The sequence below is a fragment of the Numenius arquata genome, chromosome 6 (genome assembly GCF_964106895.1).
Source record: "Numenius arquata chromosome 6, bNumArq3.hap1.1, whole genome shotgun sequence".
In the NCBI taxonomy this organism is placed as follows: domain Eukaryota; kingdom Metazoa; phylum Chordata; class Aves; order Charadriiformes; family Scolopacidae; genus Numenius; species Numenius arquata.
The window spans coordinates 4,400,599-4,469,687 of NC_133581.1; the positions used below are offsets into that span (position 1 = coordinate 4,400,599).

Below are 69,089 nucleotides of genomic sequence, written 5' to 3' on the forward strand. Positions count from 1 at the left end.
AAAAGAGGTATAAACAGGCAGAAGCGTTTTCTCCTTCCCACAAATCCTTCTCTTTTAAATGCCCAATAAGGGATGGAGAGGGAGGGAAAACCATCATCCTCTAATCCAAAACAGGAGCTGGCTGTCACACCAGCACAAACAGACCACGCTAACTCCTCCACTAACCCTGCTCTTGCGAGGAGACAGAGATGGACTGCAATAAGGTTTTGGCTCTCGGACACGATTGGAACTACGTGCGAGGCCAGCCAGGGCCTGCGCGCTCAGGGGAAGGGAGCTGGGGCTCGCTAAGTTGGCACTGACAAATTATGGCAGGGAGCAACGTCCTTAACCCGGCCGCAATAGCTTTAAGGAGAAGGAGTGAGAGTTTCCTCCTCTGCAGAGGCTTTGCAGAAGGCGACGTCTCTGGCGTGAAGGCAGGCTCCAATCTGTCAGACTTACTATTGTTGCACAGAAACGGCACAACCCAGCCCTGTTTGTCAAGGCTTATTCTTGTTGTTTATTGCTGCTGCAGTCTGATGGCAGGTTAAGGTCCCCACCGTGTTAAGTGATATATAGCCACCTACCCGGACGTGCCTTGGAGGACTCACAAGTTTTGTGTCAAGCAAGTGGAGCAAAACGGAGGTGGCAGTAATGAGGAAATAGTGGAAACAGTTTTACAGAGAAAGAAGGAAGGCTTTTTTAGGCTGCGTTTTGGTTTGTTTCATTGTCTAGAAGATCCCAGAAATTCCCAGTCATAATAAATCCCTGTCGGCTGGAGCAAAGCTGTGGGGTGCAGTTATCCCTCGTGTGGGTTCATGCAAAGTGCTCGTGATGGAGGCACATAGTACAGCAGAGCACGAGCACTGTGATCGTGCCATGTGTGTGATCTCCCACTGCTGTCCCGCGGAGGGACAGAGACCTCCGCTTGGAGACCTGAATGCAAAATCTTGCATCCATTTGTTTTCTAGACAAAGGAAAATGCGGGAGGTCTGCAAAGAGGAGTTCAGTGTTCTAGACAACCTGCAGCTGCTAAAGCGTTTGTTCCCACTGCCGTGCCCTTCGGATGTTCACGAGAGAGAAGGATACAACATGCAATGCTGCATTTCTTTTTAACTGAAGTACCCTTTTAACTGAAGCAGCACATTGGCTGTGGAGTTACAGCAACAGCAGCACAACACCTACAACTCCCAGCTGGATTTTTATGATGAGAGGCAGGAAAAACGGAGTGGCATTCACCTTGAGGGTGGAAAAAAAGGGCGAGTAAGAGTGTGCGTCCAACTGCAGAGACCTGGACTCACCTTGGGCTGACAGCAGTAAGGAGATTTTGCTAACAGGACTTGACGTTTTCCCATGGAAATGAGATTTACATCGCTTTTAGAAAATACGTGGAAGTGGCCCTCCACACAGACACCATAGATAGCTTAATGAGAAAATCTTACATATTTAGACATTTTCTTCACAAAATAAATCAATGCTAATTAGACATCAGTCTTTAAGCAAACCTAAGTAGATTCAATGCAAGATCCATCCTGACAGACCTTCCTACCTTTTAACACAGTAAAAAGGTATAGAGGCTTGTCTTAAATCTATACTTACAAAAATCATGATGCGGTATTCCAGTTTTTTAATAGTAGTAGATCAGTCTATTCGCTGGCTGAGTTGCAACAATAGTATTTTTGTAATTAGTGGTTCTTGCAAAGTCATGAAATCCATATATACAATGCATATCTATTTAAAAGCAGTATGTGCTTAGATGAGTTTTGCACTGATAGGCTAGTTGGCAAAGAAATCACTTTTAGTTGTCCATTAGGGCTGGATTCAATAGAAATGTTGGCTGACTTCACTGCAAGCCTTGGAAACCATCGGAGTATTCAAGGCTCGGGCAGTCAGATGCCTGCTTTAATTTCTATTGACAAAGGAGGGATGAGTAAATGTAAAACATTTCCTTCCAGCATTGAGCTAAGAGAGGCAGCATGGTGCAGGGAGGAGGTGGAATCCAGGACATCTGGGTTGTATTTATTGCTGGCTCTGCTGCCAACTCGCTTTGTGACTTTGAGCAAGTCGGGTTTTTTTGCTTTGCTACCTTGCCTTCTGTGGAGCAGGGAGAGCTCGCCTGCTTTCACCCGGTGCTCTGGGCAGGTGCGGGGACTTTCTTGGTGACCATGACTAAATGCTGCAGTTGCCAAGCTGGCATATTCATCTGCGCGAGGCAATGCTGTCTGGGTGATCGATACCCCAGGGGGTGCAAAGGGTAGCTATACCCTTTGAGAGCCCGAAGAGAAAGATGCTCATTAAGTAGCACTGCGCCTGCATAAATGCGTATCCATAAGTGCTAGTAACCAGTGACTTCTGCAACTATGGATCAGGAAGTCATTCAGAGCAGGAGCTGGGTTGGCAACCTCTTGCACCTATACTTACTATCTCTTATTTCGTTTACTACACCACTCCCAGGGCAGAGCCATTGCTTTTGGGGTAAGTCAAGTCACAGGGAACGAGGCAGCTATCTCGAAATAGTCTCTGTATGGTGCTTCCAGTGCCCAAAGCTGTTTTCAGGTTCTCGATGTGGAGGAAAAAAGCCTGGCATCATTTCTTTTTTTCTTTTCTGTAAGATGCGTTTTCTGCCAAATGTGAAGAACTGAAAAAGCATGTGAAAGCAAAGGAGAGTCATATATGGCCTTCTGCATGTCACCAGCAATCGCTCTGTAGTCCAGAAGCGATATTTAGGCTATAGCTGTAAAACTTCTGCCTATATCTTATTTGCCTTTATTTTTCACTTTATATAACACTGACGTCTCAATGCTACTTGCTGAATACATCAATCGAATTCACGGCTAATCTGCAAAATGGTTGCATTTTTTTCTAAAAGTATTTAGTCTTACAAGGCTGCAGGCATGATTACTGTGTGCTCTGCTGGATTTTACAAGACAGAATCCAAGCTGATCTCAGCCTATAATCAGAGTCTGAATTACAAGATGAATGCGACGTAGCATGCCGTATATCTGTTTCATTGAGGCCAATAGATGTCTTGCTTGAGTAAGCACAGAATGAAATCTCAGTACTTCAAGATTTGATCCTGTTGGCACTAAATGACCAGCAGGTATCATCCTAGTCCTACAGATTTTTGTGAGCTTCCACTTATGACACTGTCGTGATAAGTCAAGATGTCTTTCATGAACACTCACGAACACTCTCCCTTGGAGATACCTGGAACACTACAGGTTGGTCAGACCTCCCTCTCCGCAACACTGATCTCAAGACCCTCTGCTGAGTGTTGGGATACATGATGGAAGAACTTGCCACGAATTGTTATAATCATATGTCTTTATGCACAGTACAAATCTGTGAATAAAGGTGCAATATGCAGTCTAAAGCCAGAGTAATTAATATGAATAGAAAACATTGATAGAAACTGATCTTTATCTATACAACAATATTCCCCTTTTTTTCCACCCATGAAGGAAAGAAGTTATTAAGAACAACAGGGCAACGCTAGTATAAGTTTTGCCTGACATAGTGTAGTTTTGTTGTAAGCTATCCTCATTTAGGAATGACTTAGGCTCTGCAGGGTACGTAATTTATTTTTCTTCCCACAGTAATGTATTGGGCAACCTGAATCAGTCCGCTGAACTGGGTTGCGAGACACCTGGGTCCAACCTCTGATTTGGTGGGTGGCTCAGTCACATCGCCTCTGTCTCCCACCCTCTCTCTGTCCACCCTCCTCTCCCTTTGGCTCTCTCCATTAGCTCAAGAGAAGGCTCTTTGGGGCTGGCATTGTTCTCCCTTGTGTATTTGTACAGCATAATGAGGTGTCAGTCTTGGGGCAGGCTCTTGGAAACTACCAAAGTATAAATTGTAACAGAAATTAATTAAGTGAATACCAGTGTCCTAGGTGTCAAGGCAGAGTGTAAAAATCAGCTTGAGTAAAGTGGTCTGAACGTTTTAAAGCCTGATCCAAAACTTCTCCAGACTTCAGAGGCTTAAATCTGTCCCTTAACACGCAGCCAGGGCTTCCTGTAATGTACTCTAGTCCTGCACAGGCAACTTTGTGATGTGAAATAAAAGCTGTATTTGAATTGTCGTGAGTTAAAGCCAGTTATTCCCACAGTTCCCTTTTCCTAATGTTTTCCACTCATGATGTTCTTCACTTTTAATGTTCGTAGTAACTCACGCCAAAAAAGGTGTTTCCTATCACGTTCTCCTCACATTGTGTGTTGTGGTTGGTGTTCTTGTTTTTTTGTTTTTTTTCCTCCATATTTTCGATCCCCAGAGAGCTAAGGTTAGTCATAAACATGCTTTTGGCTATCAGATTCATGTGTGGTTTGCTATAGCAACAAACAAAAGCATTAGTCAGAAACTGGCATGAAGCTATAAACACATTTTTTTTGTGATATTACCCAGAGTTAACTTAATTTATGTGGTACACTGTTGCCACAGAACTGCATCGTAGTTATTATCCTTGTTGAATAGGAACTTCATAGAAAACCCAGAGAAATAAGCAAGTCTGTTAACTGATGTTGTCATCTCAAGATCACAAGCCAAATTCTGCTATTGCACTGGTATAAATCCAGCTGAACTCCTTCAGAATATGCATTCAGAGCAGAGCACAAAATCTGATCCTGTATCTAATGAATAAGAGGAAAGTTATTGTCAAGCAAATAAACACTCACTTTGCCTTCGCTGTTTTCACCTCCATAATTTTACTGCAGTGGAATGGATTAGTGGTGGGCATTATCAGATTGCAGTAGGTGGTTTAAGTTCACTGCCAACACACTTGGAAGGCATTACCTGCAGCATGGCAGGGAGAGCAAGGCTTGGTTAAAGATAGTCTCTGCCCAGATGTGCCCGTGCAGCACTGGGAAGGTGCAGTTCAGGCAGAGCCAGTGTCTGTCCAACTGGTCTGGGGACGGGGAGGAGTGGTTTGTGCAGCAAGTACTGACTTTCCCGGGGAGTTGGCTGGGTTTGTACGGCATCCACTGAAATCCCACTGTTAGGCAGCTACTAGTCCCCTAGCCAGCTAGTTTAAAGGTTGTCCCGAAGGCTCTACAGAAGTGGTGACTTTTGCCTCAGCAGAGTAGGCACATTCCTGTGAATGCTTTATTCCAAACATTTGTCTTCACTGCACCTTTTCAGGAACATGAGCACTTCTCTTTTTTGACAGCTGCATTTAATACAAAACACATGCGTGAAAAAAGTGTTTTCCAGTATCCCTGAGCTGGCACCGCTCAACAAGGGGAGCTTAAGCTCCCTAGAAATTGTTCAGATTCATTTTTAGACCCCTCTCTTCAGACATATAGCTGTGAAGTGTTTGTGGCCTTCCTTGCTGCAGAGGGACGCAGAGTTACATATGAATAATATCCACGTACGTCCAAGTGATAAGAGGAACAAAACCTCCAGAGCCTTCTTGCACTTACATTATGCTAATTCCAGTCCAGAAGTTTTTAATTGGGCCAGTGGTTCCAGCTGCAGAGGATAATCCTGCAGCAACGGGTAGTTTGCACATGCACACAGAGGCCCTCTGAGAATGGGCCTTTGAAGTCCAGGAATCAAGAACAAGATCTAGCACCGAGTGTTGGCCAAGCTATGTTCCAAAAACAAGAAACTCGCTTCCCTAACCAAACTCATAAGCAGAAGAACGTGTCCCAGGAAATCCTACATTTTAGCCCTGGCTCTGTTCACTGTGCCTTGGTTAGTGTTGTTGGTTCTGGGTCTTACGTAGTTGAGGCTCTGGTCCTGGTGTCTTCAAAACCTTTTGAGATAATCTTACCATGGTAGGTTTACCTGGTGTAGAAGTATAAAAGGACCGGTTTTCCAGTCAGCAGCTCCTGAAGTAGAACTCACTTAGGGCTACGCCTGGGTTGTCTTCACCCTATTCCCACCTGTGCCCAGTTGCATCAAGCCCTGCATTGAAAGATGTCAAACACTTGGTTTCTCTGAACACAAGAGAGCTCTGGCTGGTTGTCTTCCTCAAACATCAGCCCAGCACTTTTCCGTTTCCTTTACTCCCTTTTGGTTAAATGATTTTGGTTTCCCCATAAGAGTGTTTGAAGCGCGATTAAGTGGTGTTCAAAGTATTTGTAATGAAGAAAAGGGAAATTCTGCTCTCAGAATATTTGCAGAATGCTGTCAAAACTGACCCCAACAGCACTGTATAAAGCAAATATTTCAGTCATTGCTAAAATGTTATTGACATCCATGTTCATGGAGGGCTTTGGGACTGCAGTATTTAAAAATGTCCCAATAAGATGGTGGTGGGGCTTTTTGTTTGTTGGTGGTAAAGTGAAGATTATTTCACCTTGTTAACGGTAGAGAGGATAATTTCCCAGTAGCAATCATTCTCCTTTTCTGGCTTTATTGACTGTAAGCTGTGTGTGGTGAGGGGGCAAGAAACACAAACACACTCTCTTCCTAGAGAGCAATAGTCTCTCTGCTGCACATGATGAACACAGACAGAAAGCAGAGAGTCCTCGCTGGGGCTGTTGGATGAGACAGGGTGCAAAAGAGCATAAGTAAGAAAACACCATAGGGTTTAAAACAGTCTTTGGAAGGACATGCCAAAAAGCCTACAGATGGACTGAGGGGCATCTCCAGGTGCCTCCCATTCTATCCTCTTACACTCAAACTCTCCACAGCTCCACAAATCAAGGTGGTCATTGCCATTCTGCAAAGTGGGGACAAGCCACTGGATTGTCATCCTGCTGCACAGATGTAAGTGACTCTGAAGAAGCCACCTGAGAGAAGAACCAGATCCACCTGCTTGCAGTAGATCTCAAAGACTGTAACTGAAGCCCTGGGCTCTTCCTTTTCCTAATACTGGCTTTGTGCTGGAACAATGCTGTTGATTTCAGCGGAGCCCTTGATCTAGCTGAAGGGCAAAATGTAATTTATTCTCTTACACATTAGTCTGAATCTAGCACAGCTGTTCATCGAGAAAAATGTTACCATGTGCCTTCAAAAATAATGCATCCTGTTTTAACTGAGTTAAAAAATATTTAACCTGTGAGTAGACCATTATGGTAAAGAAACAGTTACTCATTTCCACAAGATATCATTATTTTCTTATTACAGAGAGGCTCTGAATGTTTGCAACTGTTACGAATCAGCCTCGGGGTTGATAATCAAATCCAAGAAATAGTCCTCTTAGTGCTTTCAAACAACTCCACCCATCTCAATTCATTCACCAATTACTACATGGACAATCTGCAGCGTAGTTACTTTCTTGTTATTTGAGTCTTTAGTCAAAAAGAGATCCAGAACTGCAGTAATGAGTCTTTAAAAAAATGGTTTCTCCCTTTTGTTTATACTACCCTCTCTGAAACAGAAAACTGACTATTTCCTTAACTAAACTGTGTTTACCTCTAATCTATTAGGCAAGCATGCTGGTTTGTTATTTTTGGGTGCCTCAGACTGCCTAGATGGTGCGGAGGGGAAAAATGAGCACTGAATCATTTGAAAACCCACATGTAAAGATTCAAATAAATAAATTTTTTTGCAAAAATACAATGCAAAGAAAGTTTGTCACGTTCAGTTGCTCCTTCTGAAATTTAACATGCACTTAAAATTCCAGTGTTTTTCAGTCTCACATATCTGATTATTTCTAATTTGAAGCAGTAAAGACTAAGTTCACAAATTTGATTTGTAAAAGACGACAGTTATCACACAGCAAGTTTAGAAGATGCTGGGGCAAGGTAGACATCTGCTAGACGAACACAAAAAAAAAAAAAAAAGAGAGGTGAAAACCAATGAAGTTGAAGAAAGGAGACAAAATTTTTTGAAAAGAATTTGGTAGGTCACTCCTTGAATCCTTTTGAACTCTGACCTTTTTTTTGACTGAAAACTAAATTTATAGTCCATTTATTCAGGTTTTAATTGCATTGATGTGAACAGAACTATACGAATTTATTAATTTGGCTCAATGGATTAATTTATCAGTAAGTGAGCATTTACACTTTTGCAGAGCCACAGTCAGCATCCAGAAATTCTCTCTAATTTTTAAAGGGACTCTCCTACTCCGCATAAAAACAAGAGAAAGGGAGCTGTGCCAAATACTATTTTGCTACCATCCCTGTTTATTGACAGAAAAGATTTTTATCTTAACAAAGTGAGGGAACTGCTAACTTTATCTTTGATGTAAAACATTTTCCCATAACAATTTTCTGTCACCTTTATCCTATATCTCTTGTATTACATATACGTTAAGGAATTTAAAAGCTTAAAGGATATTTTCTTCCATAGTGATTTACATCCAAACAAGTTGCCCAGGGAACTTTCTCTCAAACTGGAAACCTGTTTCCAAGGACAGATATTTATATAAAAGCCCCCATAAAAGGTTGTGGAAAAGCTACAAGGGTTTTTCTGCATTCCTGTTTTGAGAGGGGCTATGCCCAGCATACCAGAGAGACATGCAAAGTAACATCACTCCATTAATACTGCTACATCTGGGCACTTAATTCTGCACTGAATTCTGTCAGTGGAATAAAGAGAAATGAAAAGTCGTCCTAGACCATAAGGATCTTCAATGTAAAAAATAATTTTTATATTTCTATATATGTGTTTATAGTTATATAAAAATATGAAAAGTTTTACTATGCATTGATTCTGATAAGGATGGTTTTTAAGCAGTTGTTTTGAAGAGCAGCTTGGGCTGAAAAATCTCTAATTCAGAGTGGTAAGAGCCATTTATATAAAGCCTCCTTTGGGCTTTTTGCATAATGTTAGTAGATCCTCTATTCTTATTCTTATCTTAAGACCTATTCTTAGGGGCCAAATATGCTCTCCACCAAAAGCAGCAACAATTAGCATCCTCCCCTAACGTGTCAGAGAGAGGACAAGGAGTAGTCAACTTACCCTGCTACCTCTCCGGGTCAGTACTGGGTTACCTTAAGAAACAGCTTGATGTTTTGGCCACTAGTTCTCGAGCGGTCCTTGCTCTGTGGCCAGCAAAAATGAGCCTCCAGGGCTGCCAATCAAGCCTACATGGACAGAACAATTATTTTTAATAAATGTATTCATTTCATTCATTTCTACCTCGGAGTAGGGCTGTGCTTTGGCAGTGGAACAGGCAATCTGCTCTGGGAAAAGCCTGGATTCTTCGTGGGGTGAATCAGCGAGGAGAAGGAATGTGGGAAAGTTAATTTGCGTGAGCTTTATGGGCCTTATCTGCAATAGGCACTCACCTGCCTCCGCTTCCAGGCAAGTCATGATACGAGCAGAGTTCTCAGCTATCTAACAGGGAGGATGGTGGGAATCAACTGTCCCTTGCTCTGAGAGGAAGGCAGCTTTATGTTCACTTTCAAAAACTAGTTTCTTATATAGATGAAGGGTGTTTTTTTTCGAGTGAAAAAAGCTACAACATGCTTAATCAATATATTGGCTGTCCAAATAACTGCACAGTAGTTCCCGATAGGGTTCCTGAAGCTGGTAAGCAAGTGAAAGCACTTCACTTGCAACATGCCCCTGAAGCCCTTCTTAAAACCCAGACCATGCAGATGGATGGTGACACCCTGGGAGATTTTAGCTGGGTATCCGTGCAACTATTTACAGCACTGGTAGAGACTCAATCACAAGTAAAAACAGTATATTCCAAGAGATAAAACTGCTGGAAGTCCCAGGAGATAAAGCTGTTGAGGATCACAGTGGATTAGACTAGTCTTTTTTGCTTTATTTGGCTATGAATCTGTAACTTGCTTTTGCCCTGTCCAAAAGGGTGGTGAGAAATTTTGGTTCAGCCCAGGAGCTAGGACATACGTAACCACAATTACTAAAAAGTCATTCCCTTCTCTAACTGACTTTATGAGAACAGAGGCCCTGCTGTCCTGGAAAAAGATCATAATTGATAATTATCAGAGAGGGTCCTAATGTTACACCGTCATCACAATAATTATACACCAGAACACCGTGGGAATTCATGCAGGAAGTAAAATTCACATTCTGTCACGTAAAACCTGAAAGAGAGGAAAATTCCTGCCTGAGACAAGCAAATACACACAGACACAGCGCAGGACGTTACACCTACCTTCCAGGCAACCGTCAGACTAAATCTACAGAGACCAAGCAGAATTTGTGCTTCTGAGAGAGAACCATCAGGTCAGTGCCATGAGTGTTTCTCCAGCTGCCTTTTTCACTCTGCCTCTTGCAGCTGTATTTTAGCTAACGAGAGGGGGGGATGGACCAATTCAGGTATCAACTACTGGCACCTGCCTTTGCTGTCTTTCTTGGGCATCGTTCTAATCATGTTCTCACAACAAACTTTGGTTGAGAGCATATTTTCAAACACTGAGTTACTCCTATGAAACATTATTCTTTTTTAGCAACAGGTGAAGTATAGGAGTAATAAAATATTTTAGTAAATATTGTACCAGAAGAGTTACGTGCATCTGGCCAAATTACATTTCCTATATAGCCAAATAACCAAAAAATGGTCATAGCTGGATGAAACTCATTAACCAAGGATCTGGGAGATTTCAGTTTGACAACTGAAAAAAAAAAAAAAAAAAAAAAGGCTTGGAAAGAAACAAGTCCCCTGTGCTTTTCGTGTTTAAATATGACTAAAGCTGAGAAAGTCTGTGCAGAGCCCCACCAGAGTGATTTATTCTTCTGCTTTGGAATGTCCTATGGATTCTATTAAGTTTATCTTTACCATCAGCGAAAAGGTGGACCACTGTAAAAATAAAGAGCTCCTTTCTGATTGATCTCATTAAAATTTTGCTCCTATTGTGAAGCATGAGCAGGCATGCTTTTAATAGTTTTAAATCTTTGAGGAGAGCTTATCAATAAACACACACTCAGGGGAAAGCCATTCACTCTCCTTTTCATCTGGGGGCTGTTAGTTTCTCTTTTTATGGTAGTGTTTATGTCTGTTCTTAGTTGCCAGTGCTCTTCCACATCTTCCCTGATATTCGTCAACCTGCAGAAAACGCTCTATAAAATCCTAGAGAGCTCAGCGTGGTCTGTGAGAAACCCGAGGCATTTCTCTACTTGGATGTACCTTACAGAGCAGAGGACTGTTCCTTTTGATAAAAGTAGGAGCTAACTTCATAAACAGTCGGCGAGGAGACTGATGATTATAACTTACGTATAATTTCTGTTTTCGGAAGGTTTTTGAGATGAAATGATTTGAAGGCTTTTAATGAAGTACTCTAACTGCTGACAAGGGCAGCTTAACATACCAAGGCATTGAATCAAAACATCTTGTTCATGCCTTGAATGGAAGGAAACTATTCACACTTTGGTTATTTGGGAGTTGCTGCTCCTTTAGCTTTGCTGTGCTACAAGCCCCTGCTCTCGGCTCCGAAGTCTGAGCTACATTCATCAGAGCACAAGCATGCAGCTCGGTGACAGAGCGCAGCCAGGGGGCATTACCAACCCCAGCGCGAAACAAAGGCGGGAGTATAGCTTAAACACAGCCCTAGCTGGTTCTGATAGCATCCTGCAGATAATAAGGCCTGTTAAACCCCGTTAGCACCAAACTCTTGAGTCTTCATTTCACAGACTAGTCCTTTGTCTTCATCCCATGGAAAGTTAGGGAGATCAGAATTTCAGGGCTTGGCAGGGAGGGTCCTACTCCCAGCACAGGGCAGAGGGGAAACGCTAAAGGGGAGGTGCTATTCCTCACTTTATCACTTTTTCTGAGGCAGAACAGCTGCTTTTTCTGCCGTGGTAATCATTCCATTCAGAGCTGGCAAGCTGGTTCGTCTAGGTGGAGCTTCTGGGTGCCCCCGCTGTCTCGCTGGCGGCGGTTCAAGTGAAGCAACACATTACATTCCTGCGATGGAGGGCTGGGAGCGGCAGCCTTCTCCGTGACATTGCGCCCGCATCTCCCCAGTGCCACGTATCCTGCCGGGATAGAGTGACAAGCGCGGCATTCCCACCGCGGTCCTACCGTGCCCCACAGCCCTGCCCAGCAGTTGTAACTCAGTCCATGGGATCTTGCAGGACAATAGAGTTAGTCCAGGTCTGTGGAATGCGCTAGGGACTCTTTGTAGAAGATGAATTTTCACTGATGGTTTTTCCCCAGCATAGCTGGACCTCCTTACTGGGAATGCCATGGGCCTTCTGGAGCTCATAGCCAAGCCTACATAGACTGTGCAAGACCCTGTGCCATGGGCTGTGCCGTAAACGTTGTGGCAGCTTTCTCAAGAAACACGGTGCATGCATAAAAGAGTTTATTTGCAGACACTTTCAGAGTCTAATCTTTGCCAACTGATGCTTGCAGGATCCTTTCCCTCACAGCCAGCTTGCTTGGAAGGACATGACTCCTCCACCGAACTGCCCAGGAGGATGATTTGGGTGGTAGGGACAAATTACTCTGAACTGCTACAGCGAAACCCCTCATGGGGAGCTTCCCTGCTACACCCGTGTGCTCCTGGTTGTTTTCATTCATGGTCTTTACACTTAATCTGGGCATTTACACTTAAAAGAGATCCACAGGGGAACCCAAGGTACGGTGTACCCAAGGTACAGATGTGAACATAAAGTGAACATAAACCCAAGGTACAGATGCTCTTTGCTGTGTAGCCTCCAGACAGCAGTTTTGGACAACGAACCTGCCATGGTTTGTTTCTTTTCCACAATACACCATGAAGCATTACAAAATCCCTAGGCTTTTAGTCCTCTTTAATGTAGCGTGAGGTCACCACTTCCATTTGTAACTCGAGCTGAAGGAAAAAAACTCTGGGGGAAACAAAGAGAAATAGTGAAACATTTCAGGCCACTGGTGATACTGGGTAACGATTTTTTGTGCTTGTACATACCATTTGCGCAACATTTTTAGCGCAGGGATTGGCAAATCCTGGCTCCGTCAAGCCAATTGATGCAGAACACAAAGATCTACTTGTAGATTCAAAGATCTTTAGCACAGCTGATTTTGGAAAGTGGTGAAAAATAGTTAAGTGCCAAAAATTCATATTCATATTTAGAAAATGGTAACGGAGATGGACAAGATGGTACTTTTGCTGTCATTATAAATTTGTCTGTGAGCACTTTTTTTAAAAAAAGAACTAATTTGGTCCATTCTCTAGTCACGGCAGCTTTAAGGAAACCAAACCAAGAATGCAATGTCTTATATGCTTGATGACGCTGTCTACCTGAAGTGACATTTTAATTAGCTTACTGATCTCCATTTATTCATCGGCCTTCGGAGATATCCTGGGAAACCCAGAGAACCCACTGCAAGCTGCATTAATTTAATAACTCATCAAAATAATAGAGACAGTAGATTGGGATGGGTATAGAAAAGAAGCGGACATGGAAACTGAAATACTGAGGTTGCCAAAGAAAAACTGAAATGTTTGAATTGCTGCCTTTTTGCCCATAATCTTGAAGTGAAAAATTTCTCTTAGTAAACTAAAGTCAGGTGAACTTGCCTATCTGAAAAATTGCTCTTGAGAGGCCAAGATGAATGCCAAGCATGTGCATAGCGTTCCTGTTATCAAGTGCTTTCCTGAACTGGGAACTACGATTTTAGTTATTCTAACTATTTAAAATATTCCCTATTCCAAATATAAGAAGTGAATCAGAAGGGGCTGCAGGGCTTCACAGCAGCACTGCTCCGGCGACTGTGAGAGCTCTGAGGAAAGAAAAGGAATCCCAGTAATTGCAATACCTGCAAGAGAGAGAGAACAAGCTGTGGGAGAAAAAAATCAGGCATACTATCCATTTTGAGAAAGGGATTTAATTTAAAAATTAGGGATTAATTAAAAAAAAAAAATTAGGGATTTAATTTTAAAATTAGGGATTTCGTTTTTAAAACAGGAGGAATTCTGAAGCAGTGCGTTAGCACCGACTAGCCACGCATGAGAAGTAACAGTCCCACGAGAGGGTGCCTGAGGGCACAGGGACAGGCAGATCCACAAGTACAGGGACCAGTGGCTGTGGGAAGAGGGGTCTGATACAGGAGCCAGCTGAAGCTGCCTGTGACAGCAGCGATGCGCAACCTTATTTACCATGAGCCCACGAGGGAGGGAGCACTGCGAAAACTGCTGACCTACACGTATGAATGCTTTACTGGGTCAAACACAGTGCCAACAATGACAATGACATTAAATTATTATTTTTGGTTTTTGTCTTGCAATTATTCACTCCTCCTTTTCCTTATTAATAATACGAATCAGGTTACATGCCCAGAATGTGCTCTATGTTGTCAGAAAAGACCTGACCAAAAGGTGTCCCAGCCTTGCCCACATGTTAAGGCACGAGTCTTCTAACTGGCAGTGGACTCAAAGCTATTAATTTCCACAATACTGCACAAACAGGACTGGTTTCTTACTGTAGCTAAGAAATGCTAACCAGCAAATGCCAAAATCCTAGTAAAGAAAAGGCATAGGTTGTGACCTTCATATATCAACAAATAATAATAAATGAGTGAGCAAAGCATACAAGTTTTCCCCTGTGGGCCGATGTTTACCACAGCTCAGGTTTCTGCCTGTTAAGAGAAGCTGGTTGTTGAAGTGAAGTTAGATAAGTAATGCCAGTCAGTTCACAGCAAGAGGGAACCTCTTCTCCTGGTGAGGATATTACTCGAGAATGAGGAATATTTAACCTGCATCTTTGTAAAAGATATGTGCATTGCAACCATTGCTACTCTGGTCAGTTTTAACTGATCTCCATTAAAATCCCAGGGAAAACAACACAACAGCAGCACAAAATTTAAATAAAATAAAACAAAATAAAGCCACTTTTAGCAGGAAAGATAATGCCTAAGAAGTTGATGCAAGAAAGAGTTATATGCTTAAGGATAAGAGCAGATTACTTAAATTCACTATATTCATATGCAAACTTCAGTATAAAATCTTTAAAGGCAGAAAGCCTAAATCTAAGAATTGCAGAGAAAGGGATATAATTTGTAAGCCAGGAAGCTAGTATGATCAGCAAAGGATGTTATATTTCCTTTTTTAAACAACATTTCCAGTATTCTTATTTGCTGTTCTATTTGATTTTAAAGTATACAGATTATAGTAATTTTATATGCCAGTGTCCCAATTAAAGCTAGGTTTCTCTTCAGTTTATACAATACGTTAAAGCACAATTTACTTGAATTCAATGACACTATCATACTTTAAATTGATTATAATATCTCAAATGTGGGTTTGGAGACTGTTACCCACCAAATGCAAATACCAAAATAATAACGCGGTTCTATGTTTTTGTGGTTTTACCCAAAACAGTCCAGCTGGTTTGCTAGATTAAAGATATTTTTTTTAAACTTCATTTAAAAAGCAAACACAATTTTCAGTATATGATATGAAAACGTCCCAGCCTGTATAACTCCTACTGCCTACTTTCAAAAAATTCCCTTGTTCTGAAGGCAGTTCAGTGGCTATTAGAAGTAGTCACTGATGTAAATTCCATCTTGTTTATGAAAACATTTTGAACAAAGCATTGATTGTCCAGAGTTTATAAAAAAGTTAAAACCTATAAAATGTTGGCATCGCTACTATTTGGGGCACGAGAATGACATGCATATAAATCACGGTTTATTGGCACCATCTTTTATACACAGAAAGAAGGCTTTGCTGAAAATGGAATTCATCGATGCACTGTAATCCCTCTCTTTTATAGATTTGTTTTTAAAGTATTCTGAATCGGGAAAAAATGTGAAGCAAATCCTAGTCTAGAGTAGGAATTAGAGGCACAAGAAGTCTTTTATGACATGGGTTAGCTGTGGTAGAGGGGCAGAGCAGGCAGATTTTTGGGAAATCAGGCTGGATGGAAAGCCTCAGTGTGAAGCTTTGGGAAGGAAGGTCGTTTGTGTAGCTGATGTCCTTCCATGCAATCCCACCCACGTCTCTGTTAGCCCTGGGGACAGTGATCTCTTGCTCCTTTTTGTGGGAAGGAGCCCTACTATCACCATGTCGGAAAGGTAGCAGTTTAGTAAAGGCTTTCACAGGAGCACTCTGTCCCTTCCCACCCATCATGAGATAGGTGAAAGAGGCCTTTTATGGTGACAGATTTTCCCCTTAACAGCAAGGGGATTTTTCTGGCAACATTTTGGGCAAACTTTGTTCCGCAGCCCCTCTAGCAAGGACAAGGAGAGCAATCGCCTGCCAATACTTGGCCAAGCATGTGAAGCCACCCTTGTGCCTCATACACCACTGCTTTGCTTGATCAACGGCTGGTGAAAAATAAGAAACTTCTCTCCTGGTCCAGGCCCAGATGAGATGTCAGTCAGGACAGATCTACCTCTCTGCTTCCATGCTGAACAAGAATTGGCAGTGTCATTTTTTTGCTTTAAAATGGCATCCCGATGGGAAACAAGCGTTCAGGTCTCACTGCGGGAAGTGATCTAATTCCCTTGGATTTTATGATTAGCTCAGTCTTAGCAACAGGAAGGCTTTGAAGGCATTGGTCACCTAATCATTCTAAGAATCCTTTGTTTAAAACATCTGGTTTTAAAAGTTTCACCTCTGTTAGAACCTGTAGGATGGCTGCAGTACCCTAGGCTCAAGGGATGTGCCCCAGTGGATGGTGAAAAATCAAGGGCACAAACTATACAGGACCATTCAGGTCCCGAGAACGGAGCAGCCCGTACTTGGATTGCTCCAGTTCTAGACAACTAAAATGTTGCCGAAGTTACACCAGGCTAAAACAAGAGAAACAGCAACGAACCAGCCCAAGAATTCTCCCAGATAATTCTTTCCTTTTTCTTTTCCAGTAGCAAAATTATTGGCAGCCACCAGGGATTGGTGCTGTAATTAGCCTTGAAGTGCTGCACTGAAGAACAAACGCTCTAGCAATCCAAGCAATATTCTGTTAAGTCATTCTAGTGGACTGTAGAGCTTGTGGGTGGGATTCTCCCAAGTGAAAAATACGGCAATGCCCCAACACTAAGTCCTTACTATTTCTTGGAATTTTAGTAACAGCCGTAAAATTCACTGTTGGCACCTGAATCTTTAGAAGCACCAAGCAAATTAAACAATCAAGCCTCAGTCCTGCAGCTCTTCTCCTCATATGATGCTTATTAAAATACATGTGGTGAAGAGCTTCATGAATGGATTCCAGAATTTTCAGGCAGAAATGCCTAAAATCAGGTTCATAAATACACATCTAATTTTTTTTAACAAGATCATTTTCCAATTTTTTTGAGCTTATGAAAATTGCAAATGCTAGAGCTTTTGAAAAAAAAAAAATCAAGCCAATTCATGCAGGTCTTTAATCTGAATTGGGGTTTGCACTAAGACTGTTTTCTAGAATTGTCCATCGTAGGCATCAGGACTAGTCCCGTGAAGGCTAAAGGAGTCATGGTCTGGCAGCCCTGATGTGTTCTGAGTTGATCCTAGTTCTCTGGAGCTAGAATACCACAGGAGAGCTGATTAAGATGATGTACATATGGCTAATGAGGATGCCTTCTATTCTGTCAAGTTTGGAAATTTGGCCCACAGACTGACATGGAATATTCCCACTGGAAGCCCACTATTTCCATTCATCTTAACAAAGTGGTCCATCACTGGTCACAAGGCATAACTCTTTCAAGACCCTGCCTGTACTAAATAATTATTTCATCTTCGAAAAAAGTAATGGGAAAAATAAATGTAGGAGATGAGAAGGCTATGAAGAAAAGCTAGCAAAATCACAGCCATTTTAACAAGAGCTTGGCAAGTTGTGTGAGTTAGAGTGATTGCATACAGGCATAAGTCGTGCCAGCTTGTCTGCACACACAGCATGCAGCATCCCCATCCAGAAATGTTGTCTTCCAGCCCAAGGATTCTTCATTTAAAGTAGACAATGAATGAGCGGCACAGTTCTGCTTGCGGTTGTCTTCTCTAGCGTTCGAGCATGTTTTTAAGCCAGAGCATGTGTTTAGGAGAGCCAAAACTATGTATACTAATGGCAGTTGCAGAATTGGGTGTGAGAGCGCCAGTCAGCCTGATGGCTTGGAAAAAATGGACTGTGGAGACAGGAAAGAGACGTAGTTATCAGGACAAGAGCTCGTGCATGTATTAGAATAGCCTTTGCATAAGGGAATGTGTAATTCAGCCACACTGTCCTCTACTGGCTAAGCCTGGATCTCTGAAAATGATGATGTATTCATGCTGGTTTCATTCTTCAGTGCCCAATTTAAGGCATTTCAGCAGATTCATACTTTCAAATAGCCCATTTCCTTCACCCCATCTCCCTCCACCCTGAATATTTTAAAAATCAAGAAATCAGAGTCTTTATGACTATCAAAAATTCATTATGTTTACTCTCCAGCTTTTGTCTTAAGACCTCTGTCAAAGGCATGGAAGAGCTTTGAGATGGGGAATTTCAATCAATTTAATTTAATGCCAATTAATGAACTTTTAATTACTGATTCTGATATTTTAAAAAAATAAAACCCCTTAGGGAAAAACACTTCAGCTCCGCTCCGTACACTTCTCCTCCCCTCCCCTCTTTCTGGTCTCCGGCCCCCTTGCTGTGAGCTACACTCAGTCCTTTTGGGGAGGCGAGGGCTGGTGCAGGTCAGAAGGTGGTGTCTGCTTTGCTTTTTCCACTCCTTGCTTTGTACTCAGTTGCCCCAGAGAGGGTTCCCTCACCAGGTACCAGCCCATCAGAGTCAAGCCTCCTCCTCTCTGTCCTTGCTGAGGTGGCTTTTGTTCCTCTGGCCCCCTCTCAAGATCCTATTTTGCTCCAGCATTTCTCCTGTTCTGCCCTCTCTCCTCCTGCTCTGGTGTGGTCTTCTTTGTCTTTCTCCTTCTCCTCCTCTAGTAGTGTGTCTCTTCTTCTCAGTGCTTACCACCCTTTCTTAAACACCTTTTCATGAAGGTGCCAGAAACTCTTCCGATCAGTTCAGCATTGCAGGCGGAGCTGGCTGCAAGCGGCTGCATCCAGCACAGGATGGTCCATGACCCACAGAGAGCACACCACTGCCAAAACCCTGCCAGTATTGCCCAATACACACCTCAAGCCCTCCATGGTAATTAAAAAAAAACCAACCCATAAGCTGACCAACTTCCAGTTCTACATTTTCTCCAGTCTGGGGATGTTTTTTTCCTTCACAAAAGTCTTTACATTTCTGCGTATGAATATTTCTGGTATCTTTGGAGAGATCGGCCTGATGAGATCTGAGATAAGGGATCTGAATGAAAGCAGGCCTTTCTATAGCTGACCCTGCACGTCCCCCGGGCCCCAGCTTGCAGTCCAGCTGCTGTGTGCTCTGCGTGGCTCCCACGGATACCAACAACGTGTGCGCTGCTTTCAGGTTCTGGACGACAGCTGAGACCGGCTGAGCCTCCAGGAGATGCTGATGCTGATGCAGATGCAGAGGAGGAGGATTCTGTGAGTGTTTTTTTCGACTTGGGGTTTTTGGGGGGATGTGCATTGGGCAGTTATCTTATTAAAACAGGATCTTAAGTATTTTCTTTATAGCTAGGTATTGCCAGAGAATTTTTTTTCCCCATACAAAATGTTGTATTTCCACTTGGGATTCTCCTGCCACCTCAAAAGCCAGAGTGATGCTTCAATATAAAGTGATCTGCTCTTTGCCATGAATCACCAGCATAAGTTTAATACCCAGACTTCACAAACTATTACATGGCTGTTGACTGCAGTAATTTTTCTTTAAATCTTTACCTGGTTTTGGTTCCCTATCACTTGGCTCCAGAAGGAAGCATACCAAATGTCTGCCAGCAGAAATACCTGCTGGGACTCTTCCATGGCTTGCTTGGTTATAGAGGGCAATAAAGTTTGAAGCTGCATGATTAGGTGTGCAAATATAGCAGGTGAGGGGAGAGGATTTTTAATGCCTTTTTCAATTGATCAACTAATTGATCTGTCAGTATTTTCCGTCTGTTTAGCCCATAGATGCATATAATTCATAAAAAGAACCAAAATCAGTATACTATTGTTTTTGTCTCTCATGAGTCTGTCCCTTGTATTCTTGAGTAACATCCTTAAATGAGAAATTTATTTGTTCTTGACCTAAGGAAAGACTTATTGGTTATTCTACATCCACCATTACTAATGAAAAATTTGTACAAAGAAGGAGACTATGCCTAAAGAGAAAAACTCTCCTAAAAAAACGGCTCACTGTTTAATGGTGGATGTTCCTTTCCCCCACTCATTTCTTTTCCACAGGTTAATGAAGTGGCAGTAGAAGACATCCGTCCAAGGCCACAAGGATCCTCTCCAGTTTATGAATATATAGAAGAAGAATATTTAAAGGCAAGACACTGAGTTTTCATGCAGGCATGGCTTTACTAAGTTGATTCAAGAGGCTTTATCTCCTACAACGAGCCAAGACTCATGTCATGTAATAAGATGTTGTTGCAGCCATATTGTCTTCCTGTCCCCACCAAAATAAGGGCCTTGTTTATTCCAATATATGGTACTGGACTTGTTGTTGGCCACGTTCTTGTTTCTTGGCAAAAAATGCATTTGACTTCATTCCTTAAAGGATCTGGGCCAGAGAGTGCCAAGAAATCACAATGCTTTTCCTATTAGAACATTTAACTGGCTTGAATCTAACTAATAGGTATTTCAAAATCACCTGTACCTCTTGGTTATTCCAAGTTAAAGAGTTAATTAGTACAATCATGTTAAGTAGGCAACAGTTTGACATTCATGCTGAAGTCAAATAAATGAAAAAAAAAAAAGTGTGTTCACAAAGATGAAAACATGAGAAATGTGCTACATGAGTAACATGCAGAAAAGCTCCCCATGTCTTAATACAATTCTGACATTCATTTCATGCACATTTTCATACAAAAAAAAATTGGCCTATCTAATTTGCTACTTGGAATAATATAGTTAAATCATCCACATTGTACATTACACTTGTAGATCCCAATTTTGCTCTCTTGCCGTTAAAGTCAGCCTCAGTTCTTAGTCTAAACCAGGGATTTTAACTGATGTAGGACTTTTGTTGTACTTTACAACAGCATGATTTCTGAACACTAAATAATTGCAAATTATTTTTCAGCTTGAAGAAGAAAATAAAAAATATTCTACAGACAAATCAAAACAGAGTCATCCACAGGTTGGTCTAAAGGCACTCCATAGTTTTAGGCATATGGCTTGCAAAATAATATAGTTGATTGCAACACACAGATGTGGATGGGTGGACAGAGGGAAGGACAAATGTACAAAGAATAACTTCAGACTTGTTTTGACCAGGAACTTCACAAATTGCCTAGTTGTGGCACAGGCATGAACACTTACATGTCCTATTTGGGGTCCTTCTATAATTCTTTTTAGTATTCTCTAGCCTTCTCTGGTTTGAGTACACTACAGCACTTAGTCTGACTTTTCTGGCCCATTTATTCTAATTCAGGTGCTTAACATCTTCACAGAAAACACAATATTTCAGCCCTAAAAGATTCCATATGTTTCACATTTTAAAATTATAACCTATTTTCCCTATGACCCTGATCCAGTGTAGCCCTAGCATATGTGCTTAATTCTAATTTAGAACAGACTCAAACCCATACTGAATAAGTTCATTCTGTATCTTAGATAATCTTTCTTGAGCTACTGAAAATTTATCTGAGGAAACCTGATTTTTTATTGAAGAATAATGTAGAAAACTTTGATACAAATGAATAAGAATTATAAATTCACACCTTTTTCTATATCTAGGAGACAATGGAAGTGACCCTGAAAACAGAAGTGGAAGCTGGTGCTAGTGGGTTTAGTGTGATGGGCGGAGGAAATGATGGAATATTTATTAAAAAAGTACTTAAGGAATCTCCTGCTTCAAAAATATTTAGTCTGAGAGAAGGTACAGTCTGATTTTCTGTTGTGTTTTGTTGTTTTGGTTTTTTTTAAATATATCGTAAAATATTCAGGTATGTAGCTCATCTGTTATCTCTTTAGGTAATAGAAATAATAGATCCCAAACCAAGTAATATCATGTGTGAGCTTGACCTTTCCATAATAATAAATTAAAGATCAGTTTCTTAAACAAAAAGTAAATGTGATTTTTTTTTTTTTGTATACCAAAAAATAATTATCTAATTCTCACTGGAACACTGAAAAAGATACATAGAAAGTAGTGTATACACAACTGACATGAAAAAATACCCAACTCATAATGTTAATGAAGAACCTGCGTTTGATTCTTTCACAAAATAGTATGCCACAGGACTACAATAAATACTGATTTCAACAAGAACAAAGGGCCAGAGTCTAAATACTAAAAAATATAAGAAAAAGCTTTGTTACTGTCAGGGTGGTGAGACACTGGAACAGGTTTTCCAGAGAGGTTGTAGAGTCACCATTCTTGGAAATATTCAAAACCTGACTGCACGTAGACCTGAACAACTGGCTGTAGCTGACCCTTCCCTAAGAAGGGCAGTTGGACTAGATGATGTCCTTGAAGTCCTTTCCAGCCTTAACTATTCTGTGATTCTATTATGTGAACATTGTTTAATATTTTAAATAAACAGGATGTGATAATTATTTTTTATTTAATGAGCATTAATTCAACAGAATTTGAAAAACCGCAAGAGAACGCTAATTAAAATGCTGTCTGATTCCACTTGCAGGCGATCAGCTCCTAAGTGCTACAGTATTTTTCGATAATATCAAATATGAAGATGCCCTCAAGATTCTCCAATATTCTGAGCCATACAGAGTCCAATTCAGCCTGAAAAGAAAAATTACTGGGAAAGAAGAGCTAGCACACATTCACTCTACAGCCCAGTACAAAAAGGATAGATTAAGCCAGGTATTTATTTGATTAATTTACAAAGTTTGGATAACACTGTAGTAATGTGCTGTATGGAAATAGACCAGAAAACACACAAGTCTTCTTTGTGTTTAAACTTACAAGCATGAATATTCATGAGAAGAAAAAAAAATCCTAAATAATATTTGCAGTTTTATAAATATCCTGGGCAAGCCCATAGATTTTTGGATACAGCCAAAATCTTGTGTTAGGGTAGAATAACGTTCTTCTCTAGTGAGCCAGCACTTTTTTTTGTTGTTAAGTGTCCTCTGATAGAACAGGCCCAGATAAGCTCTGTGATACTTATATTCAATATTTTCCAAAATGTAAAATATCAGTAGATATTTTTCTCAAAAGCTTATCAATGAAATTTTCTCTTAAAAATATGTGCTTAATCACTGATATCTCCATAGACATGATCTGCTCATAGGTCTCCAACACATTCAAAATTATTTTCCTCATCATATACATATATATAAATATTACATATATATTTGTATAGACATAGAAAGATACATATAGAAACCTCTATTTAGTGCAATGTTTTGCAGAATACATAAACCTTCAGATATCCACGTATTACAGACATATAATCCATTTGGTTTATGTAATTTCTGCCTGAATAATATACACTGTTTTCAGGATTTTTTTATATTACAAGTAGATACTGGGAATAAAAAGCACATTTTTCTACATATTTTATAGTATGTATTTTATTTTGTGTTGCATCTATATTTGCTTTACTTTTAATCTTCTGACTACTATTTGTTTTTTCAGGAAAAAGACCTCAGTGAGAGCATTCCTGAAGAAACACTGCATGTTTCCGGAAAAGCTACTTCAGAAGAAGACAGGGAAACATTAATTGTAAGCCAAAGGGTAGGAAGAAGCAAGAGACCTAAAAAAGATAGATTATCATGGCCAAAATTCCAGTCAATTAAAAATAAAAAGATACTGGGGCACAGAAGATCTCATAGTACATCTGATGCATACGAGCCTGCTATACAGGATATTTCCCCTACGAGCACAGACACAGAGTCTCAATTTCAACAAGAAGTCCCTATCAAAGAAAAAAAAGGAAGCCAAAAGAAACTGAAGTTCCCTAGCATTGGATTCAAAATGCACAGATCCAAACCAGAAACACAAGACAAGCCAAAAAAAGAAATAAAAACGACACTGCTATCTGAAAGACAAAAAATACATAAAGAAGATATCAGCCTGGAAAATCCTGAAATACTGACTGTTGAATATACCACATCTCCTGCTTATGAAATTAAAACAGGGGAGGTAGATGAAACTTTAACAAAAGACTTCAAAGATATGAAAAATGGAATTCCATCTCATGCAAAAAAATGCCCTGAAGTTGAAATAAGCATAAAAAAAGAAAAAGACAAGGAATCAACAACAAAATTTACTGTACCTGAAGTATCAGCTATAACAACAGAGATATCAAAGCCCAGTTTAGAAACACCTGATCTGAAGGAAAGCCCAACTACACAAACACCACAAACCTCCTCAAAATCACGAAAAAAGAAACAGAAGGGAACATCAGATAAAAGAGAAAGAGAAAGCGGAATTAACATAGACTTGACAGGTCACACAGCACAAGGATCTGTACAGGTAAAAGGCCTAGAAGTAGGCGTTGTTAAGGCAGAATTACACACAACACCTGACACAACTGAAACAGGAGAAAAACAAGCAGAAGACGACACACAAATTCAGAAAACAAAATTTGGGATTTCAATGACCAAAAGAAAAGAGCCAGAGACTGAAAACTCCAAACTGGGAAGTGATGATCCACATTCAGTACCAGAAAAAAGAGCTGATATAAGTTCAGAGGACAGTAGGAATTTGGACGTAAAACCTCACATGCCTGATGCAGAATCTGAAGTATCTACTTGGAAAATGCAAATACCGTCATTCAAAATAACCAAAAGTCCTAAAGCTGACATGAAAATACCAAGAGAAGAAAGGACAGTAGACTCAATAGATAACGTGAAAAAGGAACTGACAGAAGAAGATAGCATGCACACAAGTGATAACGCCGGGAAGATGGAAATTGGCATGAAGATAGGAGAAAAGGAAGTAGAGGGAAAAGAAAGCAAATTCCGACTGCCAAAGCTTAAATTACCTACATTTACCTGGGCAACTACACGGGATGAGACAGGGCAAACCAAAAATCAGGTAAGTGACAGAGAAGAAGTGCCAAAGGAAGGAACAGTGCCATGCCTAGAAGCAGGTACAAAACCAGCAATATCAACAGAAGACAAGAAAATTCCAAGTTCTGAACATGAAATGACAACAAACAAAGAAATAACAAATGACAATGACATAGAACAACTACTACAAGGCCAGCATCCAGTTACTAATAATCTACCTGTAAAAGCTTCAGCAAATGAGAATCATTTGAAAGACCTAGAACAAAAAATGGAGATTAAAAAACCATATACTGAAATAAAAAAGGGTGAAGTGAGTATATCATCAAAGAAAACAAAAGAAATCATTGAAACCGTCATGGCCGCGGGGGAGGGCCCCGCGCTGGGCCTCAAAGCCGACGTCCCCGGGGCCAAAACCGAAGGGGCTGGCTGGAAGGTGGAGAAGCCCTCCCTCAAAATGCCCAAAGCTGACATCAAAGCTCCCAAGGTGGACATCAGCCTCCCCTCCGTCGACGTCACCCTTCCAAAGGCCAGCGTCGACCTGCAGGCCCCCGAGGCGGCCCTCACCCTCGAAGGGGAAGCAAAAGCCCCAGAGAAGGAGGCCGCCAAGACCAAGGACGGCAAGTTCAAGATGCCCAAGTTCGGCATGCCTTCCTTTGGCTGGTCCAGCAGCAGAGAGGCCAAGGCCACCGTGGCCACTGACGTGGACGTCGGCCTCAAGGAGCCCCAGGTGACGGTGCCCTCGGGAACTGCCGAAGTCGACGTCACCCTGCCCACAGCCGAGATCCAAGCGCCCAGCGTGGAGGTGACCGTCGAGACGCCTGGCGCAGGAGAAGGCGAGAAAGGTCGGTTCAAGATGCCCGACGTCAAGATGCCCAGCGTCAAGCTGCCCAAAGTCAAAGGTCCCCAGGTGCAGGTCAGCCTGCCAAAGGCGGAGGGCTCGCTGCCCAAAGCCCAGGCCGAAGTCCCGGAGGGCGAACTCAGCCTGCAGGGCCCCGACGCCGAAGGTGGCCTGGAGGCGGCTGCCGGCAAAGTTGAGGGGGCTGGCATGAAGATACACATGCCCAAAGTCAAGGTGCCCAGCGTGGTCTTCTCCAAGCCCACCGTCAAGGCTCCCAAACTGGACGCAGACGTCAGCCTGCACAAAGGCGACGCCAGCCTCCCAGAGGCAGACCTCAAGGCCGGCGCCGTCACCATCGCGGCCCCCGACATCAAGCTGCCCTCCGTGGAAGGCTCCCTCGAGCTCCAGGCGCCCGAGGTAGACCTCAAAGTGCCCTCTGGCGAAGGCTCGCTGGACGGAGCCGAGCTGGAAGCCACCGGCCTCAAAGGCAAGTTTAAGATGCCCAAATTCGACAAGCCCAAGTTTGGAGTGTCGCCTCCCAAGGCGGAAGGGCTGGAAGGCGAGGTCAGCCTGCCCTCGGCAGAGGTCGACCTCCCCTCCGCCAGCGTCACGGCCGCAGGGGAGGGCCCCGCGCTGGGCCTCAAAGCCGACGTCCCCGGGGCCAAAACCGAAGGGGCCGGCTGGAAGGTGGAGAAGCCCTCCCTCAAAATGCCCAAAGCTGACATCAAAGCTCCCAAGGTGGACATCAGCCTCCCCTCCGTCGACGTCACCCTTCCAAAGGCCAGCGTCGACCTGCAGGCCCCCGAGGCGGCCCTCACCCTCGAAGGGGAAGCAAAAGCCCCAGAGAAGGAGGCCGCCAAGACTAAGGACGGCAAGTTCAAGATGCCCAAGTTCGGCATGCCTTCCTTTGGCTGGTCCAGCAGCAGAGAGGCCAAGGCCACCGTGGCCACTGACGTGGACGTCGGCCTCAAGGAGCCCCAGGTGACGGTGCCCTCGGGAACTGCCGAAGTCGACGTCACCCTGCCCACGGCCGAGATCCAAGCGCCCAGCGTGGAGGTGACCGTCGAGACGCCTGGCGCAGGAGAAGGCGAGAAAGGTCGGTTCAAGATGCCCGACGTCAAGATGCCCAGCGTCAAGCTGCCCAAAGTCAAAGGTCCCCAGGTGCAGGTCAGCCTGCCAAAGGCGGAGGGCTCGCTGCCCAAAGCCCAGGCCGAAGTCCCGGAGGGCGAACTCAGCCTGCAGGGCCCCGACGCCGAAGGTGGCCTGGAGGCGGCTGCCGGCAAAGTTGAGGGGGCTGGCATGAAGATACACATGCCCAAAGTCAAGGTGCCCAGCGTGGTCTTCTCCAAGCCCACCGTCAAGGCTCCCAAACTGGACGCAGACGTCAGCCTGCACAAAGGCGACGCCAGCCTCCCAGAGGCAGACCTCAAGGCCGGCGCCGTCACCATCGCGGCCCCCGACATCAAGCTGCCCTCCGTGGAAGGCTCCCTCGAGCTCCAGGCGCCCGAGGTAGACCTCAAAGTGCCCTCTGGCGAAGGCTCGCTGGACGGAGCCGAGCTGGAAGCCACCGGCCTCAAAGGCAAGTTTAAGATGCCCAAATTCGACAAGCCCAAGTTTGGAGTGTCGCCTCCCAAGGCGGAAGGGCTGGAAGGCGAGGTCAGCCTGCCCTCGGCAGAGGTCGACCTCCCCTCCGCCAGCATCACGGCCGCAGGGGAGGGCCCCGCGCTGGGCCTCAAAGCCGACGTCCCCGGGGCCAAAACCGAAGGGGCCGGCTGGAAGGTGGAGAAGCCCTCCCTCAAAATGCCCAAAGCTGACATCAAAGCTCCCAAGGTGGACATCAGCCTCCCCTCCGTCGACGTCACCCTTCCAAAGGCCAGCGTTGACCTGCAGGCCCCCGAGGCGGCCCTCACCCTCGAAGGGGAAGCAAAAGCCCCAGAGAAGGAGGCCGCCAAGACCAAGGACGGCAAGTTCAAGATGCCCAAGTTCGGCATGCCTTCCTTTGGCTGGTCCAGCAGCAGAGAGGCCAAGGCCACCGTGGCCACTGACGTGGACGTCGGCCTCAAGGAGCCCCAGGTGACGGTGCCCTCGGGAACTGCCGAAGTCGACGTCACCCTGCCCGCGGCCGAGATCCAAGCGCCCAGCGTGGAGGTGACCGTCGAGACGCCTGGCGCAGGAGAAGGCGAGAAAGGTCGGTTCAAGATGCCCGACGTCAAGATGCCCAGCGTCAAGCTGCCCAAAGTCAAAGGTCCCCAGGTGCAGGTCAGCCTGCCAAAGGCGGAGGGCTCGCTGCCCAAAGCCCAGGCCGAAGTCCCGGAGGGCGAACTCAGCCTGCAGGGCCCCGACGCCGAAGGTGGCCTGGAGGCGGCTGCCGGCAAAGTTGAGGGGGCTGGCATGAAGATACACATGCCCAAAGTCAAGGTGCCCAGCGTGGTCTTCTCCAAGCCCACCGTCAAGGCTCCCAAACTGGACGCAGACGTCAGCCTGCACAAAGGCGACGCCAGCCTCCCAGAGGCAGACCTCAAGGCCGGCGCCGTCACCATCGCGGCCCCCGACATCAAGCTGCCCTCCGTGGAAGGCTCCCTCGAGCTCCAGGCGCCCGAGGTAGACCTCAAAGTGCCCTCTGGCGAAGGCTCGCTGGACGGAGCCGAGCTGGAAGCCACCGGCCTCAAAGGCAAGTTTAAGATGCCCAAATTCGACAAGCCCAAGTTTGGAGTGTCGCCTCCCAAGGCGGAAGGGCTGGAAGGCGAGGTCAGCCTGCCCTCGGCAGAGGTCGACCTCCCCTCCGCCAGCATCACGGCCGCAGGGGAGGGCCCCGCGCTGGGCCTCAAAGCCGACGTCCCCGGGGCCAAAACCGAAGGGGCCGGCTGGAAGGTGGAGAAGCCCTCCCTCAAAATGCCCAAAGCTGACATCAAAGCTCCCAAGGTGGACATCAGCCTCCCCTCCGTCGACGTCACCCTTCCAAAGGCCAGCGTTGACCTGCAGGCCCCCGAGGCGGCCCTCACCCTCGAAGGGGAAGCAAAAGCCCCAGAGAAGGAGGCCGCCAAGACCAAGGACGGCAAGTTCAAGATGCCCAAGTTCGGCATGCCTTCCTTTGGCTGGTCCAGCAGCAGAGAGGCCAAGGCCACCGTGGCCACTGACGTGGACGTCGGCCTCAAGGAGCCCCAGGTGACGGTGCCCTCGGGAACTGCCGAAGTCGACGTCACCCTGCCCGCGGCCGAGATCCAAGCGCCCAGCGTGGAGGTGACCGTCGAGACGCCTGGCGCAGGAGAAGGCGAGAAAGGTCGGTTCAAGATGCCCGACGTCAAGATGCCCAGCGTCAAGCTGCCCAAAGTCAAAGGTCCCCAGGTGCAGGTCAGCCTGCCAAAGGCGGAGGGCTCGCTGCCCAAAGCCCAGGCCGAAGTCCCGGAGGGCGAACTCAGCCTGCAGGGCCCCGACGCCGAAGGTGGCCTGGAGGCGGCTGCCGGCAAAGTTGAGGGGGCTGGCATGAAGATACACATGCCCAAAGTCAAGGTGCCCAGCGTGGTCTTCTCCAAGCCCACCGTCAAGGCTCCCAAACTGGACGCAGACGTCAGCCTGCACAAAGGCGACGCCAGCCTCCCAGAGGCAGACCTCAAGGCCGGCGCCGTCACCATCGCGGCCCCCGACATCAAGCTGCCCTCCGTGGAAGGCTCCCTCGAGCTCCAGGCGCCCGAGGTAGACCTCAAAGTGCCCTCTGGCGAAGGCTCGCTGGACGGAGCCGAGCTGGAAGCCACCGGCCTCAAAGGCAAGTTTAAGATGCCCAAATTCGACAAGCCCAAGTTTGGAGTGTCGCCTCCCAAGGCGGAAGGGCTGGAAGGCGAGGTCAGCCTGCCCTCGGCAGAGGTCGACCTCCCCTCCGCCAGCGTCACGGCCGCAGGGGAGGGCCCCGCGCTGGGCCTCAAAGCCGACGTCCCCGGGGCCAAAACCGAAGGGGCTGGCTGGAAGGTGGAGAAGCCCTCCCTCAAAATGCCCAAAGCTGACATCAAAGCTCCCAAGGTGGACATCAGCCTCCCCTCCGTCGACGTCACCCTTCCAAAGGCCAGCGTCGACCTGCAGGCCCCCGAGGCGGCCCTCACCCTCGAAGGGGAAGCAAAAGCCCCAGAGAAGGAGGCCGCCAAGACCAAGGACGGCAAGTTCAAGATGCCCAAGTTCGGCATGCCTTCCTTTGGCTGGTCCAGCAGCAGAGAGGCCAAGGCCACCGTGGCCACTGACGTGGACGTCGGCCTCAAGGAGCCCCAGGTGACGGTGCCCTCGGGAACTGCCGAAGTCGACATCACCCTGCCCGCGGCCGAGATCCAAGCGCCCAGCGTGGAGGTGACCGTCGAGACGCCTGGCGCAGGAGAAGGCGAGAAAGGTCGGTTCAAGATGCCCGACGTCAAGATGCCCAGCGTCAAGCTGCCCAAAGTCAAAGGTCCCCAGGTGCAGGTCAGCCTGCCAAAGGCGGAGGGCTCGCTGCCCAAAGCCCAGGCCGAAGTCCCGGAGGGCGAACTCAGCCTGCAGGGCCCCGACGCCGAAGGTGGCCTGGAGGCGGCTGCCGGCAAAGTTGAGGGGGCTGGCATGAAGATACACATGCCCAAAGTCAAGGTGCCCAGCGTGGTCTTCTCCAAGCCCACCGTCAAGGCTCCCAAACTGGACGCAGACGTCAGCCTGCACAAAGGCGACGCCAGCCTCCCAGAGGCAGACCTCAAGGCCGGCGCCGTCACCATCGCGGCCCCCGACATCAAGCTGCCCTCCGTGGAAGGCTCCCTCGAGCTCCAGGCGCCCGAGGTAGACCTCAAAGTGCCCTCTGGCGAAGGCTCGCTGGACGGAGCCGAGCTGGAAGCCACCGGCCTCAAAGGCAAGTTTAAGATGCCCAAATTTGACAAGCCCAAGTTTGGAGTGTCGCCTCCCAAGGCGGAAGGGCTGGAAGGCGAGGTCAGCCTGCCCTCGGCAGAGGTCGACCTCCCCTCCGCCAGCGTCACGGCCGCAGGGGAGGGCCCCGCGCTGGGCCTCAAAGCCGACGTCCCCGGGGCCAAAACCGAAGGGGCCGGCTGGAAGGTGGAGAAGCCCTCCCTCAAAATGCCCAAAGCTGACATCAAAGCTCCCAAGGTGGACATCAGCCTCCCCTCCGTCGACGTCACCCTTCCAAAGGCCAGCGTCGACCTGCAGGCCCCCGAGGCGGCCCTCACCCTCGAAGGGGAAGCAAAAGCCCCAGAGAAGGAGGCCGCCAAGACCAAGGACGGCAAGTTCAAGATGCCCAAGTTCGGCATGCCTTCCTTTGGCTGGTCCAGCAGCAGAGAGGCCAAGGCCACCGTGGCCACTGACGTGGACGTCGGCCTCAAGGAGCCCCAGGTGACGGTGCCCTCGGGAACTGCCGAAGTCGACATCACCCTGCCCGCGGCCGAGATCCAAGCGCCCAGCGTGGAGGTGACCGTCGAGACGCCTGGCGCAGGAGAAGGCGAGAAAGGTCGGTTCAAGATGCCCGACGTCAAGATGCCCAGCGTCAAGCTGCCCAAAGTCAAAGGTCCCCAGGTGCAGGTCAGCCTGCCAAAGGCGGAGGGCTCGCTGCCCAAAGCCCAGGCCGAAGTCCCGGAGGGCGAACTCAGCCTGCAGGGCCCCGACGCCGAAGGTGGCCTGGAGGCGGCTGCCGGCAAAGTTGAGGGGGCTGGCATGAAGATACACATGCCCAAAGTCAAGGTGCCCAGCGTGGTCTTCTCCAAGCCCACCGTCAAGGCTCCCAAACTGGACGCAGACGTCAGCCTGCACAAAGGCGACGCCAGCCTCCCAGAGGCAGACCTCAAGGCCGGCGCCGTCACCATCGCGGCCCCCGACATCAAGCTGCCCTCCGTGGAAGGCTCCCTCGAGCTCCAGGCGCCCGAGGTAGACCTCAAAGTGCCCTCTGGCGAAGGCTCGCTGGACGGAGCCGAGCTGGAAGCCACCGGCCTCAAAGGCAAGTTTAAGATGCCCAAATTCGACAAGCCCAAGTTTGGAGTGTCGCCTCCCAAGGCGGAAGGGCTGGAAGGCGAGGTCAGCCTGCCCTCGGCAGAGGTCGACCTCCCCTCCGCCAGCGTCACGGCCGCAGGGGAGGGCCCCGCGCTGGGCCTCAAAGCCGACGTCCCCGGGGCCAAAACCGAAGGGGCCGGCTGGAAGGTGGAGAAGCCCTCCCTCAAAATGCCCAAAGCTGACATCAAAGCTCCCAAGGTGGACATCAGCCTCCCCTCCGTCGACGTCACCCTTCCAAAGGCCAGCGTCGACCTGCAGGCCCCCGAGGCGGCCCTCACCCTCGAAGGGGAAGCAAAAGCCCCAGAGAAGGAGGCCGCCAAGACCAAGGACGGCAAGTTCAAGATGCCCAAGTTCGGCATGCCTTCCTTTGGCTGGTCCAGCAGCAGAGAGGCCAAGGCCACCGTGGCCACTGACGTGGACGTCGGCCTCAAGGAGCCCCAGGTGACGGTGCCCTCGGGAACTGCCGAAGTCGACGTCACCCTGCCCGCGGCCGAGATCCAAGCGCCCAGCGTGGAGGTGACCGTCGAGACGCCTGGCGCAGGAGAAGGCGAGAAAGGTCGGTTCAAGATGCCCGACGTCAAGATGCCCAGCGTCAAGCTGCCCAAAGTCAAAGGTCCCCAGGTGCAGGTCAGCCTGCCAAAGGCGGAGGGCTCGCTGCCCAAAGCCCAGGCCGAAGTCCCGGAGGGCGAACTCAGCCTGCAGGGCCCCGACGCCGAAGGTGGCCTGGAGGCGGCTGCCGGCAAAGTTGAGGGGGCTGGCATGAAGATACACATGCCCAAAGTCAAGGTGCCCAGCGTGGTCTTCTCCAAGCCCACCGTCAAGGCTCCCAAACTGGACGCAGACGTCAGCCTGCACAAAGGCGACGCCAGCCTCCCAGAGGCAGACCTCAAGGCCGGCGCCGTCACCATCGCGGCCCCCGACATCAAGCTGCCCTCCGTGGAAGGCTCCCTCGAGCTCCAGGCGCCCGAGGTAGACCTCAAAGTGCCCTCTGGCGAAGGCTCGCTGGACGGAGCCGAGCTGGAAGCCACCGGCCTCAAAGGCAAGTTTAAGATGCCCAAATTCGACAAGCCCAAGTTTGGAGTGTCGCCTCCCAAGGCGGAAGGGCTGGAAGGCGAGGTCAGCCTGCCCTCGGCAGAGGTCGACCTCCCCTCCGCCAGCGTCACGGCCGCAGGGGAGGGCCCCGCGCTGGGCCTCAAAGCCGACGTCCCCGGGGCCAAAACCGAAGGGGCTGGCTGGAAGGTGGAGAAGCCCTCCCTCAAAATGCCCAAAGCTGACATCAAAGCTCCCAAGGTGGACATCAGCCTCCCCTCCGTCGACGTCACCCTTCCAAAGGCCAGCGTCGACCTGCAGGCCCCCGAGGCGGCCCTCACCCTCGAAGGGGAAGCAAAAGCCCCAGAGAAGGAGGCCGCCAAGACCAAGGACGGCAAGTTCAAGATGCCCAAGTTCGGCATGCCTTCCTTTGGCTGGTCCAGCAGCAGAGAGGCCAAGGCCACCGTGGCCACTGATGTGGACGTCGGCCTCAAGGAGCCCCAGGTGACGGTGCCCTCGGGAACTGCCGAAGTCGACGTCACCCTGCCCGCGGCCGAGATCCAAGCGCCCAGCGTGGAGGTGACCGTCGAGACGCCTGGCGCAGGAGAAGGCGAGAAAGGTCGGTTCAAGATGCCCGACGTCAAGATGCCCAGCGTCAAGCTGCCCAAAGTCAAAGGTCCCCAGGTGCAGGTCAGCCTGCCAAAGGCGGAGGGCTCGCTGCCCAAAGCCCAGGCCGAAGTCCCGGAGGGCGAACTCAGCCTGCAGGGCCCCGACGCCGAAGGTGGCCTGGAGGCGGCTGCCGGCAAAGTTGAGGGGGCTGGCATGAAGATACACATGCCCAAAGTCAAGGTGCCCAGCGTGGTCTTCTCCAAGCCCACCGTCAAGGCTCCCAAACTGGACGCAGACGTCAGCCTGCACAAAGGCGACGCCAGCCTCCCAGAGGCAGACCTCAAGGCCGGCGCCGTCACCATCGCGGCCCCCGACATCAAGCTGCCCTCCGTGGAAGGCTCCCTCGAGCTCCAGGCGCCCGAGGTAGACCTCAAAGTGCCCTCTGGCGAAGGCTTGCTGGACGGAGCCGAGCTGGAAGCCACCGGCCTCAAAGGCAAGTTTAAGATGCCCAAATTCGACAAGCCCAAGTTTGGAGTGTCGCCTCCCAAGGCGGAAGGGCTGGAAGGCGAGGTCAGCCTGCCCTCGGCAGAGGTCGACCTCCCCTCCGCCAGCGTCACGGCCGCAGGGGAGGGCCCCGCGCTGGGCCTCAAAGCCGACGTCCCCGGGGCCAAAACCGAAGGGGCCGGCTGGAAGGTGGAGAAGCCCTCCCTCAAAATGCCCAAAGCTGACATCAAAGCTCCCAAGGTGGACATCAGCCTCCCCTCCGTCGACGTCACCCTTCCAAAGGCCAGCGTCGACCTGCAGGCCCCCGAGGCGGCCCTCACCCTCGAAGGGGAAGCAAAAGCCCCAGAGAAGGAGGCCGCCAAGACCAAGGACGGCAAGTTCAAGATGCCCAAGTTCGGCATGCCTTCCTTTGGCTGGTCCAGCAGCAGAGAGGCCAAGGCCACCGTGGCCACTGACGTGGACGTCGGCCTCAAGGAGCCCCAGGTGACGGTGCCCTCGGGAACTGCCGAAGTCGACATCACCCTGCCCGCGGCCGAGATCCAAGCGCCCAGCGTGGAGGTGACCGTCGAGACGCCTGGCGCAGGAGAAGGCGAGAAAGGTCGGTTCAAGATGCCCGACGTCAAGATGCCCAGCGTCAAGCTGCCCAAAGTCAAAGGTCCCCAGGTGCAGGTCAGCCTGCCAAAGGCGGAGGGCTCGCTGCCCAAAGCCCAGGCCGAAGTCCCGGAGGGCGAACTCAGCCTGCAGGGCCCCGACGCCGAAGGTGGCCTGGAGGCGGCTGCCGGCAAAGTTGAGGGGGCTGGCATGAAGATACACATGCCCAAAGTCAAGGTGCCCAGCGTGGTCTTCTCCAAGCCCACCGTCAAGGCTCCCAAACTGGACGCAGACGTCAGCCTGCACAAAGGCGACGCCAGCCTCCCAGAGGCAGACCTCAAGGCCGGCGCCGTCACCATCGCGGCCCCCGACATCAAGCTGCCCTCCGTGGAAGGCTCCCTCGAGCTCCAGGCGCCCGAGGTAGACCTCAAAGTGCCCTCTGGCGAAGGCTCGCTGGACGGAGCCGAGCTGGAAGCCACCGGCCTCAAAGGCAAGTTTAAGATGCCCAAATTCGACAAGCCCAAGTTTGGAGTGTCGCCTCCCAAGGCGGAAGGGCTGGAAGGCGAGGTCAGCCTGCCCTCGGCAGAGGTCGACCTCCCCTCCGCCAGCGTCACGGCCGCAGGGGAGGGCCCCGCGCTGGGCCTCAAAGCCGACGTCCCCGGGGCCAAAACCGAAGGGGCTGGCTGGAAGGTGGAGAAGCCCTCCCTCAAAATGCCCAAAGCTGACATCAAAGCTCCCAAGGTGGACATCAGCCTCCCCTCCGTCGACGTCACCCTTCCAAAGGCCAGCGTCGACCTGCAGGCCCCCGAGGCGGCCCTCACCCTCGAAGGGGAAGCAAAAGCCCCAGAGAAGGAGGCCGCCAAGACCAAGGACGGCAAGTTCAAGATGCCCAAGTTCGGCATGCCTTCCTTTGGCTGGTCCAGCAGCAGAGAGGCCAAGGCCACCGTGGCCACTGACGTGGACGTCGGCCTCAAGGAGCCCCAGGTGACGGTGCCCTCGGGAACTGCCGAAGTCGACGTCACCCTGCCCGCGGCCGAGATCCAAGCGCCCAGCGTGGAGGTGACCGTCGAGACGCCTGGCGCAGGAGAAGGCGAGAAAGGTCGGTTCAAGATGCCCGACGTCAAGATGCCCAGCGTCAAGCTGCCCAAAGTCAAAGGTCCCCAGGTGCAGGTCAGCCTGCCAAAGGCGGAGGGCTCGCTGCCCAAAGCCCAGGCCGAAGTCCCGGAGGGCGAACTCAGCCTGCAGGGCCCCGACGCTGAAGGTGGCCTGGAGGCGGCTGCCGGCAAAGTTGAGGGGGCTGGCATGAAGATACACATGCCCAAAGTCAAGGTGCCCAGCGTGGTCTTCTCCAAGCCCACCGTCAAGGCTCCCAAACTGGACGCAGACGTCAGCCTGCACAAAGGCGACGCCAGCCTCCCAGAGGCAGACCTCAAGGCCGGCGCCGTCACCATCGCGGTCCCCGACATCAAGCTGCCCTCCGTGGAAGGCTCCCTCGAGCTCCAGGCGCCCGAGGTAGACCTCAAAGTGCCCTCTGGCGAAGGCTCGCTGGACGGAGCCGAGCTGGAAGCCACCGGCCTCAAAGGCAAGTTTAAGATGCCCAAATTCGACAAGCCCAAGTTTGGAGTGTCGCCTCCCAAGGCGGAAGGGCTGGAAGGCGAGGTCAGCCTGCCCTCGGCAGAGGTCGACCTCCCCTCCGCCAGCGTCACGGCCGCAGGGGAGGGCCCCACGCTGGGCCTCAAAGCCGACGTCCCCGGGGCCAAAACCGAAGGGGCCGGCTGGAAGGTGGAGAAGCCCTCCCTCAAAATGCCCAAAGCTGACATCAAAGCTCCCAAGGTGGACATCAGCCTCCCCTCCGTCGACGTCACCCTTCCAAAGGCCAGCGTCGACCTGCAGGCCCCCGAGGCGGCCCTCACCCTCGAAGGGGAAGCAAAAGCCCCAGAGAAGGAGGCCGCCAAGACCAAGGACGGCAAGTTCAAGATGCCCAAGTTCGGCATGCCTTCCTTTGGCTGGTCCAGCAGCAGAGAGGCCAAGGCCACCGTGGCCACTGACGTGGACGTCGGCCTCAAGGAGCCCCAGGTGACGGTGCCCTCGGGAACTGCCGAAGTCGACGTCACCCTGCCCGCGGCCGAGATCCAAGCGCCCAGCGTGGAGGTGACCGTCGAGACGCCTGGCGCGGGAGAAGGCGAGAAAGGTCGGTTCAAGATGCCCGACGTCAAGATGCCCAGCGTCAAGCTGCCCAAAGTCAAAGGTCCCCAGGTGCAGGTCAGCCTGCCAAAGGCGGAGGGCTCGCTGCCCAAAGCCCAGGCCGAAGTCCCGGAGGGCGAACTCAGCCTGCAGGGCCCCGACGCCGAAGGTGGCCTGGAGGCGGCTGCCGGCAAAGTTGAGGGGGCTGGCATGAAGATACACATGCCCAAAGTCAAGGTGCCCAGCGTGGTCTTCTCCAAGCCCACCGTCAAGGCTCCCAAACTGGACGCAGACGTCAGCCTGCACAAAGGCGACGCCAGCCTCCCAGAGGCAGACCTCAAGGCCGGCGCCGTCACCATCGCGGCCCCCGACATCAAGCTGCCCTCCGTGGAAGGCTCCCTCGAGCTCCAGGCGCCCGAGGTAGGCCTCAAAGTGCCCTCTGGCGAAGGCTCGCTGGACGGAGCCGAGCTGGAAGCCACCGGCCTCAAAGGCAAGTTTAAGATGCCCAAATTCAACAAGCCCAAGTTTGGAGTGTCGCCTCCCAAGGCGGAAGGGCTGGAAGGCGAGGTCAGCCTGCCCTCGGCAGAGGTCGACCTCCCCTCCGCCAGCGTCACAGCCGCAGGGGAGGGCCCCGCGCTGGGCCTCAAAGCCGACGTCCCCGGGGCCAAAACCGAAGGGGCCGGCTGGAAGGTGGAGAAGCCCTCCCTCAAAATGCCCAAAGCTGACATCAAAGCTCCCAAGGTGGACATCAGCCTCCCCTCCGTCGACGTCACCCTTCCAAAGGCCAGCGTCGACCTGCAGGCCCCCGAGGCGGCCCTCACCCTCGAAGGGGAAGCAAAAGCCCCAGAGAAGGAGGCCGCCAAGACCAAGGACGGCAAGTTCAAGATGCCCAAGTTCGGCATGCCTTCCTTTGGCTGGTCCAGCAGCAGAGAGGCCAAGGCCACCGTGGCCACTGACGTGGACGTCGGCCTCAAGGAGCCCCAGGTGACGGTGCCCTCGGGAACTGCCGAAGTCGACGTCACACTGCCCGCGGCCGAGATCCAAGCGCCCAGCGTGGAGGTGACCGTCGAGACGCCTGGCGCGGGAGAAGGCGAGAAAGGTCGGTTCAAGATGCCCGACGTCAAGATGCCCAGCGTCAAGCTGCCCAAAGTCAAAGGTCCCCAGGTGCAGGTCAGCCTGCCAAAGGCGGAGGGCTCGCTGCCCAAAGCCCAGGCCGAAGTCCCGGAGGGCGAACTCAGCCTGCAGGGCCCCGACGCCGAAGGTGGCCTGGAGGCGGCTGCCGGCAAAGTTGAGGGGGCTGGCATGAAGATACACATGCCCAAAGTCAAGGTGCCCAGCGTGGTCTTCTCCAAGCCCACCGTCAAGGCTCCCAAACTGGACGCAGACGTCAGCCTGCACAAAGGCGACGCCAGCCTCCCAGAGGCAGACCTCAAGGCCGGCGCCGTCACCATCGCGGCCCCCGACATCAAGCTGCCCTCCGTGGAAGGCTCCCTCGAGCTCCAGGCGCCCGAGGTAGACCTCAAAGTGCCCTCTGGCGAAGGCTCGCTGGACGGAGCCGAGCTGGAAGCCACCGGCCTCAAAGGCAAGTTTAAGATGCCCAAATTCGACAAGCCCAAGTTTGGAGTGTCGCCTCCCAAGGCGGAAGGGCTGGAAGGCGAGGTCAGCCTGCCCTCGGCAGAGGTCGACCTCCCCTCCGCCAGCGTCACGGCCGCAGGGGAGGGCCCCGCGCTGGGCCTCAAAGCCGACGTCCCCGGGGCCAAAACCGAAGGGGCCGGCTGGAAGGTGGAGAAGCCCTCCCTCAAAATGCCCAAAGCTGACATCAAAGCTCCCAAGGTGGACATCAGCCTCCCCTCCGTCGACGTCACCCTTCCAAAGGCCAGCGTCGACCTGCAGGCCCCTGAGGCGGCCCTCACCCTCGAAGGGGAAGCAAAAGCCCCAGAGAAGGAGGCCGCCAAGACCAAGGACGGCAAGTTCAAGATGCCCAAGTTCGGCATGCCTTCCTTTGGCTGGTCCAGCAGCAGAGAGGCCAAGGCCACCGTGGCCACTGACGTGGACGTCGGCCTCAAGGAGCCCCAGGTGACGGTGCCCTCGGGAACTGCCGAAGTCGACGTCACCCTGCCCGCGGCCGAGATCCAAGCGCCCAGCGTGGAGGTGACCGTCGAGACGCCTGGCGCGGGAGAAGGCGAGAAAGGTCGGTTCAAGATGCCCGACGTCAAGATGCCCAGCGTCAAGCTGCCCAAAGCCAAAGGTCCCCAGGTGCAGGTCAGCCTGCCAAAGGCGGAGGGCTCGCTGCCCAAAGCCCAGGCCGAAGTCCCGGAGGGCGAACTCAGCCTGCAGGGCCCCGACGCCGAAGGTGGCCTGGAGGCGGCTGCCGGCAAAGTTGAGGGGGCTGGCATGAAGATACACATGCCCAAAGTCAAGGTGCCCAGCGTGGTCTTCTCCAAGCCCACCGTCAAGGCTCCCAAACTGGACGCAGACGTCAGCCTGCACAAAGGCGACGCCAGCCTCCCAGAGGCAGACCTCAAGGCCGGCGCCGTCACCATCGCGGCCCCCGACATCAAGCTGCCCTCCGTGGAAGGCTCCCTCGAGCTCCAGGCGCCCGAGGTAGACCTCAAAGTGCCCTCTGGCGAAGGCTCGCTGGACGGAGCCGAGCTGGAAGCCACCGGCCTCAAAGGCAAGTTTAAGATGCCCAAATTCGACAAGCCCAAGTTTGGAGTGTCGCCTCCCAAGGCGGAAGGGCTGGAAGGCGAGGTCAGCCTGCCCTCGGCAGAGGTCGACCTCCCCTCCGCCAGCGTCACGGCCGCAGGGGAGGGCCCCGCGCTGGGCCTCAAAGCCGACGTCCCCGGGGCCAAAACCGAAGGGGCCGGCTGGAAGGTGGAGAAGCCCTCCCTCAAAATGCCCAAAGCTGACATCAAAGCTCCCAAGGTGGACATCAGCCTCCCCTCCGTCGACGTCACCCTTCCAAAGGCCAGCGTTGACCTGCAGGCCCCCGAGGCGGCCCTCACCCTCGAAGGGGAAGCAAAAGCCCCAGAGAAGGAGGCCGCCAAGACCAAGGACGGCAAGTTCAAGATGCCCAAGTTCGGCATGCCTTCCTTTGGCTGGTCCAGCAGCAGAGAGGCCAAGGCCACCGTGGCCACTGACGTGGACGTCGGCCTCAAGGAGCCCCAGGTGACGGTGCCCTCGGGAACTGCCGAAGTCGACGTCACCCTGCCCACGGCCGAGATCCAAGCGCCCAGCGTGGAGGTGACCGTCGAGACGCCTGGCGCGGGAGAAGGCGAGAAAGGTCGGTTCAAGATGCCCGACGTCAAGATGCCCAGCGTCAAGCTGCCCAAAGTCAAAGGTCCCCAGGTGCAGGTCAGCCTGCCAAAGGCGGAGGGCTCGCTGCCCAAAGCCCAGGCCGAAGTCCCGGAGGGCGAACTCAGCCTGCAGGGCCCCGACGCCGAAGGTGGCCTGGAGGCGGCTGCCGGCAAAGTTGAGGGGGCTGGCATGAAGATACACATGCCCAAAGTCAAGGTGCCCAGCGTGGTCTTCTCCAAGCCCACCGTCAAGGCTCCCAAACTGGACGCAGACGTCAGCCTGCACAAAGGCGACGCCAGCCTCCCAGAGGCAGACCTCAAGGCCGGCGCCGTCACCATCGCGGCCCCCGACATCAAGCTGCCCTCCGTGGAAGGCTCCCTCGAGCTCCAGGCGCCCGAGGTAGACCTCAAAGTGCCCTCTGGCGAAGGCTCGCTGGACGGAGCCGAGCTGGAAGCCACCGGCCTCAAAGGCAAGTTTAAGATGCCCAAATTCGACAAGCCCAAGTTTGGAGTGTCGCCTCCCAAGGCGGAAGGGCTGGAAGGCGAGGTCAGCCTGCCCTCGGCAGAGGTCGACCTCCCCTCCGCCAGCGTCACGGCCGCAGGGGAGGGCCCCGCGCTGGGCCTCAAAGCCGACGTCCCCGGGGCCAAAACCGAAGGGGCCGGCTGGAAGGTGGAGAAGCCCTCCCTCAAAATGCCCAAAGCTGACATCAAAGCTCCCAAGGTGGACATCAGCCTCCCCTCCGTCGACGTCACCCTTCCAAAGGCCAGCGTTGACCTGCAGGCCCCCGAGGCGGCCCTCACCCTCGAAGGGGAAGCAAAAGCCCCAGAGAAGGAGGCCGCCAAGACCAAGGACGGCAAGTTCAAGATGCCCAAGTTCGGCATGCCTTCCTTTGGCTGGTCCAGCAGCAGAGAGGCCAAGGCCACCGTGGCCACTGACGTGGACGTCGGCCTCAAGGAGCCCCAGGTGACGGTGCCCTCGGGAACTGCCGAAGTCGACGTCACCCTGCCCGCGGCCGAGATCCAAGCGCCCAGCGTGGAGGTGACCGTCGAGACGCCTGGCGCGGGAGAAGGCGAGAAAGGTCGGTTCAAGATGCCCGACGTCAAGATGCCCAGCGTCAAGCTGCCCAAAGTCAAAGGTCCCCAGGTGCAGGTCAGCCTGCCAAAGGCGGAGGGCTCGCTGCCCAAAGCCCAGGCCGAAGTCCCGGAGGGCGAACTCAGCCTGCAGGGCCCCGACGCCGAAGGTGGCCTGGAGGCGGCTGCCGGCAAAGTTGAGGGGGCTGGCATGAAGATACACATGCCCAAAGTCAAGGTGCCCAGCGTGGTCTTCTCCAAGCCCACCGTCAAGGCTCCCAAACTGGACGCAGACGTCAGCCTGCACAAAGGCGACGCCAGCCTCCCAGAGGCAGACCTCAAGGCCGGCGCCGTCACCATCGCGGCCCCCGACATCAAGCTGCCCTCCGTGGAAGGCTCCCTCGAGCTCCAGGCGCCCGAGGTAGACCTCAAAGTGCCCTCTGGCGAAGGCTCGCTGGACGGAGCCGAGCTGGAAGCCACCGGCCTCAAAGGCAAGTTTAAGATGCCCAAATTCGACAAGCCCAAGTTTGGAGTGTCGCCTCCCAAGGCGGAAGGGCTGGAAGGCGAGGTCAGCCTGCCCTCGGCAGAGGTCGACCTCCCCTCCGCCAGCGTCACGGCCGCAGGGGAGGGCCCCGCGCTGGGCCTCAAAGCCGACGTCCCCGGGGCCAAAACCGAAGGGGCCGGCTGGAAGGTGGAGAAGCCCTCCCTCAAAATGCCCAAAGCTGACATCAAAGCTCCCAAGGTGGACATCAGCCTCCCCTCCGTCGACGTCACCCTTCCAAAGGCCAGCGTCGACCTGCAGGCCCCCGAGGCGGCCCTCACCCTCGAAGGGGAAGCAAAAGCCCCAGAGAAGGAGGCCGCCAAGACCAAGGACGGCAAGTTCAAGATGCCCAAGTTCGGCATGCCTTCCTTTGGCTGGTCCAGCAGCAGAGAGGCCAAGGCCACCGTGGCCACTGACGTGGACGTCGGCCTCAAGGAGCCCCAGGTGACGGTGCCCTCGGGAACTGCCGAAGTCGACGTCACCCTGCCCGCGGCCGAGATCCAAGCGCCCAGCGTGGAGGTGACCGTCGAGACGCCTGGCGCGGGAGAAGGCGAGAAAGGTCGGTTCAAGATGCCCGACGTCAAGATGCCCAGCGTCAAGCTGCCCAAAGTCAAAGGTCCCCAGGTGCAGGTCAGCCTGCCAAAGGCGGAGGGCTCGCTGCCCAAAGCCCAGGCCGAAGTCCCGGAGGGCGAACTCAGCCTGCAGGGCCCCGACGCCGAAGGTGGCCTGGAGGCGGCTGCCGGCAAAGTTGAGGGGGCTGGCATGAAGATACACATGCCCAAAGTCAAGGTGCCCAGCGTGGTCTTCTCCAAGCCCACCGTCAAGGCTCCCAAACTGGACGCAGACGTCAGCCTGCACAAAGGCGACGCCAGCCTCCCAGAGGCAGACCTCAAGGCCGGCGCCGTCACCATCGCGGCCCCCGACATCAAGCTGCCCTCCGTGGAAGGCTCCCTCGAGCTCCAGGCGCCCGAGGTAGACCTCAAAGTGCCCTCTGGTGAAGGCTCGCTGGACGGAGCCGAGCTGGAAGCCACCGGCCTCAAAGGCAAGTTTAAGATGCCCAAATTCGACAAGCCCAAGTTTGGAGTGTCGCCTCCCAAGGCGGAAGGGCTGGAAGGCGAGGTCAGCCTGCCCTCGGCAGAGGTCGACCTCCCCTCCGCCAGCGTCACGGCCGCAGGGGAGGGCCCCGCGCTGGGCCTCAAAGCCGACGTCCCCGGGGCCAAAACCGAAGGGGCCGGCTGGAAGGTGGAGAAGCCCTCCCTCAAAATGCCCAAAGCTGACATCAAAGCTCCCAAGGTGGACATCAGCCTCCCCTCCGTCGACGTCACCCTTCCAAAGGCCAGCGTCGACCTGCAGGCCCCCGAGGCGGCCCTCACCCTCGAAGGGGAAGCAAAAGCCCCAGAGAAGGAGGCCGCCAAGACCAAGGACGGCAAGTTCAAGATGCCCAAGTTCGGCATGCCTTCCTTTGGCTGGTCCAGCAGCAGAGAGGCCAAGGCCACCGTGGCCACTGACGTGGACGTCGGCCTCAAGGAGCCCCAGGTGACGGTGCCCTCGGGAACTGCCGAAGTCGACGTCACCCTGCCCACGGCCGAGATCCAAGCGCCCAGCGTGGAGGTGACCGTCGAGACGCCTGGCGCAGGAGAAGGCGAGAAAGGTCGGTTCAAGATGCCCGACGTCAAGATGCCCAGCGTCAAGCTGCCCAAAGTCAAAGGTCCCCAGGTGCAGGTCAGCCTGCCAAAGGCGGAGGGCTCGCTGCCCAAAGCCCAGGCCGAAGTCCCGGAGGGCGAACTCAGCCTGCAGGGCCCCGACGCCGAAGGTGGCCTGGAGGCGGCTGCCGGCAAAGTTGAGGGGGCTGGCATGAAGATACACATGCCCAAAGTCAAGGTGCCCAGCGTGGTCTTCTCCAAGCCCACCGTCAAGGCTCCCAAACTGGACGCAGACGTCAGCCTGCACAAAGGCGACGCCAGCCTCCCAGAGGCAGACCTCAAGGCCGGCGCCGTCACCATCGCGGCCCCCGACATCAAGCTGCCCTCCGTGGAAGGCTCCCTCGAGCTCCAGGCGCCCGAGGTAGACCTCAAAGTGCCCTCTGGCGAAGGCTCGCTGGACGGAGCCGAGCTGGAAGCCACCGGCCTCAAAGGCAAGTTTAAGATGCCCAAATTCGACAAGCCCAAGTTTGGAGTGTCGCCTCCCAAGGCGGAAGGGCTGGAAGGCGAGGTCAGCCTGCCCTCGGCAGAGGTCGACCTCCCCTCCGCCAGCGTCACGGCCGCAGGGGAGGGCCCCGCGCTGGGCCTCAAAGCCGACGTCCCCGGGGCCAAAACCGAAGGGGCCGGCTGGAAGGTGGAGAAGCCCTCCCTCAAAATGCCCAAAGCTGACATCAAAGCTCCCAAGGTGGACATCAGCCTCCCCTCCGTCGACGTCACCCTTCCAAAGGCCAGCGTTGACCTGCAGGCCCCCGAGGCGGCCCTCACCCTCGAAGGGGAAGCAAAAGCCCCAGAGAAGGAGGCCGCCAAGACCAAGGACGGCAAGTTCAAGATGCCCAAGTTCGGCATGCCTTCCTTTGGCTGGTCCAGCAGCAGAGAGGCCAAGGCCACCGTGGCCACTGACGTGGACGTCGGCCTCAAGGAGCCCCAGGTGACGGTGCCCTCGGGAACTGCCGAAGTCGACGTCACCCTGCCCACGGCCGAGATCCAAGCGCCTGTCTTTGAAGTGATCACAGAGTCTTCCTCCAGGAAAGAGGATGAGATGTGTAAAGCCAAAAGTTCTCTATTTAGAATGCCTAAGGTTTCTCTTTCTAAAAGTTCAAAACCTCATACACACCGTAAATCTGGAGTTGAAGTTTCTGTGTCAGAAAATCTTTCATATTCAGTAACAGAGGAAACTCCTGCTGTTCTTTCAGGCAGTGTTGGATCTAAGCAGCATTCTGATAAGGGAGATAGTGGCTCTAAAAGTACTAAATTCAAAATTCCTAGCTTGGGTTTCTCTAAAGTTGATATTGGTTCTTCTAAAATTGAACAGGATTCCCCATTACCAAAAGGGGATATTACTCTTACTAAATATCAGATGAATCTTGCAGAATCTGAATCAACAATATCTCTTGCTGATGATAATATTTCAGTAACAGATTTTGTAATTGTAAATGAAGATGGTTCTTTGGAGCAAGAAGGTCTGAAGCCAGGAGGGAAAACACCAGCTGCTGAAATATCTGTTGGTGACACAGAGTTTACAGTTAAATTTCCTAAATTCCGAAAACCAAAATTTGGAATTTCTTTGTCTAAGGGAAAACCCGCAGAAAGTTACATTGGTCCTAAAGTGGAATCTGAAATCTCCAAGGGGAGGATAACATCTGATGTAGCTGATGCTGATATTGAAAAATCCACTCAGATCCCTGATGCTGAATTAGGTGTAAAGATGCACAAGCCTTCATCTGAAGTTGTTCTCGATGCACCAAAGTTGGATGTCAGTCTCCCATCAATGGAAGTTACCATGCCGAAATTAGAAGCAGAAATCCATGGCCCAGATTTAGAGTCCAAGGCAGAACAGGAAGTAGTTTCAGGACAGAAGGACACCGAGGAAAAAGAAAACAAATTTAAGACATCAAAATTCAAACTGCCTTCATTTAGTTGGTCGCCAAAGAAAGAAGCTATTGCTTCTTCTGAAACTGAGAAACATCTGGAAGAACCCACTTTTTCTACTTTATCTGGAGACACAGAATCTGAATTAACACTTCCTACCTCTGACAATGAATACCTTCATGTGGAATTTGATACATCAACAGAAAAAGATGGTGAAAAGGGCAGAAATAAGAAGTCCCAATTTATCATGCCAAAGATCTCATTCCCTAAAATGAAGGGTCAAAAAGTCCAGATCTCTGAGCCCATACTGGAAACTGACGTTTGTGGTCCCAAACAAGAAAAAGAAGGTGGTTCGGTACAGAAGCCTGAGAAAGGGAGTAGCGGAGAAGGGGCAGGAATGAGCATAAAAGTGCCAAAAGTTACAGTCCCAACTTTGGAATTTTCCAAACCAGAAGTCAAAGCTCCCAAAACAGAGATAGATATTAGCATGCCTACAGGTGAGGTCATAGTTCCTACATGTGAAGATGATGACTTGACATTCAAATCAGCCGCTGTTAATGCCAGCCTCTCCATCTCAGATATCAAGATGGTAACTGAAGGCTCTGTTGAGGCAAAGAGTCCTGACACAAGTGTTGAAAGAACATCAACTGAAATTGCTACGGGTGATGTAGAAACAAAAATTGTAGGTCCTGAAGGGAAAACAAAAATGTCTAAATTCCAAAAGTTTGGAATTACACATTCTAAAGGGAAAGGGTCAGAAAAGGAGGTCAGCCAATCCAAATCAGAAGTCAAGGTTCCCCGACTAAAAGCAATGGTAGGAATAGCTGACATTGCTGTTGAAGCACCAAATTTGGAGGTGGAACATGGCACAGGAACAGAAACTTGCAGTCCTAAAGTCAAAATGACCAAAGCTGACCATGAGGCATCAGAGGCTGGTGCTCACCTCCCATTGGCTGACATTTCTATTCCAAAACCAGACAGTGATATTCAGGATTCAGATGGAACACTAAAAATCAAAGGGGAAATAATGCAAGATGGAGATGGAGAAGAGAAAGAAGGACATTTCAAAATGCCAAAATTCAAACTGCCATCCTTCAGTTGGTCCCCAAAGAAGGAAGCAAGTGTTAAATCAGATTCTGGAGCAAACTTGGAAGATCATAAACTTGCTGTAACATCAGGCAGAATAGACACAGAAGTGAGAGGAACTGCAACTGATGATCAAGGTACTGGGCCAGCCCTTGATCTGGAAATATCTGCAGAAAAAGTTGAACAAAAAAGTCCAATTAAAAAGCCTCAATTTGTCATGCCTAAAATTTCACTCTCCAAGATCAAGGTTCCCAAAGCTCAGACACACTCACCAAAAGCTGAAGCTACTATTCCTAAAACAGAAAAGCAAGATGATGATTCAATACAGATACCTGATATAGAAAGAAGTCATTCTGAAAGGGCAGAAGAAGTGGCACAAATAAGCGTAAGACTGGCTGCTGTTAAGAACCCCACACTGGAGTTTTCCAAAATAGAAACTGGAGCCTCCCAAACTAACGTGGGAGTCAGCTCAGCAAAGATTGATGCTGCTCTGCCTCCCTTAGAGGGGAGTTCCCAACAGGTTGTCCTAAAATCAAGTTCTACTGATGAAGATACCATTCAAAAAACAGGTATTAAGTTCCCCAAAGTAGAAGCTTCAACTGATCTGAGGAGCCCTGAAATAGTAACAGAAAGATCATCAGTTGAGGATGGAAGAAAGATGAAGTTGGAAGGACCTGAAGGAAAGATTAAAATGCCCAAATTCCAGAAACCAAAGTTTGGAATCTCCTTGACAAAAGGGAAAGGCCCAGAGACAGAGATCAGCTCTCCAAAAATAGAAGCTGAGCTACCCCAGCTAAAAATGGCAAACGAAATTGCTGACATTGCTGTGGGAGTTCCAGCATCAGAACTTACATCTGATGTGTCAGATCCTGGAGTAGGTGTTTGTGCTTCTAAGGTGAAAACACCCCAAGTTCTGACAGCTGGCATTGAAGCTCCAAAGGTAGACCTAAGCCCCTGGTCAATGTCTAAACCAATGGCAGAGGGAGCTATTGAGAGCCTTGAAGAGAAAGAAATCAAATTAAAAGAAGAACATGAAATAAAACCTGAAGAAGTTCAGACTGAAGAACATCAGGGATGGTTTAAAATGCCAAAATTCAGAATACCTTCATTTGCCCGGACATCCTTAAAGGAAAAAAAAGGTGATGCTGGTATTGAAAGAAGTATGGAAAAAACTCAGGCAGGCATTCCCTCCCCCAAAGTACAAACTGAAACCAGTATTCCTGAAAATACTTTCTCGTTACCACATGCAGTTGCTGAAATTACTGTTGGAAAAGAAGGAATTCCAAAATTAGGAGATTCTGTGAAGAGTTCTGATGTTAGCTTGCCAAAGATGGAAGGAGATATTACATTATCTGCGGAAAGAACAGATAGTAGAGTGAATATTCCAAAAACTGAAACTTACGCAGATGTAGTTAAGCGCGGTGCTGAAGAACAAAAAATGCATACTTCCAAATTCACAGTGTGTTCAGCAGAATTGTCTAAATCACACCTAAGCGCTTCAGAAACTGACAAAGACAACAGTTTAACAAATAGGTTTCCTACGGGTACTCTGACTGTTCAGGAGCATAAAGTCAAATCAGAGGATACAGCAGTCCCAAAAGTAGAAAGTTCCACTAAGTTAGAGACTTCAGAATTAGGATGCAAACCATCACCAGCTGAGATTACTCTGGGTGCAACACAGGAGAAAATAGATGTTAGTCTTCCAAAGGAAGAGCTAGATATTCAAAATCAAGAGGCAGTAATTAAAAAAGGGAAGATAGAGGGCGAGATGAAAATGATAGGAAAAGACAGTGAAGGAAGCCAATTACAAAGGCCTAAATTTGAACGGTCTACGACATCAGAAGATGGTGTTTATGTTACAGCTAAGCTGGAAGATGTAAAGGTAGAAGTTCCAGGAGTGAAAATGGATGTTAAAATTGCTAGAGTAGATCCTGAAATGAAATTTCAAGTGAGAAGTATTGAAAAGGACAAGTCTGCAGGGATGGAAGTGCAAGTAGAAGACAGAGCAGAAACAAGTAAAATTAAAACGTACAAGTTTAAGATTCCAAAGTTTGGAGTGGTACATTCAGAAGTGAAGGGTTTTGAAGATGATATCAATTTGCCAAAGCCGGAAGCTTATTCAGTATCTAAAACTGAATTAGGCACAGCAGAAATGCAGTTTCAAACATCAAAAACATCCATTGGCCTGGAAAGTTCCACTCTAGATCTTATGGAAGCATCTAAGAGAGTAACAGTGGAAACAGTGGACAAATCACAAGGTGGCCCAGAAGTAAATGTAAAAATTCCCAAATTAAAAATACCAATATTCACTTTCAAAGCTGTCCCAACTGAAGCTGATGTTTCAGTGTCAGAAGTGCCAAGAGATCCAAAGGGATCTAGAACTGACATTGAAGCAGGACAACCGCAAGCAAGTTCTGCTATCACTGAAGTAACACCGGAGGCTATAGAGGGTGCTATTCAAAAAGCAAAAAGCAAAATTCTAACAGTGACTGAACCTGACATTAAAACAGCACAGGTGACTACTACCACTACTACCATAGAGTCCTCCCTTTCAAATGCAGGGCAAGACTTTCATTGGTCGTATGTAGAGGGCCAAGAAGTGAGTGAGAAAGTAGAACCTGAACATGTTGCTATTGAAAGGTGTGCGATTTACTCTACTGAAATACTGAAAGAATCAGAGGTTCTCTCATCAGAAGTCAAAACTGCTACTCTGGGATTCTCACTGCTCAAGGTGAAGTTGCCGGAATCACATAGCAACTTAGAAGTCCAGCCGCCATCTCTGACAGAAGATGCATCAGTGAGCAAACCAAAATGTGCTGATGAAAGCTTTGGAGCAGCAGCACGGAGGACTGGGAGTGCTGAGCTTAAACTATCTGATAAACCACACAGCGAGACTGAGGAATCTCGTGGAGAAGTAAGTTTGCCAAAGTTAAAAACCTTTGCTGTTGAAGTGAAGCCTTCCAGTAAACCTGAAGAGAGTCATCCTGATAAGTCACCAGAGAGAATAACTGCAGGTCCTCTCTCTAAAGATGAGGATGCAGCTGAAGCACTAGAAGATGAAGAAAAAGTTATAACCACTGAAAAGACTGATAGTAAAAGATCTCCTGGAAGATTCAAATTTTGGCTTCCAACTATTGGCTTTTCATCTTCTGGTGATGAAACAAGCACAGATCCAAAAACAGAAGAAAAAAAATCAGTTCCAGAAGACGTGAAACCTGCTGACACATCAGATAATGATTCTTCTAAGCAAACCGAAAAAACTGGATGGTTTAGATTTCCCAAGCTTGGCTTCACATCTCCTTCCAAAAAGGCTAAGACTGTTGACAAAGAAGAGACAGGTCATAAAGAGGAAAGAATCTCAGATGAAGATAGTCCATCAGATAAACCTGATGTATTTTTTGATGCACAAGAAAGCTTATCACCTAAAGAAACAACAGAGGACAAAAAAGTTGAAATTGATGAGGCCTCATCTGATGTTCCAGTTTCTCGAACTATTGTGACATCTTCAGCAAGAACTGAACTAATCTTGTTGGAGGAAGAAAAAGATAGTCAATCTAATATTCCTGGAGATACAACCAAGTGAAGATTGTCTTTTCTCAACCTTCAATGAAAATAAAATAATCGACACGCACAGAAAAAAATATGTTCATAATTTTCTAGTAACTGAAAATTAAACAAAACCCAAAGCTGAAATTTATGAATCAGTTGAACAGAATTTATCACATTTAAATTTTCAAGTACTTGGATGCACTATACTGTGCGCTAATAAAAATACTGATTTCTTCAAATCTGCCCCAAAGGCAACAATTTCTACAAGTACAGAGGAGCCCATAGTTTTAGCAAAGTCTGATACCTGAACCATGAAAGTAAATTATTGAAAGGCTCAATGAGAGCAAAAAAACTTTTTAAATAGGCTTCTCAAAACCACACCAACTGTGTTTAGATTATAGATTATTTCCAGAATGGAGTATAAACTAGTACTATGAGAACTACGCTTACCTGTTTAGATTTTGGACCTTTCTGACCTACTTTCGCTTTCTTATTAAAATATTTTTCTTTATTTCAGCTAAGGTAATATGTATATTCCACAAACATTTTCCAATGCAAAATAAAACCAAAATACTAGTGTAGAAGGACTAATGCTTTACCCCTTCCTCTCTTCTCATTTTTTTTATTATTCTGGTGGGTTGTATTTAGCCTTAAAAGAATTTAAAAAAACCCAACAGAATAAATTCAAGACCAAAAACCATATAACTAATTCACATTTTTAAGATACCAAAATAAAACATGCAGACAAAGAACAATCATTAAAATGTGGATAAATAAATTTTAATGTAAATATTTACTGGATAGTTAAATGCACAGAATGATCTGCCACACCGGTGGAATTGCTTCAGAGATTTTCTGGGAAAGGAGATGTATATAATTATTAACTTCTTTGTTTATATTAATGCTTCTCTCAAGTACACAATGAAAACCAGAGTGCGTAGGTGACAGCCTTCACATGTATCATTAAAACATTGTCTGTATTCTTCATTCACAATAAACTCACCATATGAATAACAACTCGAGTAGCATGAGTTACTGATAGCGCTCTTAGCATTTTTTGATTCTGAAAATCCCAACTTAAGTTTGCAAAAGCTTTGAGTAGACCCCACTATCTGCTCAGTGGCTGCTTAATGACAGCAGAGTTTCTAAATACAGTGGTAACAGTTACAAACTAATCTGAGATGTTTTACGCATTTTGGTAAACGAGATTTATAGAATTGCGTGCGCAGATGTGCTTCGTTATAGTAGGTTTCTCATCCTGTGTTTCCTTTCTCCATATTCTACTTAGTACAGGGAAAGCAGACAAAGCAAAATATTTAAAAATTGAGTTGTAAAGGAAGTGTATTTGGTTGTCTAACCATCTGTAGTTTAATTTCTATATCTTTGCAGTAGGCTTAAATATTCTAAAGAGAACTTCTGAGGGTTATTCTAAAGAGAACTCCAATGATCTCTGAAGAGTCTGTTCACATAAGTGTTAGGCATGTATCATTTATTTGGATCATACTGCATTTCCCTGAAGTTTCCCTAGGTACAACAAGAAACAACTGGGAAAGGAAAATCCTGGGTAATGGGGGAAAAAACTGAAAACATAATACTAAAGCTTTTGGAGCAAGTTGGTGTCTAATGTGTGAGGCCAGGTGACTTTGTAGTCTTGTCAGAGCTCATAAATCTACGGAGCCAGCTAGGTTCTGTCTGGCTGTCATCTGCATCGCTCTCAGCAGCGCTGTAGCCACCAGGCACTGCACCAGACCGAGCGCTCTCAGAAATGAGACTGCTGGGAGAGCCGTGCAGCAGCTCTGCATGAAAGCCACTTAAAAAAACCCAAAAAGCAGGGGCAGTTCGCTTAATTTGTACTCCACCTAACACAGGTACTTGAGATTAGCTGATCAGAGGAGAGTGAGTATCCATGCTCAAAATCCCAACCAGCATCTTTTTCTAGGCGTGAATAAACCAATACTGAGAAAAATCTGAACTGCCTGCAACCAAACCAGAAAATCCACCCAAGGATGATAAATAGGTGCTGATGAATACTATTGGAGGCCTCAGCTTACATTTGGTACAGTCCTTGAGGAAATCACAATCTAAATGAAAAAGACAAGCAACAGGTGGGTGGATAAGGACTATTAACCCTTTTTCATAAATTAAAAACTATTAAGAGAGTCAAAGTCTGGTTATAATTTACAGCATATTCTAACTTTTTAATAGAGATCAAGTAAATTGGAATCAAGCTATGAAGGGGCCTAAGAAGTCTCACAAGAAACCAGTGAAATAAACTCAAGTTTATCAACTTAGATGCAATTCATTGTCTTAATCATAAATCCCTCCTTCATATGTGGAGGAGAAACAGCACATGTGATGCCAGTAAAGAAAATAACAGAGCACTCTCATAAGCATCAATTTTTCCTTTATAAGCTGAACCTTACCCCACACCGGTCTTAGATCACCAGAAGACAAGTCTCCCAGCTTGCCTAGAAACTCTGTCCTGCTGAACAACTTACACAGCACCGTCAGATTTGAGCCCACAAGTAGAGAAAGAAGTTTTCTCCTTATTCCTGCAATATCTGTGCCCCCCAAACCAGTGAAAACAGAGCTTTGAGTGCCATCTAGAGGAGTGTGCTCCTCTACGGAAAATAGTTCCGTTGGCTAAAGATGTAACTTCTCAAAAAGCTTTTCAAACTGATCCACCATTCACATGCGCTCATTGCACTGGGGAAAATATGCCCGATGTCGTTCTTGCATGCAAATATTAATGCAGTGCATGATCCGGTGCATTTGTTGGTACAGGATAATAAAGCCCTGAAACGGAGCTAGTGAAAACCAGCTGGGAGGTTCTACTTTGCCAGAAGTTTTAATTAGTGAATGGAAATCTCAAAATATTAAGCAGCCTCTGGAAAGGAAATATGGGAAGAGAGTGCTAAAAGCAACTGCATCTTCCTCATTATGTTGACATGTATGTAAATACTCACAAAATTGCAGTGTTATCTGCCCCATCTCCAGAAACATTCAAGGTCAGGTTGGATGGGGCTCTGAGGATCCTGGTCTAGTTGAAGATGTCCCTGCTCATTGCAGGGCGGTTGGACTGGATGACCTTTAAAGGTCCCTTCCAACACAAACCATTCTATGATTCTTTAAATGTAACTACATGTCTTAAAAATCTGCCTTAATAACAACAAGCATTGATTTGTAATGATGGATAGAACAATCCAAGGAATCTTGGAAGTGTCTGGAACAGGCAGCTAAGGAGCAGCCTGGAAACCAAAATTTGAAAATGAGTTGGGATCGTCTCCAAAAGACCTCAGGGGCCCAACTACATCAGGTCCCTTTGTCCTTCTCAGCACAGGGGAAGGATTCAAAAGCACCAAAACATTTCCTCTGGAGGAGGGGAGGTTGCACCGTGACGGGGAAGCCTGTGCTCCCACTACCCAGGGCTGTGTCTGTTGGAAGAGAGACAGCCTCAGAGCCAAAATGCAACTGAATGAGGCCCTGCCAGGACAGGAGAGAAGCCAGAAGCTGCCACACACCTTTCAGAGCTGGAGAGATTCGCTGCCCTTTCACAGCTCAGAGATGCAGTGCCAGGACAGGGGGGTTTGCCCGACCCTTCTGTGGAGCCATGCTCTGGGCTTTCACCCTGGGCTCTCTCGCCTCTGCCGTACATCGGTCCCAAAGCAAACAGTTCACTTTGCGACTCCATTTGCAGTGTCAGGCAAAGGTGTTTGGCACCAGCAAGGGTCACGGAGCCCCTGCCCGGCATCACTTGCACCCCTCCATGAGCTGAAGCTCATGCTCTTGCTTTCCTTCCAAGAGCCATCCAGGGCAGAGCCACCGCACAGTGGCAGATAAGGACATGAGGCACCGGATGGCTCAGGTTTATGGTCCCTATGTGACTGCAAAAGAAACGGCAGCCCAGAGACACAACACTGGTCAGGGCCAGCACAAGGACAGCCCTGAAGGAGCAAAGAGGCTCTCTGGGAACTGCCCGCAAGCGGGTGGGATGCCTCTGCCACACCAGCACTCACACAGCAGCTTTGCCCTGCTCTCCCCATCCTATTTGCTGCATGAGGCCAACGCACAGACCTCCAAACACCCCCGGACACACTGGGGCAGCTGAGCTGGAAGCTGGCCCCAAGACTTATATCCCAGGCATTTAACCCGGGCAACCAGCCTCAACATTTAAATACAGGAAATCCCTCTGCACCTCTAATTCCTAAATGATTTTAAAAATCTGCCCTTGCTACTAACATGGCTCAAATCTTAGATTGGCTTGGATTTTATTAAAAAATGCGTAAACGCATGTAAGTAAACACTGTTAGTTGAACGCTAAGGATGAAACACGTAGCTTTCTGAGATAAAATAGCACAGCAATAATGATCTGCATCTCTAACCTGTTAAGATCTGGTTGTATTTTCCATGTTTGCTTTAATACCAGACAGCTTGTCTTATAACACTGTGCATTTCATTAACTCTGGGATGAGGTAATTACACACAAAAGGAAATGTCACACACTAATGGTTTTGCAGGTAGACTCAACTATGAGGGGTTCTCGCGTCATCAAACAGTGTGGACACCACGAGGAAGCAATTTCTCTGACAAAGACATAAGGAAGAAAGCTACTTGTTTTGCACGGGGAACAAGATTCAAATATATTTTTGTTTCTATTTAAAATGTATGTTTCAGTTCACTTCAGAGTCTGTCCCTCCAGTTGCAGTCTTTCTGTCCCTGCACATCTTCCAGATTCACTGCGTATTTGGAATTCCAGTCTCGCTCAAAAGGGTGTTCTCAGTTGTTCCTGGATAGGCAGTTGCCTTCTTTGCAGGTTGGTCAAATTCTGTTTGATAATTAGTCCCACGTCAGCTGTATTAATGAAGTAATCTTCTGACCAATAGGAAGTCCCTATGCAATGGAAAAGTAGCTATATAGAAAACGTTAATTTCCCAGTGTTCTGTTTGATCTCCGTACTTGTTAAGTCCACACCGCCTGGCTTTGCTGATTCGCGGTACTACTGCAAATCTCATTAGGACCAACGGAGCAGCAAAAATCAGGTCACCTCCTTCTCATTCCAGACCTCAGCTTTCAGAAAGTCAGTATTAACTGCAACCCTGAAGCTTCATAACAGTCTGATTCCTTACGGCCTGCGCTGTAAGGAGCTGCACGAATCTACTCATTATAAATATGGGAATAGAGTGCACCATTTGGGTATTAAGAGGGATAAAAGCCAGTGTGTGATACGAGTTTCTGTGTTTCAAAAAAAAAAAAATATCCGTGATAGACTTAATTATCTTGACTTGTTAAATGAAAACAAAAGGAGAAACTGGACCCTTAATAAATCCTCAGGAGCTGTTCTGAGCTCAGCATGCAATGCCCTGCATGCTTTTAAACCAGGCAAAGCTGGGAATCCAGCTGTGGACATTGTCTGGGGCTCTCTCCCAAGCTACCACAATTCAGAAAATCAAACACTGTGAAAAAAAATACACATTTTATCACTTAGCAGTTCTCCTGGTGTTCGTCTTAACCAGAAAAATCTAATTGTCAAGTCTAGAAGGTGCTTAGGTGTAAAAACAAATTATCTGCATATCTGTCTTCAAAAGACAACTCAGTAAGAAACAAGTTCTGTTAAAGGCAATTGGAGCTACAAGTCCTCAGCCCGTTGGAAGCTCGGGCTATTTGCTGGTTTGCGTTGCTTGGAGGATGAGCTGACCGAAACGACAGAGCCCTTTCACATTCCTTTTTCTGAGGGATCCTAATAAAAGAGTGAAAAATAAACACCATCCTGACTTCCAGGAATTGAGCAGCAATTGTCATTGCTGTTTTCTCATTTCCTTTCCTAGGAATTGTTCAACAAACAGCGCGTGGAATTAATTCCTCCCAGCAATTTCTTTTTATTAAAGCACGATAGCGTTACATACTGGAGCATCAGCTTTCACTGCATCGTTCTGAGCGCAGCCTGTGAAATCCCTACTGTGCTTGTCACAGGCTGCGCACTCAGGCTTGTCGTGTTCTGTTCTTAATGGTTCACAATCATATGAAATAATCTCTTACTGAACTTGACCTACATTATTTTCTCCCCTACGCATCTCTACTTCTTTACCCAGGGCTGATAAAGCCATATACTTTGATACGTTTATCTGCTTTACGTGGCAAAATGAGGTCTTTTTTTTTTATATTGCAGCCCATCCTACCTCAATCTCAGTCCTATAGATCTGAAGATACTGTAAGTGTTTGGAATAACAGAATACATACCAATACAGGCTACTTTATCAGTATTTGTTGTGATTCATTCTCCCACGAGGAATATTTGTGTGATTCAGAACTGGAACAATGAAGACTTTCTGGAGGGAGAGAAATTAAAAACATAAATAGAAATACCAGAGTGAGGAACAGACTGAATAATTGGACAATGCAGATTTATTATATTTTCAAAGAATAGAAGAGTACAGAAAGAAGAGAAGAGAGCATTCCACACACTGTTATTAAATGTACCATAAAAGAGATTTTACTCTCATCCAAGAAAATCAACAAATACTACTTCCAGTATAGATAAAATTGGAGAAGCAATTGAGATCAGATAAGGATAATGTTTGCTTCACAATGTTCCATTAGTGGCACAGCTATTATCATTATAGGGCAGACAATTAAATGCAGTTTTAGGCAGCTGTTTAATAGATCCGCATTTACCACTGATTACTACTCTTATTTTGTGCTAGAATGGGCTGATCACAGACACAAGGGGTACTGCAGGCAACAATAATGCCTAACTTCTTGTGTTAACTCTTACTAAAATCTACATTTCTGTTCCTTTTCTTTTTCTTCTTTTTCTTCTTTTTTTTTTTTTTTTTTTTTTTGTAAAACCCATTCCTCCTTACTTCTGTGACTTCTCTCTTCTCTCTGTCGTGGCAACTGCATTATGCTGGGGGCTTCCACACCATCCCCACCCCGTTTGATGCGTTCCAGCCTAGTGCCTATGGCCTGTGTGTAATATTTAGTGTTCAAAAATGGGTCCATTTGTAGAAGCAGTTGGCAGAGCTCTCAATTGTAAAAAAACTGACAGTAATTAGACCCATTTAAGATACTCCATACAAAAAAAGGAGCATTTAATTGTCATATAAGCTGTTACGGGCACAGCGCTCAGCAAAAGTGACTGCCTGGATAACGTGGCAAGTGCTGCAGCGTGGCACATCCCTTGGTATCACCGGTACCTCGCAAGAGCTGCTTCCCCAAAGGTTATCTCTTAGGCCTTATTTTCTCAAGGACCTGAAGCAGTCACTGCAACAATGGACAATCTGCTTCTCTAAAACCTGAGGTTTGCACGTGCAACTGGCAGCTAAGACTCAAAAATGAGTGTGTGGGGCCATATTCTCAAGCTGTCTTTCCCAAAAATCAGATTTCTTACCGTGCCACATTGACGCTGATGTGGGCACATGGGTTGTTGAGAGCACGCAGTAGAGCATGGCTGGGTCAGATTGGGTCCGGCAGCTGAGCAGGAGCTGGATTTGTACTCTGTAGTCAAAAGCTGCAACATCGCAGAGTGTTGTCAATGGCTGGCCAGTACCTAGAGAAAAGTAAGTGGATGGAAAGAGGAACATTTTTGAAACAGTTGAGTAGAAAGCTGCGACAATAAACTGAGAATACAAGCGGCGTTGTGCACAGATGGGATCTCTGATGTCTAGTGAGAGGAGGGCTTGTGTCTTCACTGGGGGTATAAATAAGATTTCTGCCTTCTACCCAGCCAGTTCTTTTCCCAATGTGTTTCGAGAGCCCCAATCTCTGCCATATTTGGTTGCAATTGATCAAAAAGTTTAAAACTGAGTGTAGGGCATATACACAGATACACACAGCGTGGTGTCATCATGCTCATTTCCTTCGGAAACTGAAAATAACAGTAGCAACTCCAATGTAGAGCCAGATCATACAGCATGAAGGAAAAAGGACATTGCAGAGCCCAGAGGAAAACCTAAGAGCCATTTCTCAGACTACGGCCATTTCAGGATCCTGGAGACTGTTTCTAGTGTCCACAGTGGTCCTGTATCATCAGCCAGTGTGGACAGGCTGTATCCCTCCCCGTCCCTCCTTGCTCTCTTTAGTATCCTGTGTGCCCCCAAGGTAAAAATAGAGCCGGGCTCTTGTGAACTGTCTGTTTTCCTGACGTTTGTGTTGACAGTAGCTTAAGGGAAAAATTTTTCCCTAACCCTTCACCCAACTACACAACACTAAGAGCTGGACAATGTACATCCCAGGACTCATAACTGCAAACACCCATGTAGCATTTTCATTCCGTAGATCCTAATAAGATCCTAATCCTCCTGCACGGAGAAAGACAAGCATCTTTAGTATAGATTGGAGGACTGATACAGAGAGAGGTCCGGCAGTCATTCACTGTCCCAAGAGCAATGATGAATTAATTTGCCTAACTTATTCCTTTTGGTCTTATGTACAAAGGCCTGAATTCTCAAATCCTCCCTCGCACATCATCCTATCATGATCAACAGACCGACCATGTGCTTTCAGGCTCAGGCTGACTGGTAGGTCCTGAGAAAGGTGGAAAAACATGCTATTTAGTAATGCCGTTTTTGAACAGTTTCCATTTTTAAAAATATATTGGTTTCTAGTTGATTAACACTCAAGCATTAAGACAGCAGCTTTGTTCCCTCTGCCTCAGCTGCTGGAGGAACCTAACCTGAACTAATCAGCCTCAATTCATTACGCTACAGCTGGTTGCTGTGGAGATAGCCCCAGGGCCTGCACCACTTTCCCCAGGCCTTTCAAACTCTTGTTTGCATCCGATCAGGCCCTAGATGTCACAAACGGCGGATTAAGGCTTCAGATGGAGAATGAGCAATATTAACATGCTCGTTCCCAAGGGGAAAAAGAGACTTTCTCTGAACCTAGTCTTAGCTAAAAGCAGGGGATGAGAAACCCAGAGATTCAACTGAACAACATAGAAATCGAAAATCCTCTAAGCTGTTTGATTCATAAAAAATATCTTCCAGGTAGAAGCTAGTCTTCGAGATTTTGTTTCAAGGACAGTGGAATTATCTGTGTCTATCTATTATCCTGCACCCTTCCTGCGAACACACGCGTATGCCCAGCTGAACAACAGAGGATTTACAGAGTCGGGCCAGAGGACGTGACGCTTGGAGTAATTGTGGCTAAATGGCAGTCTAGAGCTCACCCTGTTCTTTAAAAGCCACATTGTACATCATTATTTTGCTTGAAATTCTTCCTCATCAGATTATTTAGACGATTGGAAAACTCAGAAATGTTATAAGCAGATAATACTCAGAGCACTTGGTTGCATGTAAACATCCCGATTCAAGCATATCTAAGAGGATTTGGGGTCTTAGTTGGTGCCCCGTGACTGAGCAACTTTCTGTATTACTCAGATTTGAGTCTATGTGCAAAGTCTGCGTAATTTTGCTGTGACCTTGGGCAGCCCACTGGGACCGTGGCAGTCACCCACCATGCACAGCTTCATCCCTCCAGTTCACCACTACCACCTTCTCTTTGAGAGCTGCTGCTGCATCCACCCAGCACGCTTCAGGAACTTGGATGGCCTTAGATGGAATTATTAAAAAAAAAAGGAAAATAAAAGCCAAGAAGTCTCTTTTAGAGACTGTTTCAGCTACCATTGCTGAGGTCAGCAAGGAGAGTTAAGAATTGCACTCTAAACTATGGGTCAAGTAGGTCAAACAGGCAGCAGAGCCAGAAGTCAAGAGTCTTCAGAAGTAAAGAACAGAAAGAGATAAACAGGAGCAGAAGCGGGGAGCAAAGCAATATGTTATCTGAAAAGTCTGATGTCAGATGTGTTTCTGCTGTTCCCGTTCCTCTCTCTATTCATAAAGCTGCTCTGTTGTATTTTGAAGGGAGCTGTACCTGATTGTCCCTAGTCTGGCACTTCACAGGTTTATTTCTCTGTGAAGGGCACAGGAGGCTGCTCTAAAATGATAGCGAAGCACGTGGGCAGTATTGGAAACCACCCTTCTTGTAGCATCAGTATTTGTACAGTCCACAAGGCAGTCACGAATGCAAAACAAAGCCTCAGTTCTCTCCACTGAATATTTTCATTGCATAAGGAAGGGAATAGTATATTTTTCCTTTAAATAGTGCAGTCAACCGATTTGTTCAGGATTAAAATGGTACCCAGTGATATCCCTGACCTGGCCCTCAGGGAGACAGCAGACTTCCCTAAGAAGAGGGTCTACCTGGCACATTGGACCTTCTGCTGTCCTCAGAAGGGAGTCACCCACAACTACAGCCTGCCTCTTCTTCCTCATGGAGGTGGTTGTTAAACAGAGGGTAGGGCCTTGCTGGTCCTGGCAATTCTTCTGGTGTAGTCAGACCATCCTCCACATTATCCACGGGCTGACCCACCTCCTCGAGAGCCTCATACCTATGGTACAGAGGCACCTGGTTAGGGGAGGTGGGGAAAGAAGGGGCTCGTTTGCTGCCCCTAGCATGGACTTGCCTCCATTCACAGCTCTCCTTTTAGCCACTGCCTTCAGTCTGGCAGGAGGAGGGTACTGGATCTCCTTTAGCTTGCAGTTTTCTTGGTGACTGTTCTGGTTTCTCTCTCAGAGACGTCAGAGCCTGATTCCACCAATCTATTTCTCTTTCACACCCCGTGATGCTCCATAGCCTTTCTCCTTCCTCCTGTAGTTTTGCCACCAGGATGAGGAGATCCACCTGGTCGCAGCTCCCTCCTGAGCTCCCTCTCCCCGGCTGAACTCCCCTCAGGAGCTTCCTGCGCCCTTCCAGTAAGTACTAAACGTTTTCCAGAGGTCTTTGGCCAAGCAGCTGCAGTTGTGTATCACAGCACCAAATTCTTTCACCTGCAAAGATAGCAAGCTATGCCACAGCCCCAGAAAGAGCCACATCCACTTCCAGGCGTTTCTTTGCTGTTACTACCCACTAAGTCAATATTTTACAAGATTTGAAACTAGATCAGAATCCAGATAAGAGAAGGTTTAAGGGATCACCAAGTCACTGATACACTGGCTGATGGATGACTACCTATTGCAGGTAAATAAGTCACAAACATTGAATAGTAGTTCTGCTTTCAGCTACTGGCAGACTGTATTCTTAGGTACATCACTGAAAGTGAGGATCACAAGCTACATAGCAGTTGGAAGGGACCTTAAAGCTCATCGAGTTCCAACCCCCCTGCCATGGGCAGGGACACCTCCCACCAGAGCAGGTTGCTCAAAGCCCCATCCAGCCTGGCCTTGAACACCTCCAGGGATGGGGCAGCCACAGCTTCTCTGGGCAACCTGGGCCAGTGTCTCACCACCCTCACAGGAAAGAATTTCATTCTAGTATCTAATCTAAATCTCTCCTCTTTTAATTTAAAACCATTACCCCTCATCTAACGGCTCCGCTCCCTGATAAAGAGTCCCTCCCCGTTTCACCTGTAGGCCCCCTTCAGGTATTGGAAGGCTGTTGATTTTCTACCAAAAATCAAAACAAGGAAATCCATGACACGAGATCAGCTGTGGGATCAAGCCCAGCACTACCACAAAAAGGAAATTCATGAAGTCAGGGGAGAACAAACAGCTCTGAAAATGTCAGAAGCAGAACGACATTCTATGGTTTCTGAACATGTTCTGGTTTTGCCTTTTAACTTCAACCTCACTTAGGTGAAACTACACAGATCTCATTCATCCATGTCGTGAGGAAATAGTATTTCCTTGTCGTTCTAATGTGGTGAGTTAGCCTCATTTCCCTTTTTCTGTATTTCCTTTTTTTTTTCCTGAATGTAGATGGAAAAAAAAATTAAAAATAGCCTGGCCACTTGGTATATCCAGATCTGGAGTCCAGCCACTCACATCCTGAAAGATACGGTACCAGGCTCTGTATGTTGCCCTATATTAAGGAGGAAAAGACAGCCACCAGTGCAGCTCCATTTCCCCCCGGCAATTATCGCTCCCAATGGAGCTGGGACCATCCACCACCCTGTGATGGGCAGTATGCAGAGTACAGCTTTGGAACCTCCAGGCAGGAAGAACTGAGTCTGGGAGTGCTCAGGAGGCTGTAGCTATAAATGTGAGCTCCCAAAAGTGTACATATGAAAATTGCACATAAACCAGTTGCCTCTGAAAGTATATGTTTCAATTTCTGTGTGGATAAAGTTCCTTACGTTTCATTTTCTCTGCACTTCTCAAGATTTACAGTACTGCCATCAACTTCAGGCAGTGATTTGAATGAGAAAAGTGGTTTTAAACTGACTGTCTAATAAAATTTTTGCCCTCTGGCTTGTTCTCCCTCTCACTGATGGCAAAAGAATCCCACCAATTTTTAACAGCTCTGCGTTTCACCCTCTGAATGTGTTGGCAGGACTTAAACATCTCACAGGTTTTATAAGACATTTCTAAGGTAAGAGATCTATTTTTACGAAGTCACATCCTGGCTGTCACCGTGCTGTGCACCATGATGTCCAGGTGCTCTAGGCATGCTGAATAAATAAATAAATGCTGTGCTAATGCTGTGGAAATGAGGCTATTTGTATGGGTAAGGTTTACTGTCCTGAGCCGGGGCGGCAGGATCAGGTTCCACATTACTCCCTCTCGGCAAGGTTTGATCAGCCTCCTGGATAAATCAATGAGGGTTTTGTCACCCGCTTGCTTACAAATAGGATCGAAACCTCCATGGATTTCTAAAACAGGCAATAAAATCACTCTTCTTAATCTGTTACTTCTTTTCAGAAATGTCAGTGTAATCTCAGCTCTTGTAAGCAAATGTAGTGTATCCCAGTAATTACCATTTTGACGTCTTCTTGATTGTTCACGCTTAATTTCATGTTGGAGGACTCATTAAACATCAGGGATGTTTTTAATGCTTTTTTTTCCCAATCTGAAAAACAGAAATGTATGCAAGGGGAAAAATAAAGCTTTATGGTAACATTTGTATAAAGCCAGTTACAGACTAAAAATGCAGGTCACTGCCATTACTTTCTATAACGCTCTGAGATTTAAGTACGGATCTGTGCAACATCACCACTGTACTGTGTGTCTTTAGGGACACCAACAGACTCCAAAGTGAGAGAGACAGGTCCCTGCAGTTTTTTTCCCTGGTGCTATCTACACACAAAAATCACTGTGGTAATTAACGTGTAAACAGCTGCATCCCTGCCTCTTCAAGTTATCCTTCAACACCCACTTTTGTCCTGTTGCAAGCTAAGACGTTGGCCAACCAGCTAATAATTAAGCGCAAAAGCCATGAGTGGCAGTGTACGGCATCAGTGTCATCCTGCGTGTGAATCTGTTGGGCTCCTGCTCTCTTCCTGTCCATATGAGTTGTTTTCAACGCTGGTGTCTCTTCCAGAAGGGACTCTGCTAAGGGAACATGGACCAGGCTGAAATCTAACTCCCTTTCTCCCCTGTTGCAACCATGACCCTGGGAAATAAGTGAACTTATTTTTCTCCTCACACAGTCTCCCTCCTAGACTTTTGTTACCACCAGCAGAGGCAACCACAAAGGCAAATACCAAATTATGCCCAAACTCAAAGCAGATGGTGGGGAAGGGGTAGTTGGCCGCTTGCTTATTTTGCCTTCTCAAAAGGTCAAACCAAAAACTTCACACGTGCCCAATCGGTCATGAATCATCCCTGCGCTGGCAGAGATGGATTTACGCCACAGGAGTCAGCTGTCATTTTTCATGCTCAGAAGCAAGAAGCACATCCTGGGGGATGGTAGATTTCAAAAAGTGCTACCAGATATCAGCACCTGTCTGGTCCCCAAACTACCGCTTCCTACAAATTATTCCTACTGTTACAAAAAATTCCTACAGTTACAAAATGGCTTCAAAAAGCATCATTTCTCTTAAAATATGAGAGTGAACAGATCTCATCTGTGCCATAATAGAGTCACTGACCATTTGATTCAAAGTCCTTCTTGGTATCTTTGACCGGTGATGGGTTAGATTCCCAGCTGCGATACAGAAGTCATGAGAACTGCACTAAAATACGCAGTTTAATTTTCAAGAAAGAAAACATCACAGACTCAACCAGAATTCTTAAGAATAATATTGTAGTTGGTCAGTAATTAACTGTGGCTCCCTCTGAACTTTCCAGGCTTTACTAGCTGCCAATTTCAATGACTAAAGTTCATCCAAGAGCAATAAATACAAGTGCTATTTAGCGTTGTTTCACAGACTGAAACACAAGCTAATACCACGATCTACTGAGTACACGCTGGAGACTGTTGTTTATAACATTAAGGCTGCTTTCTCCCTGCCCCAAAAATAACTTTTAGTAATTCTTTTCTCCATCAGCATGAAAAATGTTTCAGATTTCGGATTTCAAACACAAGGATGAGACTTTTCAGCAAACAAATTAAAACATGAGACTTTATCATACCTTGTATTAAGCTGCTGAAGATGGAAAAGCTGAGAGAAGCCAGAGGAGAGGCCAGTTACAGCAGAAAGAGGCCTTTTTCTGGGAAGCTGAGTGTCATGAATCCTCTGCTCCCCCTGGGATCAAAGCACAAGCAGTAACTCCATGAAGGCCGAAAGTGAGAGAAAAGAAGATGTTGGAGCCGAGAGGAGGCCTGTCTGACCAGCCAGCTCCCTCCTGAATGTACTGCTGTACACAGACCACTCTGTGTCACTGGGGCCATCCCAAGCCTCTACTGAAACAGGGCTTAAAACAATGCAAAGGCTATCGCCGTCCCTTCAGACTCAGGTTACCAGAATGATGAAGGCAGGATTCCTGCTCGACAGAGGCTTCATCTGCAGTCTGGGAAAAGAGGCAGCTCCAGCGAGCCACCACGATAAAGGTCCAGATCACCTCTGGGAGGTGTCCCTGTCCCTCTGCTGACTTCAAAAGGCTGAGCATCCAAATATTTAATTATTTCAGCTAAAAGTGCCTCACAAGTTCCACTCAAGAGTGTGTCACACACGTCAGCGAGCCCAGCAACCAGCTGCTTTGCTCCGTTTGTGAAATCCTGGCACGAACTACACCAACATAAATCACAAAAGCTCCCAGTGAGTTCAGGATCGTACCACACAAAAGTTTGGAAGTTTTGGGACTTATCATTTATTGCTCCAGTAATAAATGATCCAGTGCTCCAGTATCACCAGTTTAGTTCAAACTGGGAGAGGCTGGGTGATATCAGGGGGAGGAGCAATTTCCAGAAAAAGGACCCGTATTTCTCCTCTTCCTTGGCAGCTCCCTAACGACTTACAGCACTGGTTAATCTCATCGTCCTCCTCTCCAGCTTGCAAAAGCCTGGCTTCCTTCTGCTTATCTGATCTCATACCAGCCCAACATCCATTATGCTCTTCTCATCTCACGAGCAGCACTGTAGCTTTGAGGGTTTAAGGATGGAGGTGGGTTTGTGAGGAGGACAGGATTTATTTGACCAACTCCTGCAATTGGAGAAAAGATAAAAAACCTGGCAATTTTCGGGGCAAACAAGTGATCTTTTTTTATTGCTCCTCTTTCCCGTCTCTCAGACAAGGCTCCCTCTACCAGTTGCTCTGGCTGACCTCCCACCATCCCACACACAGAGTAAACGCATCTCTCACTGTGCAGTTGGGTGTCACTCTGCCGTTAACACACTCCCTCTAAAAACCATCCTCGGACTCCAGTTTGTTAGAAGGGTGCATTAAGATACACTGAAAGATCTTTTCATGCCTACGTGGGAGGTTCGCTAAGAAGAAACTGCCAGTTTAACACATTCTCATCTCCAAGAGCTAATAATAGACAAAAACGTTGCTACCGCCGCAGAGATTACTACAAAACTACACTTTCCCTTTCACGAGGACCAGGCGGCTGGGCTCCGAACACCAACAGTCGACAGAAGGATGGGAGGCAGGAACAGCCAGGGTCCTTACACTTGAAAAGAAAAATGCTCTATTTATACTTGGTGCCAAAAGATTGTACACTCAAGTGAGCTGGGGTGGGGGCTGGGGAGGGAGGGAAGTCATTTCAGGTCAAGAATTGGGAAGCGATTCAGCTAACGTGCCTAGAGAAAATTTCAAAGTCTAAATAAAATTGTGATTCCTTTGGAAATATTTTTTAAGATGTGTTTAATTTCCACATTTAAAAAAAAATCGATAAATTCACTAAAATATCTAACCATGGACTTGAAATATTTAACTTGAAATATTTAACACTTACTTGGAAAAATTTTTTCAACCTTAAATGCTTTGTTTGGAAAAATATTTCAACTAAAAAAACCCAATAAAATTTGTGATTTGCATAGCTCAAGTGATTGCGGAGAGTCCTTTGATGTCTCAGTCTTGCCACTCCTCTTGTGTGGCACTCGCCCTCCAGTCCCACCTAGGAAAGATGAACCACGAGTATTAGGAAAAGCTGTGGTATGTTCTGTCCGCCTTGAATACATCTGGCTTTGTGTTACAGAAATTACACCCCTCCTCTTTGATTTGCAAAGTACCTGGCAACCCAGGAAACCGCTGGCCCAACGCCATCGCTGTCCTCGCGTCTTCCTGGAGATAAAGAACATTTTTCTCGCTTACGCAGAGACAGTGAAGGTGTGTGACGGGCTGTGTTATAACCCATCCTCTTCGAGCCTGCCCAGGAGGGAGACCCATTCCCTGGGAGAAAAATACCACCCAAAAGCGTGACCTGCTGTCTATGGCTACCGCTGTGTTAGAGCCACAGGTCCTCTTGCTGAATAATCCCAATTTCACCCCTACCTCTGGATCACTCCTCGTCCACGAAGTGTCCCCAGGTGCCAGGTGGATGCCGCGTTTTGGGTTTGTATTTTTTTTTTCTTTCTACGGTTCCTGTGAGTTGGATGTTGGCAGAGGCAAAGCGTTACTGTTGAACAAGCATTTTTCTGGCACCAGTTCTTTTGGCAAGTATAGTATTTTCAGTAATTTCTGTTCAGAGGAGGAAAGAAAAAAAAAACTTAAGGAGGTTAGAGTCCTAGCAAGTACTTTCTCACGTTCGTTTTTCTTGGCTACCCTCGCTCAGCCCATCTCATTCAGAGACCCAAGAAGTCAATATATTAAAATAAAACACTTTTTCTAGCAGGTGCTCCAGGTGCCTGCAAGGCTGCAGCCAAATGGTTGTACCTCTCCCGAGGACAGGAACACACCCCGCAGCCAAACCACCCCCTGCTGCCCTCTGCCAACCCCATCCCACCAGAAAAAACTGAGACCAGCAGGGCTTTGCTCCTGAACAGTCCACAAATGCCCTTGTTGAAAAAGGCATCATCCTCCCACACCGTTACGTGGACAGAACGCAAGAGATGAGGGTCTGTTGGTGGATCTTCACGCAACATCAAAAAAATATGAGAACCTGTCTCTCCCATGACTTGAAGTTTTACTCTAAGGAAGGATCCTGCAAACCCTGCTCAAGGCAACACTTTCTGGTGTTTCCTTTTATGCACAAGTGGAAAACCAGGCTCTGTTTCCCAAAGCCCATGAGGACGTTGAAGAGCCAGGCAGGACTGCCCTCAGCAGGAAGATGCACAGAGGAGACCGTTACTTTTGCCGCCTATTGTTAAATTCTGCCAGGCAGCAGCTTTCATGATGCCGTGAATAGTTTTGGCCACAGTTCCACCACCTCTTACGCTTATTGAGTCGGACTGTTAAAAATTAATGAAGTGGATGCAGGGTTGATTTCAAAAGCGCGCTTTGCAGAGCATCCCAACTCCAATCCGCCCCGTACTGCTGGGGAAGCCTGTGGAGAGGCAACACAGTTAGCGTGCATTTCAGACAACACAAAAAGCCTTCTCTGCAGACACAGCATACACAAATTAAGCTTAGGAAAGCACTTTAAGAGAGGCAGAAGATTTTTATTTTTTTTTTATTTTTTTTTTTAAACAAAATCCCTCCCTATAACTTTAAGCTTAACAGGTCTCACCTTCAAGTATCCAACACACAGGTCACCCGGGGATGGGAAGTCTCCCATCGACCCTGGTTAGATGCTAATAATTTTTTTTCTTTTTCCCTTTGGCGGCGTTTTAGTTATTGCTGGCAAACAACGCCATGTTTTTATCAGCTACACATGTTCTACTTCCCATAGAAGCTGCGCTGATGCAGAGGACGTGGAGCCAGTCCCACGCGGCAGCGAGCGGGGTGGGGGAGGCTGCAGGCACCCAAAGGCTGTGCAGAGGAAAAGGAGGAATTGGTGTTATTTCAGAAGCGTCAGGAAGGATGCAAAGGTCAGACAGAACTGCAGGAGGGAAGGAGGACAGGGATGGAATGAAGGGAAAAAAACAGAAGAATTTCACAGACACATAAACTCCAGTACATGCATTCATAAAAAAATACATACGAGGTGAGAGCAAAACAGTGAGTCCAATAATGTTTTCCTGTAATCACATCCCTGCTGGGGAATGATCATATTGTTGGAATGGGTCAAGCGGAGGCCACAAAGATGCTCAGAGGGCTGGAGCCCCTCTGAGAAAGTTGGGGTTGTTCAGCCTGGAAAAGAGAAGGCTCCAGGGAGACCTTAGAGTCCCTAAAGGGGCTACAGGAGAGATGGGGAGGGACTCTTGCAGGGAGAGGAGCCATAGGACGAGGGGGAAGGTTTTTAAACTGAAAGAGGAGAGGTTTAGATTAGATCTTATGAAGAAATTCTTTCCTGTGATGGTGGTGAGATCTGTAAGGTCTTCCTGTGAGGAAGCTGTGGCTGCCCCATCCCTGGAGGTGTTCAAGGCCAGGCTGGATGGGGCTTGGAGCAACCTGGTCTGGTGGGAGGTGTCCCTGCCCAGGGCAGGGGGGTTGGAACTCGATGATCTTTAAGGTCCCCTCCAACCCAAACCATTCTATGATTCTATATTCAAGCTGGATTTAACTACTACTGTTAATCATGGCAATGAAATAGAACAGTAAAATAATTAAACCAGTAAAATAAATAATAAAAAATTAAACCAGGTATCACCATACCATACTCAGAAGTAAGACCACCCTCAGGTGATGGGGACTTGGGGACTTCAATCCTGTAACTACGGGGACAGAGGAAAGGGGACTCCTGTACCATTGGAGAGGGATCTGCCCCAGCCCCAGGTGCCACCAGGATGGAGCCAGTTGCAGACAATTCTTTCATTACACTGTGCTTAACACCAATGGAAACAGGTAGTTGAAAAATTTGAGTCCACCAAACACACACTCGCCCCCAAATTAACACAAAAAATTCAGAATCAGTGTCACATGATAAAAGAATGATTTATTAGAGCAACTTTATGATAAAATTATATAAAATAACAATTTATTTTTTTAAAGACATCCACAATATCACCTTGAAACAAAATGTACAGATACTGCCTATAATCCAAACAAAAATAAATTACCATTCAAAAAAAAAAACCAAACCAAACAAAAGCAGAAAAAAAAAATCAGGTCAGGAGAAACAAATCGAAATTATACACAGCATTTCAAGAGGGTGTGGAAAAGAGAAAGTCATTAATCGATTCAAGTTATACAAACGTGTTTCAGCTTTACTCTCAGACAGCGCAGCTTGCATTTGTGTTGCATGCAAATGGAA

At 48.3% G+C, this 69,089-nt stretch overlaps 1 protein-coding gene across 1 annotated transcript; it reads left to right on the forward strand.

Annotated features, from left to right (window-relative positions):
• The first annotated feature begins 9,947 nt into the window (after positions 1-9,947).
• On the forward strand, positions 9,948-50,644 carry AHNAK2 (AHNAK nucleoprotein 2). Its single transcript, XM_074149769.1, has 7 exons — positions 9,948-10,062; positions 19,154-19,230; positions 20,029-20,115; positions 21,529-21,670; positions 22,437-22,618; positions 23,396-43,145; positions 44,094-50,644. Exons 4-7 carry the CDS (start codon positions 21,535-21,537, stop codon positions 49,673-49,675), a joined length of 25,650 nt encoding a protein of 8,549 aa, XP_074005870.1. The 5' UTR covers positions 9,948-10,062; positions 19,154-19,230; positions 20,029-20,115; positions 21,529-21,534; the 3' UTR covers positions 49,676-50,644.
• Positions 50,645-69,089: the final 18,445 nt, after the last annotated feature.

Excerpts from the sequence above, each read along its gene's own strand:
- AHNAK2 (XM_074149769.1), top strand. The coding sequence starts at position 21,535 with ATGGAAGTGACCCTGAAAACAGAAGTGGAAGCTGGTGCTAGTGGGTTT. Across the intron at positions 22,619-23,395 it reads AAAAGGATAGATTAAGCCAG|GAAAAAGACCTCAGTGAGAG; the intron begins GTATTTATTTGA and ends TTGTTTTTTCAG. Across the intron at positions 43,146-44,093 it reads CAAGCTGCCCAAAGTCAAAG|TCGACGTCACCCTGCCCACG; the intron begins GTCCCCAGGTGC and ends GAACTGCCGAAG.